We start from the raw sequence: 60,948 nt of genomic DNA on the forward strand, positions 1-60,948 counted from the left end.
CATGGGCCAGTGGCAAATAAGGGCCATAGTGGATCCACTCTCCCCCAAGATGAGTCCTGCTGGGAATGGTTGCACACCTATCCCATTGAGTCCATGACAATTAACTAACACTCTCAGTTGGAAGGCAATTCCTTCTAAAACACACCTTCCAGGGAGCCTCATAATGCAACTCTGGCTGTTTCAAGTTCTATAATCTAAGGTCACTCTGGCCCCAGCACCACAAAGGAGGCCGCTAACCCTCACAGCCTGTCCCTTCCTCCTTCCCTCGGCCTCATAACTCGTCGCCATCTTGCTGGTGAGCTGGAAGGCTGAGGGCAAGGGGCCACGTAGTCATTGGTGCCACAATTCACACTGGCCTGGGGCCAGTGTAGATAATACATCCCATCACCCTCAACGCCCCCTCACTTCCGCTTGGATGGATATGTAAAGCATCTGGGAAGTCAACAGCTGCCGCCTTCCACCCCAAAGAGGGAGGTGAGGTAATCCCCATACATAGTCGGACAAGTGCCTCGGGGTGAAAGGGGCTCTGTGTGGAGGAGAGTGTGTTACTGTATTTCTCTGGACTTCCAAGAGCACTTCACCGATGGCCTGGCACTGAGGAGCGACGGGAAGTTAACCGGGTTTTCTCGTCTCCACAAAAGCATCTTTCATCCCACAATAGACCCCATATTGGAAGGAAGATTTCACTGTACAGTGACCAGAGACAAGAAGCTCTGGTGAGGTCCCTGGCCACCCCACCGCCTCCCACTTCCGAGGATTCCAACCGTACTGTGACCCTGAAGGCTCAGGAGACAGGCACATAGAGTCTAACAACGGCAATGCTAGGAGGTTTAAGGATGGAGAAGCGGGGTGACACTCAGCTGTGACTGGCGTTGGCCCTGAAAGAAAAGGCAGTCACCTGGGCGCACGGTGCCTGTCAGGGGGGCAGCATCCATGAGAAAGGTGGCCCCGGTCTAGTCTTTAGCAGGGAAAGGGCGGGTAGAGCTGTCCTGACTGAGCCCGCCTAAGTGTCAGGCACTCAGTAACCGTGGGGAGAAATGAAGCTCCTTGAGGCGCACGAGGTCGTGGTGGAGCCCGGTTCCCTCCAGACGGCCCGCCCCCCCCACAGCCCCCCGGCCGCCTCCGAGCCCTGGTGCTTACCCGCAGCACGCTCTGGGGGAGCACCACGCCGGACAACAGTGCTTCTTGCCATTTAACTTCACAGAAGGTGGCAAGGGCAACGTCGAAGTCAGCGCTGTTTTTACCTCTCATCGAAGTTCAAAATGGCCGGGGCCCAGATTTCCAGCGCCATCCCTGTGGAACGGAACCAGATCTGGGGGCAGTTCCCTAGGGCAAGCACAGGGTCTAAGATGGCCTTTTGTCCTTTTCTTGACTTGGAAATTCTTATTACATAAATATTACTTCTCAAAAATTTTATCGTACAAAAAGTCTATACAATAACCATTCTCTCTAGGCGTGCGTCACTGTACTTGTTCTTCTGTATCCTTCAAGACCTAGGCATATCTGCATATGCTCTTCTCTGCCCCCAGACGGCTTTCCCCCAGAAACATTACATAGAGTTGCATCATGTACATGTTTCACTTTTGTAAAGTTAACTATTTGTGCCAGGGTGGGTCATTCCACTAACCAAGAATATGCCCAAGAAGTGTGAGCAGGGAAAGCAGGGTACGGTTTCAGTTCTCATGTGATTTAAGTGTTTAAAGAAAGCACTTTTCCAAGTCCCTAAATTCAAGGCAAGCACTTCATCTGGAGCTCAAATAGGGACATGGGGATCGGCTGCCACACTGAGGGACACGGGGTATACTGTTACAGAAGAGCATGTGGGGCTCCAATAGGAGGTAATAAGGTATTTAAGAGCATTCTGGGGGCACCTGGGTGGCTCAGTCGGCTGAGCATCTGACTCCTGATTTTGGCTGAGGTCATGATCTCAGGGTCATGAGATCGAGCCCCACGTCGGGCCCCACACTCAGCTCAGTCTGCTTCAGATTCTCTCACCCTCTCCCTTCTGCCCCTCCCCCCACTCTTTCTCTAAATAAGTAAATAAATAAATAATTTAAAAAAAGTGGACTAGATGCCACTTTGTCTTAAGCTTAACATGGGCCCCAACCCCTAATAAGATGATTCTACTGGTCATGACGCTGTTCAATTTTTTTCCATTTAGTTGATCTTGGGAGTTGTTCTAAATCAGTATCTATAGATCTGTCTTGCTCTTTAAGTGCTTACTTCAAGCTATTCCATAGCATAAGTGTATGGGATGTTCTTTGGAAAGAGCTCCATGTTTACATCACAAAGGAAAGAAAATAAACTAAGAACAAATTTACAAACCAAGAATATAGTTATTTTATTCATTTCCAGATTATGAGTATTACACAGCATATACATACATTTAGATAATATATAAAACAATGAACAAACCGTAGAAGAAATATTGGTCTGAAGTTGCCATATGGGACATCTTTAAATCTGTAAGTTGGTGGTTAAGTGTATCTCCCCACACACTGAGGCAGGCAGCACGATAAATTCCAGCATGTTCCAAAGGACAGCTTACCCCCCCCACCGCAGTTACAATGCAATTATGGCAACATGGCATGGTCACTGGTGTCCACAACAGGGGACACCAAGTAATAGATAAAAGAACCACAGCACATTAAACGAATAGAAATATTTGTTTTTTGCCTTGTCCTCCAGATAGTTTCCTTTTTCAACTAAGAGTCATGTCCAGGGGCTATCCCTTGAGTTGCATTCCGGTTATTGCTGGAGAAAAAGAAACAAACAGAAGAGGTATCAGTTTAAGTTATCAGAAAATAGATGGTCAGTGCCATTAACCGCCCCCCTCCCACCTCTGGTGACACCGGAGGGGATGCTGGGCCGTGTGGAAATGTGTAATGTCAGCAGCAGTCAGGCACGTAAGTGGCCACCATTTTGTCAGAGGAGACCGATAGGCTGCTAGTAATCTGGGGCTGCTAAAGAGGCTGGAAGAGGCTGGAAGACATTCTCCAAGGAAGGCCTGTGAGCAGGAGGCAGGGAGGGGCAGGACCACCTTGTGGAGGTGGAGACAGCAGTAACAGAACATTTCACAGGGCTGATCCTGATTCAGTGCTGATGGTGGAAGAAGACCTTAGGAAGATCTTAGGATGAAAGGGACTCCAGCCCCTAGGTGGACATGGAGACGCTCTGCAGCTGGCCTCAGCAGAGCGCACTTCCCGGCTGCCCCAACTCACCGCCTGGCCTCCCCTGAGGAAGGCCGGCTTACCTTTGCTTTGTTCTGAACCGGGAGATACAGTTTGAACTCTGCTGGCAGTTCGTCTTCTGAGTAGAGTCTGTCTGAGAAGTAAACCCGTCGGATGCGACAGTTTGCATGGATCTGAGGGTGCAAGACTTCTTTTAAGAAACAAAGCAAGAGTGGCCTTCCCCTTGTCCTGCTTCTCCTGGAGCCCCTCCCATGACACTGTCAAAGCGTCATCTCTTTGGCGTCTCCTGAGCATGGCTTAGGGGTGGGTTCTGGCAATAGGGATATTTTGCTTGCCATGTTCTCCCACTGTATCTGAGCACACACCTGATGTGTCCTGGACCTCTCTGCGCCATCTGGACAGTGACTTGGGCACTCAGCCAGAAAGCCACACTGTCCTGCCACAAGGGCCACAAGCCAGTAACAGGCAGAGAAGACTTCCCTCTCCCGTTTGGGGCTCCATCAGAAAACGAGCCAGCCAGTACCTGCACTCTTAGGGTCTCGATATAATTTGTGCCATATGCCCGCCTCGTGAAGTCTGACAGATTGAACTGAATCTGGTTCCAGCCATCATCCAGCCGCATGGGCATGGTACAGATGAAGGGTTTGACTCGGGTGGTGCTCTGGTAGTTACTTGCCCGAAACCGCCGACGTACATTCTTGTCATCTAGTACCTATGAAACACAGAAAAAGAGCCACATTAACCCTACCTTGGAAGAAGCAAACAACCTTGGTGAGGCAAGGGCCTGAACTCCCACAGCCCGGTTTCCCAAGGCTGAGGCCCAAGGGAGAATAAACAGACCAGATACAGGTCACACTGGATGCAGATGGCCCGGAAGTAGCAAGTTTATCTTGTCCGTTGCTGAGACAACACCAGCTTCTTAGGACACATGACACAGCCGAGGGCCCACAGACCATAGAAAGACTTCATAAACGTTCTCCCATTTGAAAAATCACAAATATTAGGACAGAGATCAACAATAACCAGTATGGAACAGACACTACTCTAACCTTTAAGCTCTGAAATCCGATAGCTATCATTCAGATTTCCTAGGTGCTTGCTGCTGCTTTAAAGACGGCATGAGGGGCGCCTGCGTGGCTCAGATGGTTAAGCGTCTGCCTTCAGCTCAGGTCATGATCCCAGGGTCCTGGGATCAAGCCCCGCATCGGGCTCCCTGCTAGGCAGGGAGCCTCCTTCTCCCTCTACTATTCTCTCTCTCTCTCTCTCTCTCTCTCTCTCTCTCAGACTCTCATGAATAAATAAATAAAACATTAAAAAAATAATAAAGACTTGGCATGAAAGTCTGATTACTAATACCAAATTTATGTCATCATAATAATGGCCGTATCAAGTGTCTAGCAGAGGGAGAAGACACACAAAAGAATAAGGACACTTTCTTAGAGCTACTTTCCTCCTGCAAGTTGACAGGCTATCCCTCTGGGAGAGCTAAGAGTATACACAGTCGTGTGCATCTACTAACCTGTACTTCAAAGGTAAAATATTTCTTCAGATTTTTGATAATCATGACGAGGAAGGGAAGTTTAATCCCCAACGTCTTCTTTGGGTCTGCAGGACACGTGATATATGTGGTGCTGCAGAGAGAGGAGACACTAGTAAACACACCAGTTGCCTTTTCTTCTGTGGTATACACCGTGAAAACACTCGGTCCAAGAGGTAAATTGGAGAGTAGATCTAAAAGATCCAGACACATCATCCAATAATCCCTCAATTCGGATGCTTTAAAAAACAAACAAACAAACAAACGATGGTGGACTCTGAAACACAAGCTTCACACAGAACTATATATCAACAAGAAAATACCTGACAAACAAAGCCAGGCTGGTGAGCTGAGCAATTTCCTCCAGTGAGAGAAGACTCCCCTCTGGTCTAAGAGAGCCAGCAAGTGATAGAAAACCCCAACTAAGACCACTGTGGCCCAGAAAACCACACTGTGGCCCAGGCCACCCACTGGATGATTAGTGCCGCCCCTCCACGCATGGCCACCAACCTTGGTTACGTATAATAACATAACTAACACAGAGCACTTACTATGGGCTGAGCAGGAGCTAAGTGTGTTTATACACAATTCACTTACTTAATCTTCACAATAACCCCGTAAGGAAGGTGTCCTGTTATCCCTATTTTACAGAGGAGGAAACTAAGGCCTGGGGGATTAAGCAACTTGCCCAAGGCAAGGTGTGAGCAGCAGAGCTGGATCCCCAGTGGGTGGTCGGCCCTGCAGTCCCTGCTATTAGCCTCCATGACGTACTGCCTCACTGGCACGGGGGTCTCCAGGAGAACAGACAGGCTGCCTACCTGACATTTGTTCCTTCAATCTCTAGCACCAGGGACTGGATGTCGTTATCAGTGATTCTTTTGATGTGGCCATTCCGCACCTACAATGAAGAAAATGAAACTGATCAGTACTGAAAAATTTGGCAATAACTTTGTCAAGATTGTGAAGGCCAAATAGACCATTTAAAGAAGACCACAGCAGCCACTGGGGCATAACACAGATCTCTGTGACATGGGAGACTGAGCTTGTATGGAAGTAAGCCACGATGTTACCTCTCTATGGGGTCCCATCAACCAGTACAGGAATTGCAGGTGACCTGGCAATCTGTATGTCAGGATAACGTTGTAGGCACTGTGCGCCAGGGACATTCTTATATGTTCCCTGACTAATCCTAGCAACAACAAAAATCTTCAAGGTAGGTGGTATTTTACAGATGTAGCTGGTATTTTTCTCCTCGCTGCTGCCCCAGGGTAATGCAAATGAGGATCCTGAGAGTCAGGTTAAGGACCAGGCTTTCCACGGCCCCGCGCTGCCTCATGCACTCCGGCCAGAAAGGCTGAATGCTGGATGCCACCAAGGAGGAGGTGGGCAACCAAAACATGAAAGCATAACACCCCCAGTATGAAGCATCATTTCTATCTTCCACAATGCTTCATACTGTGCTCCTACTTCCTGCTTCCCTACCTTCTGTTACCTAAATTTTAGTTTTTTGAAGTTTTCTTTTTTTTTTTTTTTAATTAAATTCTCGTTAGTTAACACAGTGTAATACTAGTTTCAGGAGAATTCAGTGAATCACTGAATTGGTGGGATACAACACCCAGCGCTCATCACAAGTGCCCTCCTTAATGCCCATCCCCCATCTAGCTCCTCCTCCACCCACCTCCCCTCTAGGAACCCTCAGTTTGTTCTCCATTGTTAAGAGTCTCTTAAATTTCAACTTTCTTGGGCGCCTGGGTGGCTCAGTTGGTTAAGCGACTGCCTTCGGCTCAGGTCATGATCCTGGAGTCCCGGGATCGAGTCCCGCATCGGGCTCCCTGCTTGGCAGGGAGTCTGCTTCTCCCTCTGACCCTCTTCCCTCTCGTGCTATCTCTCATTCCCTCTCTCAAATAAATAAAATCTTAAAAAAATTTTTTTCAACTTTCTAAAGTAAGAATTCAAGTCTCATCTTTGCCGTACACAGAAGCCCTTTTTTAGCATTTCATCCCATACCGACCTCTCCTCTTTCTGATTTGTTTGTCTGGCTCACGTAGCCTAGAGGACATAATTTAGCACTTCATCCCACACTGTTTTGTACTGTCTGCTGCCTATGTAGGAGGTACAATATGGGGAGGGATCAATACTCAATACGGATTTCGCTTCTCAAAATAATTCAGGAAAGCACAATTACCTTCAAGCTCTAAACTCTGAAGCACCTAATATGGATAGAGCAGAGACAGGCACAGGCATTTTTGACACGGGGCTGGCCTATTAGGGCTGAATGTATTCACACATGAAAAAGATCAAGCAGCTTGAGAACAGTATGCACCAAAAGCATGTAGTCTTTTTCCAGGTATAGTGAAAATGGCTGTATCGGCCTGTCATAGTCAATGACTCAAACCTTTGGCCTTCCACTGGGCTTGCATATAGAGAGCACAGTGCCAAGTCTGACAGATAGCTGTATTTTTCAAAACGGATTAATAATAATATGGCATTTTGTGTTTAGACCTCAGTCTCTGTGACCTCTGTTACTATGAATTTGATCCACTTGTGGTGTGCTTGGTGTTCCCATGTGATAGGTAATATCACTGCCCATCTTTTTCTGCAAGATGCAACTGAGTCCTGTCTCCTCAAAAAAGTACTTTAAGCTCAAAGGTAGGGATCAAGTATTAAGCATCGTTTGTGTCTTCTACAATGCTTAGCACTATGCTAGGCATAAACTAAGCATTCAAATATTTGCTGACTTCTGGAATTTGTCACCCTGAGAGTTGGCAAGGATGAATAGATTCAAGGAGGATTTTTTAAAAATTCCTGGATAACATATCCACTATGGACTATTATAGGAAGCCAGAGAGCCTGGGGTATATCACAAAGCCAAGGAGGCTGCCAGTGTGAAGAATGCTTTCCCACAAATCAGCCTTTGGTACCCATTATCAGAGACAGAATGCATGGTGGATGGGCCCCAGATCACTGCCAATGCAGCATTTCTTAGGTTCTTAAGACACAAATGTCACATTGAAGTGCTTCTCAAACAAAGCTGGTGACACCCAATGCCCTCCTGCTTCGAATTCTGGGCCGCTTTCCCAGGGAGATTAAGAGCACAAAGCCTTGGGTCTGTGTAGCACATGCCAACACTGCCCACCTCATCCCCCACATAAACACTCTGGACCAAAGTGGCAATATTCCTCCTCTGTTTGCTAGCCCACAGCTGCTGGGAAAAATCAGTCAGACTTGTTGGTGAAGGAGGAATCAAACGAGAAATTATTTCCATTTCCAAGTAACATGATGCAGTCACATTGCTAAGAGCCGCCAGTATTCCAACAAGATGCAAACACTAATTTTATGACATACTGCTAATTATGCTAATATAATTATAGTTATACCTAATATAACTTCATTCTTTCTTTAAAAGGTACATAATGCTGGCACCTGGGTTGCTCAGTCGTTAAGCGTCTGCCTTCGGCTCAGGTCATGATCCCAGGGTCCTGGCATCGAGCCCCGCATGGGGCTCCCTGCTCAGCGGGAAGCCTGCTTCTCCCTCTCCCACTCCCCCTGCTTGTGTTCCCTCTCTTGCTGTCTCTCTCTCTGTCAAATAAATAAATAAAATCTTTAAAAAAAATAAAATAAAAATAAAAGGTACATAATGTAACTATCAAACAGATGGTTAACCTGAAAAGATTTAAGAGCTCAAGGACAACTAAAAGGCAACTTGTTGCAATTTACCCAATACTGCTTGAAAGCATGGCCTCAAATCTTAAGTCTCTCCCAGTACAGTGAGAATTCTCTCTCAGCTCCAGAAAGCCCAGCCAGATTTCATAGGGAGGAAATGTTAGGAAACTTGCTTCTGCCCATCTCAAAGTTTATAGCAGATGACTTCACTCCAGCAAATGCGATTATTCAAGTCTTTACAGAAGAAAACAATGCCTTACACTGCACGCAGAAGCCAACAGACTGGAAGCCAAAACAGACTTGGTATATTCTCCTCTGCTTCTGCCCCAGAGGCAAGCTCATTTTTAGCTAGATTTTCAATAACTTCCTAAAGAGAAATTTCTCTCAGCAACACATCAACCACCACACTCACAGACTTAATTCTTACAAAATTAATTAACGTAGTCCATAAAACTAGAGAACTCAGGAAAAAAGGCAGCTTTTTCAAAGGAATGCCCACCAGTCTCTCTGGAGCTTTAAGGATTCTCATATCATCACAGCTGCCAGAGCTTTGAAATCAAATTAAGTTGATTTGTTAGTGAAGTATGATTTTTCTCCTTTATTAAGTTCACAGGGCTACAAACTCATTGGAAAAGCGGGGTGGGGTGGGGGTGCAATCAACCAGAGATATGAGCACTTAAAGGAAACCTCCCAAAACCTCTCTAGGCTCTAAAACTAGGATCAAAGGGAAAAGGGGGGTGGACAATTTGGGGCAAGGCCTCCCAACTTCCCTGGCAATCTGGCTGTCACCGCCTTAAATTGTAAAGGTCTTCCAGGAAGCCAGCCCCTCCTCAGTCCAGCTTCTGACAAACACATATAACAAGATACATGGCCTCAGAAAGCAACGACTTCCTTTCCTTAGCTCCTTCTAGTTCAGAGGTCGCTAAGCAGGCCTGGCTTTGAAATGCAGATAAAATGAACTGGTCAGCATTTATTGCTTACGGTAGAAGTGGGTTTTATTTTACTTCCCTCTCTAAATGAGAAAGTGCCAACTGTTTTTGACTTTTCAATTATTTTTTATTTCATGACACATTCCCACTATCAAGGTGTGAGTTACAAGTGCTTAATTCCTACAAAAAATAAACAAAGCCAATCTTTTTTTTTTTTCATGAACTCACTATCCCCACCTACCCACCCCACCCCCCAATTGCCGTCCCCAAGCTATGAGCTGCAGAACCCCAGGCTGCTAGCTATTACAAGTGAGAACGGTTCTCAGCCTCTGCAGACACCAGGAAGGGAACCTTCAAGCCCTTCTTGCAATCACTCTCCCAGGCTTTCCATGGTTGCTGGGGCAACTAATAAAGAACACTGATTTTTTTTTTTTTTTTTTTCAATGTAAGCTCCAGGGAGGAGGGTCAAACTGAGGGGAAAAAAGTACTCCTGGGATAGGGAAGCTGGCCAATGCTCCATATTTCTTCAAGTGTTTTAAAAATAACACATGAGTTGTATGCATTCCCTACCCCCACCTTTCATTTCTCTGGCTCCACCCACTTACCCTGGCAGACAGCTGAGCCCTCAGCCATCTGGCATCCTAGTCTTAATGACACATGTTCCAATTTACATTAAGCCATTAGAGCTGTCCATTTCAGCAGGAAAGATTCTGCCCGCAGCTAGGGGCTGGGATCTAAGTCTGAAAACAGGCAGAGGGAGACCTCTGTGGGGAGAGCTGGGCATAGCTCGGTCTCAAGGCTTGGGCTTTGCACGCTCCGAGTCAACTGAGTCCATTGCTAACCAGTCTTCCTAGCAGCAAAGCCTTGCAAGGGCAAGTATAACTAAAACCCATGCCTTCGCCCAATTATAGTAAAAGCTGTTACTCAGAATAATAAACATCATCAGACTGATCCAGGGAAAGTCTGGAAAAAAAAAAAAAAACAACCAAAAGTTGTACTACCTTCCCATCCAAATGCCCTCGACTCTGCTCCTGGAAACCACAGCAGTTTAACAACATACCAATAAGGTTTGCTAATTAAAAACTAGGGTGTGGAAACTACTTTTCTGGAGACAATTCATTTTTAAAATTGGGAACAGGGAAAATAAATAAAATTAGAAATGGGGAATGGGAATCTAATACTATCCAGCAACAACCACAAAAGTCTGGTTCTAATATTTAGCTTTGGAACAGGTGAAGATCAGCAGCAGCTGAAAGACAAGGTGAGAGGTGAGAAAGGCAGAGAAGCTGGTAGGAATTAACATTCTCATCTAGTAGACTTTTAGTATATTAGACTTATATTTATATGTTGAAATACGAAAACTGTATGCTTTATACAGGCAAAGATGGGAAGAGAACCATCTGGTATTTTCTTTACAAACCAGAAGTAATGTCTACATTAAATATAAAAGTCCTTTAGTAAAAGTATTATCTGCTGGTCCCAGAAGTTAAGGGAACATCAAGAAACCCCTAATTTCTCCTAAGCTGTTGGTTTGAAAAATTAGCCGCCTTGGGGCTCCTGGGTGGCACAGTTGGTTAAGGTCTGACACTTGGTTTCGGCTCAGGTCATGATCTTAGGGTCGTGGAATGAAGTCCCACTTTGGCCTCTGGCTCAGTGGGGAGTCTGCTTGAGACTTTCTCTGCCTCTCTCTCTGTCCCTCCCACCACCACCCACCCTCCCTCTCTTGTGCTCTCAAATAAATAAATTTTTTTAAAAAATTGCAGAGGTCTTGGGGTGCCTGGGTGGCTCAGTCGTTAGGCATCTGCCTTTGGCTCAGGTCATGATCCCAGGGTCCTGGGATTGAGGCCTGCCTCAGGCTCCCTGCTCAGCAGGAGGCCTGCTTCTCCCTCTCCCACTCGCCCTGTTTGTGTTCCTGTTCTTGCTCTCTGTCAAATAAATAAATAAATAAAGTCTTTAAAAAAAATTGCAGAGGTCTTTATCAGGAAGTTTACAGTATAGCCAAGCATAGAGATTTTCAGAAGCTAATTTCAAGTATGAGGAGTATGATGAAAAGGAAGTAGAGATTCTATAAGGGGATATACATGAACTTAACCTGGAGGGGCAAGTGGATATAAACTAACTTAAACTGAGGAAGTGCCTTTGCGCTGTGACCTAGAGACTAACGAAGAGGTGGCAGGGTGAGTCGCAGCAGAGGGACCGACAGGTATAGAAGCCTGAAGGTTCCAGAACATGACCTCTTTCACTTGAGCGGGAGGTCACTGCTGAGGGGGGAGCCTGGGGGAGGTGAGCCTGGAGAACCAGTGAAGCAGGCACCAGACCATGTGCTGTGTGGCCTGAGAGCCACGTTAAGGCTTTTGGACTGGGAAAGCCTGGTAAATGACAAAATTATTCTAATATCTGAAGTCTGACTTTACTGCACTTCCTATTCCTAGGCATCAGTTATAGACTTATTTACTCTTGAGCAAATTCCTCAGTTTCCTACCCTATCTAATACTGTACGCCATAACTGTTTCCAAGCATTTTATATACATCTTCATTTAATCTCCATAACCATGGGAGGAGGTGGCATCATTACAAAATGAGAAAACTGAGTAGGTAAGTACTTGCCCAAGGTTACACGGCAGAGGACAGAGGGCAGAGCCAGGACACAAATCCACACTGTCCCAACTCTAGCCCTGGGGTTTTAAGGTAAAATACTTTTCTTCCTCTTAAGGAACTTGCAGTCTAGTGGGAAATACACAATAAACTGGCAACTGCCATACAGTGTGATGTAGAGGGCCACAGGCGCACACAGGAGACGTAACTTAAGCTCCCAGTGAAATAATGTTTGAGATTTGAAGGATGGGATGGGGGCAGTGTATGAACTTCAAAGAGTGATGGATAAACGCAGGTATTACAAATGTTAGTAACCACACCTGTGAAAATGGAGTTTGTCAATTCACTGGTATCAAGAATATGGCATTCACTCCTCACGTTCATAAGGAGACAGAACCTAAACAGAAGCCAAACCTAATTTTTCCAAGATTATTTTTCACAGAAAACAAACTATAGAAATTCTGTCTTCATAACCTCGAGAAGGAGAATAGTAAAGTTTGTGAAATCAAAACAGCAAAAATAGCCATATATACCTACTGGCAAAGGTCAGGGTCATTTGTCCATCCCTCCCTCCATCAAACTTTGCCTTTACTACAACTTTTCCTGACTCCCTGAGAGCAGGGAACTTGTCTTCTTCTCTTTGTATCTCCCCAAATCTACACAGTGCCTGTGACTTAACCGTTGCTCAATAAATCTTTGATAAGTATATCAATTCCCAGTGTTTCCCCAACTGGGTTGGATTCCCAACACTTCCTGAGGACTTTGTAATATAGTCAAGAAAAGGCACACATACAACAAAGCCTATGAATCTGACTCCAACTTGCCATTTTCCTCCCTTCCCTTTTCTTGCCCCAGGGGAAAACATTCACCCCTAAACACTTTTCAGTCTAAATACGAAAAGAAGAAAATATAATTAACTTTTACTATTACAAGAACTTTGTTTAAAATGAGTGTTATTCTAAATGTTTTCTTTGCCAAAATGTCTGTTTCACTTACTCCCTGTAACCCTGCCAGTTGTTCTAATGTTTTCACATGCGTTTATGTCATTAGGGTACCATCCGACCTCTAGTGGCGTTGTTATGGGACACAGTGCACCATGGTTACTTTGCTTTTATATTCCGTGTGTAAACATGTTGACTAGTCAAAGAGCTGCATTTGAAAAATAAAAAACACTACAAAAGATCAAGCCCTGGAAGGGTTAAAATGGACAACTCTGGTAAGTTTCACCTACTAGAAATGCTGAGGCCTCTCTACTGCTGGAAGTTCTCCCACCTGCTCTGTAAACCTCTCCTAGATCAAGTCCCATTCTCTAGTTCCATTGCCTCATACTGACACTTTTGTTACAATTTCATATTCAACAGCACACAAGGTCACTCTCTTCATGCCTCCGGACAGCCCATAACTAAGTCAAGCCACAGCTGGGAAGCCATCATCCTTACAAAGTTCTCAGGTACATTCACTCCAGGTTCTCTTTGCAGAGATGTGTTTTCAGTTTACAGTGTTTATTCCAATGTGAACAAAACCAAGGAACTGAAAACCTCAGTAACGTAGGGAAAAAAATTAAGGAACTGCTTTCCTGTGTAATACTCTTGGTATTACCCTGAACTTGTGGATAGAAGCACTGTGAAAGTGGAAAGAAAATTGGTCAGATTTTTCACATAAGCATGAGGCCCAAACAACTCCCTATATTCAGATCTTTCAACTATCTTATAAAAATGACATTAAGAACACACCACCCTCAAAGCTGCTTTGGAAATGCAGAATTCCATAGTGATGACAGGCAGAAGGCTATCCGTGTTCTCTCCCAATCCCTGGTGGCCCAAAACGCTTATCTGTGGATACAGGAATACTTATTCTGAGATGAAATCCAAGATTCTTAGCTTCATTACCAATAAACTGCTTATTTAGATTATTCCACATCCATCTCTATAAAAACACCATTCAACATACCACTTCTTTCAGTTGTCCCCTAAGGAATCACCTGTCTTCCACAATAGAGTGCCCGTCTTAACTTATCCTTAAAAAAAAAGAAGGGACAGCAGACTGGGAATATGCATGAGACAACTAGACCATGCTAGAGACACACATCCCCTATTCAATATCTCCTAAAAGACAGGAGATGAAAGAGAGGGTCATCATCTCCTGGGATCAGTGAAAATGTTATCCAATGGATACCTCGATAAAAATAATGAGGCTGGTACTTGGCTCTGAGCTTATCACTCCAAACAAAACTTTATCACAATTTTGCCATTTTTCTGATGTAGACACCAAGCACGGAAGGCACAGCACAGACCCCAAGAAGCAATGAATGTGGAGCAGGTGCCAAAGGCCACCGAATTCTGCTTTGTCTGAGATCACTGGAAGGAAAGGAGCAAATGAATGAAATCCACACATAACGGCCTTCTGGCTGTGCCCCTATAAGGGAGCCTGGAACAAAGGCTCTGTGTCTTGTGCCCAGCACAGTGCCTGGCACAAAACAGGATATCAGTAAATATTTGTGAAATCAGTGAACAGCAGCTTCTTTCATCTGCGTGTTCCCAAAGCAACCTCAAGTAAGTTTATGCATTTCACAGTAGGAGATGGGCACTATCGATCCCACTATATAAATGGGGAAACCGAAGCTCTGAGGAACTGACTGACCAAGTCAAGACGGCGGCGAGGGACCACTGTCCCAACCACACCATGGCCGCAGAACACTTAAACCCCAGCTACGCCCACCCCACACGCATCCCCCGCTGCTGACACGACGTCCCCACCTCGCGCCTCTGTCACGCCAGCCTGGGGACAGGTCACAGCAGCGCCCGCCTGGCCTCCCCGGAGCTCCAACTCGGACACAACTACCCGCCACCCCGTCCCCAGCTCCCAGACGAGGAGGGGGCGCGGCCCCAGCACCCCGCCCAGCCACCGCCCCCCAGCTCCTAACCTTTTTGTCCCAGATCTGCAGGGGTTTGCTGCCAATGCTGTAGAGGATGGAGAGGAAGCCGCTCTGGAATGTGTTTTTGAACATCTCGCCCGCGGCCTGGCCAGCCGCGCCGGAGCCGACCTAGATACGGGCACCAAGTGGAGAAGGGAAAGCAGGGGCCGGCCCTGGTCCGAAGATGAGAAGCTGCGCTCCTGACCGCCTGATCTGTATTCACTCGCGGCTAAACTTGGACGTTAGACGCTAAGTCCTCGAGTTTCAGCTCCCACAAGAAACACGCAACCTCAATTCGGAAACCACAGCAACTGCCGCCCGCGCCGCTCTCCCCGCCTTAAGTGGAGGCGGTGGGTCGTCCGCCGCGTAACATGGATCCCTCCGCCTGCTTGACCCGCCCCTTGAGCGCGCGGAGCCCAATCCTGCCACAAGGATCACAGACTTCCGGTCCCTTCCGCTCTTAAGCCCCGCCCCAGTTCCGCCTCCTTGTGGAAAGAACTGTGCAGTCGAGGGACTATTTTTTCCGTCGTAGTCCCCCAGAGTTGCTTTTAGAAGGCGGAAGGAGACAGAGGATTATAGAATGTGTGAGATGTGCACACGGTGTCAAGGCAACGTGGCGGGGGTGGGGTCAGGAGCGTGAAGACCTAGCCCCGCCCCTTAAGGGACTGGGAGGAGTTACAAGGGCAAAAGAAAAGTGGAGAAAGGCGCGTAAGGTGGCTTGGCTAAGCAACTGCTTACCTGGTGTCCTGAGAACGTCAAATATACGTTGGCCAAGAGCAGGATAAGGTTAAAGCAGCCGACCATTATTGTGCACTCACTATGCTAAGCGCCTTATATGCATCATTGTTTTAATTATCAACAGAGTCACTGTGAATATATCGCGTTATCTTGTGGGATGCAAACCAGTGCGGTCAGGAAAATGTATTACCTGGAATGCACTAGCAAACAAGGCTGAACATTAAGATAAAAGCAGAAATTAATAAAATTAAACAAAGTTGAGTTGGTTGAGTTGAATCAACAGCTGTTTTAAATCAATTAATACTTAGAACATCTTTAAAAAGACATAAAATAAGCTCTGCTATTTCGAGTGTGGAAGAAATCCCAAATGTTGGAGACGAACTACTCCTGAGCATCTACCTCAATATTATACTGTGTGCCCAGGCCTGTGCTGGGTATTGTGGCTGACAGAAAAGGAGTTTGCTGTTAACATCATCATCAAAACAGCTACAAATGGCTAAGATCATTTGAGCATTTATTAGGTATCAGGAACTATACTAAGAGCTTTAGCCTTTACTAAATCATTTAATTCTCACAGCAACCCTGTGAACAATCTAACCAGAATTTCCAGACATGGTGGTGGTGGTTGCGGGGGGAATATATGGATCTTATTAGAGCAGAAAATCAAATTTTTTTATATGAAACTCTTGTTTTTGGATGACTTCTGGGGACTCTATATACTTTAGCCCAGTGAACAATTTAGCCCTTGATTGTTATTAAAATTTTCAGGGATCCTGCTTTGCCTCTTTCAGCTTCTGATGGCCCTAGGTGTTCCTTGGCTTGTGGCAAGCGTCACTCCCTAATCTCTCTGCCATTTTGACATAGCTTTTCTCTGTGTCCTCTCCTCTTATAAGCACACCAATCATTGGATTTAGTGCCCACATTGAATCCAGTAGGACATCATCTTGAGACCTTCAACTTATTGCATCCACAAAGACCCTCTTTCCAAATAAATGCCCATTTCTGATGTTCTCGGTGGACATGAATTTTGAGGAGAAACTATTCAACTCACTATACTAACTCATCAGAGTGGACTTCTTTGACAACCAGCCTGAAATGGCATCCCCCCAACTCCAACTATTTGTCCCCCTACCCCACTTTATTATTTTGTTTATAGAGCTTACCATCACTTCATTGTCTATATAGTTACTTATTGCTATCTCCCTTCCCCTGATTTTGTTCTTCTGAAGAAAGAATTTGATCTGTCTTGCTTATAGATGTATTCCCAGTACCCAATCCAAGTGCTTGCATAAAGTGGGAATGCAGTAAGTACGTGCTGAATCAGTGAATCAGACCAGTGATCCTGGTCACTGCAGGCCCAGCATGGGTTCTGTCTCTTCTGGTCTCGGTAGCTCCACACCCATCCAGCCAATAGAAGTCTGCTTCTGCTCGGAATTGGGGCTCACCTATCCCATTTGCCTACTCACATTTCTCTCATTAACCATGCATTCTCCTCAGCTAAATTGGAACACCTTGAGCGAGTGTGGGCCCAAGGGCCTTGAACAGATAGCCGATCAATGAGCAAGCTGATGGAGAAAATGAGTGTTTGCTTCTCCTAACTACCCATTCTCAGTATGTCTGCCTGAACTGTGGTCAGTTCTTTCTTATGTTAGATTTCAAAGTCGATTGTGATTATGGCCTTGGCTACAGTAAAGGTGATTTGATCCAAGGTTTGGAGAACATAAATTAGTGAGTTGGCTCCATTGTAGACTTAATTTTGGTATGCTTTTTTCAGGTGCAGACTGTGTCTTCTGTGTATGTATCTCAGCATCTACACAGTATCACCATCATGGCAGACACAGGATGGTTGGATGCGTAGACTAGAGCCAAATGGTCATCTCTGACATTTACTTTTGTTTCAAAGGTAATGCAGACCAAATTAACCTAAAACCACAGATGTCTCTCACAGAAAAACGCATTAAACACTATAATTCTTTAAGATTGTTTTCCCTTCATCAACATGAAGTCATGTAATGACAAAACACAAGAAAAATCTTGCTAATGAATTGTTTCCTTCAATGATTTCTATAATTAGAATGGGGTGGATGAGTCAGTTAAAAAAGTAATACATAGAAAGGAAGCAGAATTTACTGAGGCAGTAAAGGGATTCCGATCTGGGTAGTGGGTGAGGAAGCTCAATTAATGCAAATCAGGCCATTAAGAACTTCAGAAGCGGTAACAATCCTAACCATCATCAAGTGAGGTATAAGATCGGGGGTGGTCTTGAAAACCCCATTACTACTGCAAGGGGCTTAGTTTGTTTACCTGAAATTTGGGTAAAATCATTGCAGAAGTATCAAACAGTACTTGACCAGCCCAGAATCTCGAACCATGAATGTATCACAGTCCTCAGTTTAGATAGGTTACCTTGGTAGGATATCAAAACATACTCAGAGATTATGGCAAGTAAATCAAACCCATGGTATCAGTAACCTATGTCAAAGTGAGGAATAAGTTTCTGATTATTGTGGTATTTTGTTATTTAAGATAAATGTATTAGAGAATCTGATACTTTGAATTTAATTTGAAATACTTAAAGGAATGTGAAATTAGATCTACGATTTTAATTTTTAAAAATGTTGAAAACATTTTAAGTTTATAAACACTGTTTAAAGATTTTGATTTATTAAATCTATGAGTTTAAGTTTGTTCATATTTGAATGCTTAGGAAGACTTCACCCAACTTTAGGTCTTTCCTATTAGGTATCGCAAATGTTTGTGGAAATCAGATTAAATATGTGGTTGACTCTGAAATGTCTAGGGAAACTAGATTAGGTGTACAAGCAATGTTTACAGTTTAACCCATTAAGTTTTGAGTTGATTGAGCATCAATCCAGGAATAAGCAAAAGTGTTTATATACAAAACTAACAAGTTTGTAGTTACAACAAGATTTGGAAATTAATGTTAAGAACACAAAGTAGATTTTAAATGTACAGGTTTAATAACTAAGGTATTAGAAACACCAGTAATTGTGTTTTTAATATCTTTTCAGTGTGCAAAGTCTTTGGTCAGACACCAGAACCCAGTGGACAGTGTTCGTTCCTGTCAGAGCCGAGAAACTGAACACTGGCCTCTGAGAGACACAGGGACTTGCCACACACTGCAAGGCAGAGTTTATGCCCTACCCCTCCTTGCTGATCGGGATGGGAAGGTATAGCAATGAGGGGAGTAGTTGTGCCTGGAGAATCACCCTTTAGCTGGGAGCAAAGATGGAAGTTCCAAGCAGCCTTGGAACTGGGTATTCAGCTGGTGGATAGAGGACCACTGCATGCCAGCACCAGTGGTTATATCCAAAGACCATCAGTCCGACGACTTCAGTAAAAGATGCAGTGGTGGGCAGATGAGGCTCCTGCTCATCCGAGAGTGAAGTTCAAATGGGACTCTGTTGGGCCCCTGCACGTTATTTTTAAAAAATTTTTTGTTATGTTAATCACCATACATTACATCATTAGTTTTGGATGTAGTGTTCCATGATTCATTGTTTGTGCATAACACCCAGTGCTCCACGCAGAACGTGCCCTCTTTAATACCCATCACCAGGCTAACCCATCCCCCCACCCCCCTCCCCTCTAGAACCCTGTTTGTTTTTCAGAGTCCATCGTCTCTCATGGTTGGTCTCCCCCTCCGATTTCCCCCACTCATTCTTCCCTTCCTTTTTTTTTTTTTTTTTAACATATATTGCATTATTTGTTTCAGAGGTACAGATCTGTGATTCAACAGTCTTGCACAATTCACAGCACTCGCCATAGCATATACCCTCCCCAATGTCTATCACCCAGCCACCCCATCCCTCCCACCTCCCCCACCACTCCAGCAACCCTCAGTTTGTTTCCTGAGATTAAAAATTCCTCATATCAGTGAGGTCATATGATACATGTCTTTCTCTGATTGACTTATTTCACTCAGCATGACACCCTCCAGTTCCATCCACGTCGTTGCAAATGGCAAGATCTCATTCCTTTTGATGGCTGCATAATATTCCATTGTGTATATATACCACATCTTCTTTATCCATTCATCTGTCGATGGACATCTTGGCTCTTTCCACAGTTTGGCTATTGTGGACATTGCTGCTATAAACATTGGGGTGCATGTACCCCTTCGAATCCCTACATTTGTATCTTTGTGGTAAATACCCAGTAGCCCCTGCATGTTATTTTTAAAATTTATTTTTTAATTCACATACAGTAAAATGTACTTTTTTGGGGGGGGTGTACAGTTTTGACAAAGGCACCGAGTCATACAACCATCGCCATATTTAGGATACAGACAGTTCCATCAACCCCCAAATTTCCTCCTGTTATCACCTCCCAACCGCCATGATGAATCCCTGGCAACCACAGTTCTGTTCTCCATTTCCTACATTTTGCCTTTCCCAGAACGTCACATAAATGGAATTAGTAAGTAGCCTTTTGAGTCTGACTTCTTCACTTAGTACCATGCGTCTGAAATGCACATTTTAAAAGCTTGCTGCATATTCCTCAAAGTGTTGCTCCACCATTCTACACCCACCCCTCTGCCCAGGGATATTTTATAACACTTGCCAGCCCCCTGCATGCTTACTTTTGAAGGCTTCCCAACAGCATTTCAAATATATTAAAAGGTAGCCATTTTTCATATTTAAGGTTACTTTTCCCCTGTGTTTTCTTGAAAAGATCTTTAAAAATTGCTTTTGAAATTACTTGATTTGGTGATTGCGACACTTCACTATTATGAAAAAATATTTGTTTTAAGCAGATAACAATGAAGCTCATAGGATTGGAAAGACATGTAATTACATTTATTAATTTTTATTTTGTAACTTTCTTATGGGAGCCCCAACACCTTTTTCTTTTTACAGGTCTCAAACATTCCTGCTTCCCTGGAAAGCTCAAAGACTGGGCACCGTGTCCCAAGTGCCTAACAGAGTCCTACAAGAATTGCACGGCTAAAGGCATCATGGTTCCAACCTACACCAGTGAGGGAAGGAAAGAGAAGGCTGCTTTCTCTGAATCATGGCAATGCCCTAAGACAAAGCAAAACATATGGCACAGTAATTCCTTTTTAGGATTTTATCTCACAAACACGATGTACTGTGTAAAAATGTATGTGCAAATGTGTTCACTGCAGCAGTACTGGTAATAGCTCTGCTGAGAGTCTATCATCAGTCAGAGATTGCTTTGCCTGTGGTTTGTCACACACAGGGACACCACCCAGCCACGAGAGCAGGTGAGGTAGATCTGTATGTGCTAACAGTGAAATTGTCACAACTCAGGGAAAACACAAGTTACAAAAAAAGAATGTATAGCCTGGTGACATATCTGTAAAAATAAAAATTGTCATGATTTTTTAACTGTTAGTAAACATGAAGGAAAAAAATTGCAAGATATACGCCAAATGTAACCACAGCTACCTCCAAAGGAAGAAAGAGTTTTCGTATGCGTGTGTGTGTGACGGGATGGTGGGGGGGGTGCGGTGGGGGAAGGCTTTCATGATTGACTTTTAGGTAACATTCGAATTTTTTGCCATGAGCATATTATTACTTTGGTGGTCAGAAAAGTTAAACAAACATTACTTTAAACAGCCCAAGCTCAAGCAGGAGCATTGACAAGATGTGAATCGATGTTCTGGATTTCCAAGCACGTTGTGGATGAGCTTTATAGACTGTTTTTGGGTAAGCAGGTCCCTTGTCCCCTTCTCTCAAGGTCAAAAAAGCCTAAGCAAAAACTCCTCCTTTCCCTTCATTCCACTAACTCTCTCCCACCCAGTAGTAATCATCCACAAAAAAGACACTTATCTGATACGCTTGAGAGGTTTCTGGAAAACAAGACTTTCCCACGGGGAAGTTAAAGAGCACCTTGGTTGAGAAGATAAATGGGGAGCTAGCATTCAAGTTCTGCATGGCATCTAAGAATTCCCAAGTCAATCAACACCTACTCTGAAGTGACCCTTCTCATCTGGGAAGGCTCTCAAATGCCGGCAGGTCAACACGGAGGTGATGTGCCATGTAGATAAACGTGCACACACAAAGCACCATGTCTGTAGGAGCTTCGGGGGTGTGCTCATTATATCAAGGTATGGAGAGACCGTCCCCCAGAGTCCTGGGAGGCCACGAGAAATTTGCAGAGCCTTGAGTCAAAAGGGCCGCGTGAGAGAGCCTGCTTGAGAAAACCAGGCCTGCGATGCTGTTGGAAAGTCCCAAGTCCATCCACTCGGTGTCCTGTTGGCCTTACAAAGTCGGCTGGCAGTGGGCTTGCAGGCCCTCCTTGCTGGTGTCCGGGGGCCAGGCACAGTCTAGGGCTCCCACACCTGTGGAACTGCTTGGATACGACAGAGGCTGCTCCAAGGGACACTGACGCCGTGGCGACCCTGAGGGGCCTCTTTGCTTTCCCCCCACAACTGCTTCAGAAACTGTGAGTGTCCACACCTGGGTTCCCACAGTCACCTGTTCGGGACAAGCAGCAAAGACAGAAGAAGGAATATTGTGGGACCAAGTGGCTTTTGTGGGGAACTAGTGGGCGCCCCCGCGCCGCGTGGGCATCGGGGTCTGCCCGGCACTCCTGCTCGTGACAGGCTGTGGGAGGGCGCAGGCCACAGCCAGAGGCAAAGCTGGGCGGCCACCAGGTTGAGGCTGCTTTGACCTCCCCGCTGCACGGCTGTCCTGGGACGGCAGGCCTGAGGGAGCTGGGGAAGGCTGGTTTGTAAAGTGGGTCTCGTTTTCACTTAACAAATCTAACCAGTGCTTCAATCGCACCCTCTCTCACAGCCGACCAGGCCGCTTTTCCTTCCAGCTCATGGGAGCTTCTGAAGGCCACGAGAAGCAGCCCTTGGATCTGGACCTGAGACCCCTAACCCATTCCCTGCTGCACGACCGCAGGCTCAACCAGCCTCCAAGGTAAGACGCTTTTCCAGAAGGGGCCAGGGGGAAGGGGGGCAGGATGGCAAGGTAGAATGAACCATGGAGACCCCAGCGATAGGAAAGCAAATAAGGGGCTAAGGCATCTCCCGGAGATCACTAGAGGTGACATTTGTTTACCGCCTAGTCACTGGGTTAGAAGGAAGGGTCAAGGCAAAACATGGCTCTCCTGGCTCGCCCCGTCTACTGGAGTCACCTGCAGTTTGCCCCATTCCCAGGAGTAGTCAACGATACCTGTTCAACTTCTCATCTCTGGTCAAGAGCTTCCTTCAAACTGGCCCTCCTCACCTCCGGGACTCCCCCTGCTTTCCTCTGGCTAGAACCTGGCACGAATGCTCTTCTATTTCACTCAGTCCTCTGTGGCCACGGGTCTCGGTTCATGGCCCCTTCCACACTGAAAACTCTCCATACATTTCTTTTAAAACCTTTTATTCAATAATATATACTTTTAAAATTATAATATGTAACTGCCCATCATGCCATAGGTTGCCCCCGTGCCCCCACTGTGGAGTCTGTGGTCGGCTAGTTACCGTGGTCTGCTGGAAAAACAGGTGGCCACAGGCTGAGTCAAGGGGGCGCAGGGGGGCAACAGTAACCAACAACCATTTTGCATACCCTTCACATTTCCCATGCTTTCTGGGTCAGGAGGAAGTCAACAGGAAGCCAAAGGCGTGTGAACCTTTTACATTCGGAAGTGAGGTTTGATATACGGTGGTGGGCTGCCCTTCGGTTGGTCTGGTTCGTGCTGGCCAAACCTGCCACCATTTTGTGTCTGCTCACGGAACGTGATCTCTCTACACACGTTAAGACGTTTGATTTGGTTCTTGTTCTGCTTATGGAAAAGTGGGAGGAACCGCAACAGACCTGGGGAGAGAGACGGGAGGAGGGGAAAGACGGCATTAATCAATCTGACCCGGAGTGAGGACAGGCCTTCACTTGCCTGTGGCTTCCTTCTCTGGAAGAGTGCTGGGAGCAGTGTGCAAGCTGGACTTTCCCATGCCACTTTGTGGAAAACCTAGTAAGAGCTAACTTTATGGTCTCAGGTTTCAAGCAATACCCTCTTCCTTCCTCCTGTGATCACCACTCACAGAGGCGGTCTCAGGCACGGTCTTCTGGGAAGAGCAAGGGGAAAGCTCCGGACATGGCGTGTGTTCCCCAAGCCTCCCCACCTCTTGGGTCCAGAACACGGATTTAGAAGCATGGAGGCCTCTTGACCATTCTGCGCCAGCCGAGCCACAAGCTCAGCAGTCCAACTCCAGATCCCCATCAGCCCTGACCCAATTTACTCAGGACATCTCGGGACTAATAATCAGATGACTGTATTTACGCCGGCAAAGTGCCAAGTCCACTAATAAACAAAGAGCAAAAAGGGAGCTCAAGTATTTTTTAACTCTCCCCTGGGAGCAGCAGTGTGGCATGGCCTGAAAACCCCGTTTCTCCTTCCATGTCCAGCCCAGTGAAGTGGGCGGTTGAGAGGCCAGCAGCAGAATTCTAGAAGCAATGTCTCAGAGATGGGCACTACAGCAAAAGGACTGTGCCTCCGGGAAGCAGTCACAGAAACATCGTTTCATGAAAACTTTCCCTGGGTCAAGGAAGGGTTCTATGTTCTTGATAAAGGCCACATGGCGCAGGTTAAGAAAAGAAGGACTATTTGCCTTTAAGCACTTCAGCAACTGATTTCCAAGCGTCCAGCACCACAGAGGGATCCGTCAGGGAAAAGCACACTAATTAAAGACACCACCATCTGCCAAATGCAGACACACAATAGCGTGTGCCTGCTTGTGATGCACGGAATGGGGGCGGGGAGAGAGGTTCATCAACGCAGAGCACTCTGCCACAGAGGTGAAAGTTGGGCACTGAAATGGGCCAATCCCAGAAGCAGGTGCCCAAGGGAGAAGCAAGTACCAAGGAACCGCAGTGCCCCACTGGGACACCACTCTGGCCCCGCCTCTCTCGATAAAGCAAAGTTCCACACGAAGGTGGGGATTCACTGCATCCCCCATACATGCATCTTTGCAGTTCAAGGTGTACCCCGCCTCTCCCCCAAGACACAGGAAACGCAAGCCTAAGGTCCCCAGAGCAGTGGCTGGTCTCCCGCTTGGGAAGGTGGTGGTTATCAACATTTTTATTTATGAAAACAAGCTTGAACACGGCATTTGTCTTTTGTCTAAGGGCAGCAGGGCATCAGTCATACATCAATCATCCAGGGATACAAAGAGGTGGCCAAGTGTGTCGGAAGTGGTCACTTGGAAAGGATCACAACCCAGGCAGTAGTGCTTTTCTGCAAACAGAAGGAAAGAGTTGGCTCCACGGGTCTTGAAGATTTATCCAAGCTTTCCATGGGGTGTCAAGATTTCTGTCCCAACCTCTTAGTTACCATTTACAGCAAGAAAAGCCAGCAAGTGCAAAACTGTTAATTTATTGATTCAATGAAAGTTTTTTTTTGAACAATCCCCAATACATGCAGTTCAGGATTAAGTATCACATTTGTAGCACATTGTTGAGTCTCTACACAGAAGTACTCATCTCATCAGCTGTATAACCCATCACATCACTTTCCCCAGCCTCTACGGCACCTGCTCGTAGTTGTTTCCATGAACACATCCATAGAGCTCAAAAGTATATGTTATTACTGGTTTTCTTGGCCAGATGTTGCACCACCAGCTCCCCTCCCCCACTCCCACCCTGGGGTTAGTTTTTTAAAAGCAGGACATTATGCCATCTTAGATTGATTAAGCTCGCTGACAAACTCTGGCCTCTTGTGTGCTCCTGTGGACCCTGCTTTTGCTTTTGGAAGGGCTTAGATTTCAGTGACCTTAACTCCGCTCCATTATTATCCACCCTTATTTATTGTAGGCGGGAAGTTTGCTTTTTCCTGTGGGTGCTCATGCAGTAACACAGGTTTCTAAACAAATCGTGTGGTCTGAACTGGCATTAAGGGAAACGGCTAAGTGGGCTCTCTTAGAACCATTTCAATGCATATATAAAAATTCTTCCAATTGCTGCTTGTGTTCCCCAAATAGTTTTGCTTCCATCCTTACTACAGCACCTGGGAGAATCTAAGTCATTTCCCTGAGTAGGTGTGGGCTGAGACCCACGGCCGCCAGCTCTCTGGGACTGGGCATCTGCCTCAAGGGCACCACCTTCCAGTCCCGATGGAACCACTCCAGGCATCGTGCCGATCTCAGGACCCAATTCCAGCTCACGAAGGTGGTGCCCCCTCTCTCAAGAAGTCACGCTCCCTCAAGATCTACCCTTTTCTTATTGGTTCCCTTTCTTTTAACCACCTCCTGCCTGAGCCCCCAAGGATTACAAGCTCTTCTGCCTTCTCCAGCCAAGCAGTCTGAGTCCCCTCGTTCTCTGCAAGGGAACACTATAGCTTTGAGCCTTGTGAGCAGTCATGTGCTAGAGAATGTCTGTTAGAACTGGCGCGGCGGCCGGTATGTAGGCGCCTGCCTCAGACAGCCGCCATCGGCTCTGCTGTCATTGGTGAGAAGACCCAGGAATGCTTGGTCTGCACTGTCTGCTTGGCTTCTCCCACCCAGTCCCCTCCCACAGGGACGGGACAGGAGCGGGCAGCTGATACGATCCAGGGGAGAGCGAACTGCAAGCAAGCTGCAGATGAAAAGATCGCTTGGCATGTCATCAGTTCTGCTCTCGCCATGGGGCTTGTCAGCTGAAGCCAAGCCTTGCACTTATGCTCACTTGTGGCCCATCAGCCCTGACAGACCGTCTGTATTTGGCATAAGAACTTTTTGTTCTCACCATACCAGGCCTATGTTGTTGAACACAGGCAGGACCTGAGATGATAGTGTAACACTACCCTGTTCCCCACATTTTTTGCTTTTCTTTAGGAAATAACTAAGTCCTTATCATAGGCACTTTTAACCAGTTATAAGGTAACAAAGCAAACAAAATGGCTAATCAAAAATACTGAGATGAACTTAAATAATCTGCTGACCGAAAAGGGTATTGGGTGGGTAAATATACCATAGCTGAGTCTGAGAGCAGACTCCCACTCATTCATTCACACACACTCACTCACTCACACACACTCTCTCTCTCCTTCTTCTTTCCCTGCCCCCTCCCCCCACCCACTTTTGGAACTCTCCATGACCATCTCCTAGCCCAGGTTAAGTACTCTGAAATCTTGGGGGAGCTAGGTCCATCTGGCCACAAGATGGCTCTGGAGATGGTTAAGAGAAAAGGTCTGGACTGGACTCACTTCGGTTTGGGAAAGAACAACCTACAGCTAGCTAGCTAGCTAGCCAGCCAGCCAGCCAGCCAGCCAGCCAGGTGTCAAGACCAGACTCAGAAAGGGGCGAGCATTTTAAACTCAGTCGTGCTGTCTAAGGCAGAAAGAGAAATGGAAAGTATAGGTGGTGGAGAAGCAAACCATGCATAAAAAGAATTATTCCTGTGTCAGAGCTGCAGTCACGGAGCCCCAGGAAAGGCAGGTTAGTTGTGTCTGCACCGACTAAACCATGATTAATGGACAGAGGCAGTACACCCATCACCTGACTATACTCCTCTAGATGCTTTCACTGCCTCTGGGGAACCCAAGGGGAAGAAACGGGGTTACTACTTCACCAAGACCCTCCAGTATGCTCCCCCTGCCTGGTCCAGACAGGCAACTTTAAAAAAAAAAAAAAAAAAAAAAGTTGGGAGGGGGGAGAGTGACAGAGGAGGAGATGAGAGGTAGGGGGCAAAAAAGACACAAAGTGGCACATCTCCCTGATAATTACCAACAGTGTTGCCTAGAAGGGCACATCAGAAGGCTTCCTTGGCCTGACATACCAATATAGGTCCAGCTGAGAGCTCATGCCGTGGCTTTGACTTTCAAGTAGAACAAATGTATACCTCAATATACAGAATGTGCAATACAGGCAGGTAGTATTGGTATGAGAATCTTACCTAATTGCATTTTCTGGCTTTGGGGACTTATTTTTAATTTTCAATCTGTAAGCTCAACTCTAGTTAAGAGTTTTATTTGCATTTTAAATTCCCACCGACCAAACGACAAAAATACAATCTACATTTAGAGATAGGACCTGCTACCAATACCAGTACAATTTTATTGGAATATGGAATGTAAACAGATGTTTTCAAACAATCTAACCTTATAAAAATGTATGGCATTATTAAATAGCTAATAAAGAAATCCTATGGTCTGATGTGGGTAGACACCTCGAGCTCTAGCCTAGCTGTAAAGTCCCCACAGCTGTGGCATGGCTCTGCCGCTGGGGGAGGGGACTGCTTGCAAACCAGACTGGTGACAAGTCCCCAAAATGAAATCAGCTTGACTGTTTTCTTTTTAAAGCAGAATCTAGCTTCCTTTGCTGACATGAAGGCTGGCACAACGGATCCCGAGCTTTGACACTGGCTCCAGGAACTCCAACTAACCCGCCAGGCCCCTCGTATGATGCTCTGCTCAGTCGTCGGGGAACAGGCTGGCCCTGCACACGACCCCAGTCCCTGCACATGAGAAGGACAGCTCTGCCATCACGTTCACACATGACCTCTCGGGAGTGTCAAAATGCAGCTTACCCTGATTACAGAGGGAAATTGCTTCCCGTGGAGATAAAAAGAGGCAAAAAAGGGTGGGGGGGGGTGGGAGTACATTTTTCTCACCCAATAGCTCATTCCTAAATACATTCTAATAAGATGTTTCTTTCATTCCCCAACCTGCCTGAAGACCGACTTTCCAGCTTTCATTATGGTTGTGATCAAAAAGCCTCTGTTTCAGAGAGGTGCACGAAAACAGGCACACACACTGGGATGTATGTGCTGGGATATGGTGAGGTTTTCCTTACAAGGCTGCAAAAGGAAAAAAAAGGCTACACGGAAAAAATAGCAACAAGATTTTATGGTTAGGCAAATCAACAAAGGTTACAGTGAGCTCCAAGTTATGCACTTCGCATCAAACTTCTGAGGAGACAGATGGACCTGTTCACGGCGTCACAAGGTTTCAAGTGATGCCTGCTGACGGCAAAAGGGGCCTCTTGTGAGTGACTGCAGTTTGCTCCCAAATGAATACACTCGAAAGAAAACTGCAGGGATGAGGTACATTTCCTAGAGAGCTCATGTCATAAAAAAATACATAAAACATGAATTTGTAAAAGAGCTTAAAAAAAAAATACTGTCACTGTTTTAATATCTCCTTTACGTAAATGAGGCTGGTGTGTCAGTATAGACTGCTGACGTTTTGCTAAAACTTGAGCCTGAATCTCACCAAAGGAAACCCAGACCACAGTGGAATAGATAGGAAGTCAGATATTCAGAGCTTGTTGACTGAACGGGTTAATTCAACAGTGGTCTCCTGTTAAATAAAGGTAAATGTACAACAACTCCGAGTCTCTCATCTCCCATGCATTCCAAAGGGAGCGTTCCCTCAGGTCCTGAACTATGTGCATTGTCACGCTGCCGCAGCGGCAACTCCCTGCAGACTAGTACTGGGGGATTTCTTGCTTTTTGACAGTTAGGTCTTTACTCTTCTTTGCATTTAGAAGGAATGACTAGAATTTCTTTTTATCACATTGTAGTTTTCCTTCCAGATTTGTGTTTGGTTGGTTGGATTTATTGGCAAGCATCAATGCCGCATTACCCGTCGCCTTCCAAGTGTTCACCGGGCCGCCGTGAGGCCACTGGAAAGCACAGCATTGTCTGCAGAGGGCTGGGACTGCTCCTTCACCACGGGGTCTGCAAGAGAACAGGATGGAAATCAGGTGAATCTGGGCTGGAAGGTGTGGGAGACACCATCATGAAAAACCCCCCTCCGCAGTGGGGTACAGTGAGATGGACAGACTGACGAGAAAGCCAGGGTCAGAAGGACAAGAGAAATTACAGGACTAAGGTGAGAGAAAAATCAGACACTGAAAAATAATCAGGGGAATCTGCTCTTCTAGTCAGCTCCTGCACTTCCCTCAGAGGGCAAGTTCAACTACGGAGACTCCTGGAGAAGAGAGGCCCACAAACACTGACTTCCCACTGTTCAAAATCACTACTAATCTTTTATGTGTTATTTTCCTTGAATGCTAATGTCAGATCCAACCCCCAATTTCTTCAAACCACGTGCAGTAATGAGCACTTTGGAGCAAAGGAATGAAAAGAGCCATTAGAAGACCTATCAATTTTAAGCGACAGTCATTTGAAACACTTTTTTTTTTTTTATACAGAAGATGTGTATTCAGAAAAGTGGACGGATCATGAATTACATTTTACAAACACCAGATTTCTTAATTGGATCTAACTCAAAAGGGTGAAAATAGCTTCTGGTGCCAGAAATTGGAAAGAGGACCCCTGAGGTGCACTTGTCCGAGGTCTAGAAGGCCAAAGGGTAAAACCTTTCCAATTTGTTGTCTGCTAATGTTTATGGACCAGCAGGTTCAAGATTTATATTATTCAGGTAAGATCTGCTTAATCTTCAGAGGGAAAGAAAAGAAAGGAAGACCGCATACTGGCCAAGCCAACAGACAGGCTGAAGGTTTTCTTCTCCATTCAGAGTGAGCTGAGACGGGTCCCGTAACCTTTATCCCCAGTCTCCTCTGTGCCTGGACTGAGTCATCTTACGTTGCCAGGATTAAGGGGAAAGTTTATTTGAGACATACTTTATTGGGGGGAAGGGCTGTACACATGCAGACAATACACAACCACAGGCATTGAATACACACACGCACTTGGAAGTGAGACCTAAAAATTCTTCAACTGAGGTAGGATTTTAGTGGGGTCTTTTATTTATTTATTTATTTATTTATTTATTTATTTGAGAGAGAGAATGAGAGAGAACGTGGCGGGGGAGGGGGGGGGCAGAGGGAGAAGCAGACTCCCTGCTCAGCAGGGAGCCCGATGCAGGACTCGATCCCAGGACTCCAGGATCATGACCTGAGCCAAAGGCAGACACTTAACCAACTGAACCACCCAGGCACCCTAGTGGGGTCTTTCCAAACCTGCTTTCCTTTCATCAAGTTCCTTTTATTTATTTAACTCATTTCCTTCTTTAAAAATATACTACGGTCACCTCATTACTTTTAACTAGTTTTCTGAGGGGAAAATATCTTCGATTAGGTTTCCACACAGACGTATATATTTGAAAACAATGTTTAGGTACTTGTGGTCTATCAACTCAGGGCCACAGGGAATAGGTCCACAGACCAGACTCAAGCGGAGCTAAGGCAGTGGACAAACACCTCTGCAGATCAAGAAACGGAACTGCAAAGCTGTCTCAACAGTCTAGAACTAATGAGGCCAAATTCCAAGGAAGAGTCAATCCAAATACCTAGAATTCTCTTGACTGGCCTCAAAGATAAAGAACAGAAGAATTTTTTCTTTAATAAATTACACCCCTGGAGACTCACAGAAGTACGGGTGCTCCATGGCCTCTTTGGCAGTCAGTCTCTGTTGATGGTCGTATCGCAGAAGTTTGTCCAGAAGATCTAGAGCCTCGGGGCTGACGAGGTGTCTGTTCTCACTATGGATAAAGTTTTCCCAGCGTTTCCGTGAATGTCTGAGAAGGAAAGGGAAGCATTAGTACCGAGAGTCTATTCAACAAGAATCCTGATGTTACTAGGGCTAAAAGCAACAAAATCTTAGAATACTGACTGCGCTGATTTCAAGCTTGTTAAACCTCCTTCTCACTGGTATCTGCCCCACCCCCAGAGGGCCACTCGCAGCATCCTGAAACAAAAACCGTGCTCTCTGACTGATAAATAAGAGGAGCGAAAACTTCGACATCATGATTTAGTATTGGTGGCACCTTCTTAGATCATTTCTTATGCCTCAGGCTTTTAGTCCATTCTGGCGAGGCACAGAGGAGACAGAGTTATTTTTGTTGTTCAGCAGAAATATTTAGAGATCTAGCCTCAGAAACACAGCGGCTCCATAAAACACTGTTTGAAAATTGTCAGCGCATTTACTTTTCAACACTATTGCACTGTACCTGCAAATATGCTTTAAAATTTGCTACCTTGTAGAAAATACATTACACAGAAGAAAAAAACTATAAATCTCTTAATCAAAAAAGAATCACAGCTTTCTAACATTTTCCAGTAAAATAAGCATATGCTGTATCAGAAAGCTTTTTTCTGTAACAGGATTTTGTCTTCCATTTTCCACTGACTGACAGGTTATCTCTTAGAGAAGTACAATGATCAGAAGACACATGTAAACAATTCCCAAATATCTCAAAGCAAGTTAAAAAAAAATACGGGAAGAAAGGAGGAGACTTCAATTTTGCTATGATTAGCAAGCGATTTTGGTGAACAGTCCCACTTCTGAAATGGGGTACGTTAAAACCCTTGTTCTCTCTCCCTCTCTCTTACTTACTGTCCCAGGATATCGTTGAAGTGTGGATCTAGGTCTATGTGATACTTCTTCAGATACCCATACAGCTCATCTGTACCCAGAACCTTGGCAATGCGAACAAGCTGAAACACAAAACAAACTGACCAAATCACTGAGCACAGAGCTCACTGCAAGCCTGTGAGGATGTTATCCCAAGGCACTGGGGACTTCCACATCACTGAGTCCTCAGGGACCAGATGTAGGCTGGAGCCTGGGGCCGACAGGCGGCAGACCCCAGGACATGGCAGACCCCAGGACACGATGTTCACAGAAATCCAATTTCCAAACTGCCTTTAAAATGGTAACAACTTACAGCAATAATCTCCTAGAAGTTGACCAATTGTGGGGGTGTCACAAGCTAATGACTACAGTCTGGTTTTGTTAGTCAAGGACTGCCTGACTTCTTCACAGACTCACTCTGAAGTTGGGCATAAGAGAGCTTTATCTTTCTCTACGTTTGGGGGGCTGGTAACCACAGACAAAATGTCATGAAACTCTTTATCCTGAAGGAGAACTTAGTGTAGACGCTGAGTGATATTTAGTGGCTCGAGGATAGCACCCCTGTCATAGGACTCCACTTTCTTGGCATGTGCCCCACACGGGGGAAGAGCCAGTGCTTGCTCACCTGGTCGTAGTTGTCCTGTCCATGAAAGAAGGGCTCCTTTCGAAAGATCATGCTTGCTAACATACAGCCCAAACTCCACATGTCCAAGCTGTAATCATACATCTGGGGACATAAGGTCAGCCTGTCAGTTCAGTGAAGGGTATTACAAATGCGTTTCTCTGATCTGGATTTCTAGTCTTCAGCTGACCTTTGCACATATTTTAGAATTCAAAGGAATAAAAAAAAAGTCACGGAGAAAAGTCTGAAATTATCGCTTTAGGCTGGGGTTTTGAATATATCCAAACTGACTGACTAAATAGCAAACAAGGAGAAGCCCCAAGGAAACACACAAAGAAGGCGGAGGTGCTTGGCTAAGAGTTTTACCTGATAGTCCACAAGGAGCTCTGGGCCCTTGAAGTACCTCGAGGCTACACGGACATTGTACTCCTGAGCAGGATGGTAGAACTCCGCCAGACCCCAGTCTATCAGTCGCAGCTACAAACATGACAGAAATTGAACACGTAAAGGAGTGATTCTAGACGCCCATGCCTTAGAACAAGGCCACATCACATTAGCTAACAATTACGTGGGCCACATGAAAAATGTTAGCAAGTGCACTGGCAAAAATTACACTTTCAGCAATTGTGGAAGAGGTCACTTCTAGAGCAGAGCACTCAGAATCTTATGTGCTTTTTCTTTTTTTAAAATTTAAATGATCCTGGCTTATCATCCTGTTCAGATCAATCAAGCTTAAGCTTTTCACTCTGCGTCCGTATCACTAGCGTGTGTAGCACACTCCCCCGTCATTAACAGCCTCCATTATAAGCTCTAGCCACAACTGAAAGGTTTGGGGACGCAGGCCCCAGTCCAGCATTGAAGCACTGCTCCAGCTTTTCGTTCACCTCCTAGTAGCTGATTTGTTTACTCACCAACCAGGGACAACCAGAATTGGATATCAAAAACAGGAGGGACCCAAGTGTACTTTTAAGGCCAGGCAGATTGATTGGTCTGAGGGTCATTAAAAGAAGGAGAAACCATCAGCTGGAGTTTCTTTGCGAGGCCCTCTGGAAAACCATGACCAAAATAAACAAGGGACTACAGTGAGGCTAGGCTGTCTACTTTCCTTGTGTACCATGCTTATGCAAAGTAGAAAGCAACACTGAAGGCTGAAGAAGTAACAGTAACATAAGTCTGCAGTACCACCTAGGTACTGGCCAGTGTTGTGGTCTGCTCTAGGCCTCCCCGGAAAGCCTTGTTGCTTCCTGGCTGCAATGGTACCTTCTTCTGCTGGTGATCTATCATGACATTGTGAGGTTTCACATCCCTGTGCATGATTCCCTTGCTGTGGCAGTAATCCAGAGCCTATGAGATAAGAAAACACAGAGAAAAGTAAGCAAACCATCTACCAACCCCCAATGCAAGCATATTCCTATTATTTGTGACAGCTTGACTTGGATACAGTCTCCCAAGGGTCAGCTTACTGTCTGTAACAGAGGAGAACAGACATGCTTCAGAAGGCCCCCCCCGCCCCCGCTCTCTGTGCACACTAGGCTGGCAGCTGGTGGAAAGGGGGCTATGTTAGGGAGGGGACACGGAGATTCTTCCTACTTAGGTGTTAGTAGGTAACACTTCACCAGCCACCTGGATTTAGAAATCCTACATTAATCTGTTGGTCTAACTCAATGGGTTTAAAACCAGATCTGGGACACTCACTAGAGTCCCTCTCACCATGGTTCAAATGGCACACAAGAGTCCCTGTGGGGATGAACAATGACATCACAACGTGTCATTCAACGTGGCTTGTCTTTTAGCCCAGTCCCCCATGTGTCCGGTCCTTCGAGATTACCAAGTATTCTAGTATTAGTATTTTCTTTTAAAAACAACCCTTGAGCCAGGGGCCTTTAAGAATTCTATTTTTACTCTAAGGGAAGATATTGCTTCCTACAAGATAGATGATATGCAGATAAGATTTTAAGCGTACAAATCAATGATTTCTTTTAGGACATTCACAGCGTTGTGTGACCAGCACCACAATCCAGTCTTGGAACTCTGCCACCATCCCAAGAATTCCCCTTCAGCTTGCCTGTGATCAATCCCCATCCCCCCTTGCCCCCTACCTCAGCCATAACCACAAACCTGCTGTTACTACCGATCTGCCTTTTCTGGGCATTCATTAAATGAAATAATACAATATACAGTATTCTTCTTTCCCTCAGCATAATGTTGTCGAGATTCATCTGTGTTCCCTTTTTCTTGCTGAATAGTATTCCACTGTAAGGCTGTACTAGTCGATGGACATCTGGGTTGTTTCCAGTTTGGGGCTATCATGAATAAAGCTGCTTAGGAATATTCACATACAGGTCTCTGAGAGGACCCAGGCTTTCATTTCTCTTATGCAGATTCTTAAGGGTGGAAGTGCTGAGCTGTCTGTTTACGTCAAACTTTTTAAGAGTCTGCCTAATTGTTTTCCAAACTGCCTGCTCCATTTTACATCCCCAGCAGTCACGTAGGAAGGTTCCAGTTTCGCCACATTCTCGCCAACAACTCGTAACTGGTTCAGCCTTGGGATTATCGCTGTTCTGGTGGGTCTGAAGTGGGACCTCATTGTGGATTTGAATTGTATTTCCTAATTGGGTCATCAAGTTGACATCTTTTTGGGTGTTAGTGATCATCCTGTATCCTCTTTGGATAAATACTGAGTCAAATCTTTTTTACCATTTTTATCTTTTTTTTTTTTTTACCATTTTTTCTTTGGGTGGTTTGTTTTAGATAATACAAAAACTTGCTTCTAATTCTCCCTTTCTGAACATAGTAACTATTCCCATACATTTCAAATTAGGACCTCTGGCTTGTCTTAAAAAGCACTGCAGCCTATCTGAGTCCCATGATTTACTCCTCCGGTAATAATAATCACAGCAACCCATCATCTTGTGCTTCCTACTATGTGCTTGGCACGGAGTGCTTTTAGGGGAGTTTTCCACAGGACAAGATAAGGTTTTTCCACCTTGGCACTGCTGACATTTTGGACTCTGGATAATCCTCTGTTGTGGGGAGCTGTCCTGTACGCTGCAGGGTGTTTAACGGAATCCCTGGCTTCTTCCCACCAGATGCCAGTAGCACTCTTCCCCAGTTGTGACAACCACAAATGGTTCCAGATTTTGCCAAATTGACCTGGTTGAGAACCACTGGACTAGGTCAGAGAACGATCCCCAGGATAAGCATTCCAAGAATAAACAAATTTTGCTTTCCCCAGACACAAAAAAGTAGACATCGTATGATGCTTTATATATGAAGGTTAAAAAACAGCCAAAACTAAACTATGGTGGTAGGAGTGAGAAGAGTATCTTCAGAAAAGGGGATCCTGAAGAGAAGAGAGCCTTCTGGGGTATTCACAATATTCTCTACTAGCCCTGTCCAACAGAACTTTCTGCAATGCCAGGAATATTCTGTATCTGCACTGTCTAATGTGGTAGCCACTAGCCACATGAGGCCACTGAACACTTGAAATGTCGCTGCTGTGATTAAGGAACAGAATTTTAAATTAAAATTTAAATAGCTACCTGTGGGCAACAGCTACTGTACTGGGCAGCAGCACAGTAATATATAAATCTTGGTGAAGGTTTCACTTATGTAAAAACCCAAAAACCTGTACACTTAAGATTTATTCATTTATGGGGGCACCTGGGTGGCTCAGTCGTTAAGCGCCTGCCTTCCGCTCAGGTCATGATTCCAGGGTCCTGGGATCGAGCCCCGCATCAGGCTCCCTGCTCAGCGGGAAGCCTGCTTCTCCCTCTCCCACTCCCCCCGCTTGTGTTCCCTCTCTCTCTGTCAAATAAATAAATAAAATCTTAAAAAAAAAAAAAAGTTTATTCATCTATGGAAGTTCTACTTCAATTTGACTTTTTTCTTTGTTTTGTTTTCATAACAATAGGTGTAGCAAGATTCCACAATGGCTTTGTGGCAGTGCCTTATGAAACCAGGGCTCCTGAGGACAGACCTCCCCGGATCTGAATCAGGAGACCGCATTGTGTACCCAGGAACCACTCAAGAGCCCTCACCTCAATTTCTTCTACATTTTCCATGCAGCAGATTTCCTCTTCCTCATCCCCATTTTGTTCCCCGCCAAAGAGAAAATTTAACAAATGTTGATTCTGTTATTTTGCCTAGTCTTTGCCCAAAGGAATGAACTAATTAGGACCATAATACCTGGGATGTGAGAAACACTTGAGGAGAGCAGAGGCTGAACAAGTACAGTAAGTGAACAGATTCTTTTGCCAAGTTCACTAGTCGAGGACTCCCTGTGGCGTCGCGGACATGGTTTTAAATTCCTTAGGGGAGTTATTTCAGTTTCAAAATCTGGTATTATCTGACCGTTAAGCATGAAAGACATTTTTCAAGCTTCGTTCTGGGGTTCTGTGCCTCATTAGCAGAAAGAAGGCCCTTACTGCCTAGCCGCTACCTCCAAAAAGCAGAAGGGTTATGAGACACACAGTACTGAATGACCAGCCTGTGAAGACCTGTATTATCGGAATGTCTTCACCTGACCTAAGCACAACTGTACCAGGTTATCAATCTTCATCTTTGGTGTGCTAAGTGAAAACCACAAAATCTTAACACCTTACTTAAAAAAAACAACAACAACAACAAAAAAACCAATTGTGAGATTTGGATTGCAGCTCTCATTGGGTGGATGCAGGGGGTTCTCCACAAAGCACCCGCAGGGAAGGAGCTAGCTGGACAGCTCGTAAGACCACAACACTGCAAACCCCTTCCCCACTGACGCCTTCCATTCTGGTCTGGAGAGGACATGCAGAAAGGTGTGATGAACCAAGCTCTACCTTCACGTTTCTGATCTTATTGACAAAGGAAAGACCCATTAGTTTTAAGAGTGGACTCTTAAATCCGCCACCTTGGTACTAATGACAAGTGGTTTGTATAAGCATTTCTAAGAAAACACATTTACCTCACAGAGCTAGTTCTTCAAACCCCCATTCCCTAAAGCTTAGCCTTAATTAAACTTGGGATTTTGTTCAAGTACCTGTTCACAATCCCATCAAAACTCCATCTTGGCAATTTTCTTCAATAATGCCAATAACTTAGTCATCTCTTTCAGAGGTTCTTAACTTGAGAGCCACACCCCCCATAAAACTTTATGTAATACCGTATATTTATACATGCATGGGGGGGGGGAGTTTATATGTTCTCATTAGATTCTTAGTGATCCATGACTCAAAACAAATTAGGAGCTACTCCATTTTATAAGCCATTTTAGAATTCTTTAACTAAGTGCTTACCTAGACAAACTAAAAAAGATCATTCCTCCATCAACCAATAATGCTTCCAAATTTCTGTCTTAGGAGATTACTAAGTCTGCTAGAAGGACCACCCATCACCTCTCCCTTCGTGTCCAGGTCAGTCAGGGCTAGAGGGTAGGCTGGGAAGGGGATTATGAGTGATGGTGAGAGAAAGACGGCCACAAATTCCTGCCCTCCCAGTAGGCATGTCCCTCCACACTGTCATTTTAACGCTCTGCCCATCAAAAGGTGAAGTCTACTTCCCCCCTCCTTGAATCTAGGCTTGGCCAGGATTTGCTTTGGCCAACGGGGCATTAGGAAACAATGATACAAGCAGAGGACTGAAAAGTGCTTACATATCAAACTTTGCCCTCTTGTGCTACTAGGAACCCTGAGACCACCATGGGAAGGAGCAACTTAGACTAACCCCCTGCAGAACGAGCCTTCAGCTATTCCAGCTGCCATCCCAGATATGTGAATGAGGCCATCCTGGAACAATGTGCCCCAGGCAAGCTGACCCAGAAAAAAGACTCACCCACAAAATTAGGAGAAATAATAATTTTTTAAAAAACTGTTAAGTTCTGGGTGATGTGTTATACAGTGAAAACTAATAGTATTAATTAAGGAACAAAAAGAAAACCCAAGGGCCAACAAGAGCTATGAAGGAGGAGCTTCTGATTTCTGACATAATGTTCCTGGTATCTCTTGACTTGGCCATCTTTCTCAGTTCCACTGGAAAGTTTCTATGTAAAGATCCCACAACAGAGATCTCAATGTAAGTTAAAACAAAACAAAAAAAACCCCTTGGGGTGCCTGGCTGGCTCAGTCAGTAGATGATGTGACTCTAGATCTCAGGGTCATGATTTCAAGCCCCATGCTGGGCGTGGAGCCTACTTTAAAAAAAATTAAAAACAAGAACAAAAACAAAACAAATCTCACTAAATTCTCTAAGTATCAAGAAAGAGTGCCTGAGTTCCCTTCATCCTCTCAAAAACTTCTGTAACGAATACACCTGAAAAAATTCACTGCTTATGAATGCCACTTACCTTAAGTAGCTCATACATATAAAACCGGATATCGAAGTCTGTCAGGATCTGGTAAAGTTGCTGGAACAGATTTCAGAAAAGAGAAAGTTAATATAGTCTCATCACATCTTGTCATCCCAAATACTGGTCATCATTCTCTGTAAACTTACAGCTTAAGTCACTAAAGAACCCCAGGACTTTTTTTTTTACCCTGATCTGCAACAAATGGGGACAAAGACCAAGGACGAGGGTGTAATACTTTTGTCTTTGTTGGGGGCGGGGGGGGGGGGGGGCGGAATTCCCAGGGAGAGAAATGTGGATTCAACGTGGCTCTTTTAAAAACGTGTTCAGTGCTCCATGATTTCAACACCCCAAATTACATTATTATGGAGATGAAGTCCAAGTTGTCCAATTGTCCTCACATTCTCACTATACTTAAACAAACTAACCCCACTGAAGCAGCACAATGTCCGTTAGAGAACTGAGTTCTGAGTGGAGAGCAAAACTTGAAGAACTTCAAAGGCCCATGTGGTAAAAAGTGTCAACACAGTCTGTCTGCTCATAAAAGAAACAGGAAGAAAGTGACTGCTCCAGCTCTAGGAGATGGTAAGAGACTTAAGAAAGGAATAGGGGAGTGAGAGAGAGAAAAAAAGGGAGCCAGGGACTGAAAATGATTCCAGGCCAAAAGGACATACAAAGAGTTCTCATACTGGGACAAAGATACACCCACCGGGAGGTTTTTTTTTAATTTCCATTTCTAAGAGGCAGAGTAGCCTTAATACATCCAGGTTCATTAAAATCATCACAAACCTTCATCAGAAACTATACTAATACTATTATTTTTGGTATTCAATTCCAAGTAGATCTGTTTCCCCATTAGTCCAAAGCAGCACTTTCTATAAAATTAGTCAACACAACTTTATTAAACATGCTTTGTTTCTTTATTGGAAGACTGGCAACAGAGGAGAGCTCTCTAAGGAGCACTGACCAGGCTATACAATGTATCTGTGCGAGGGGGGTGCAAAACTACACAGCCCTGTTTGTTTGTAGTTGTAAGAATGATACAAAAACATGAAACCTGGCTTCATATATGTGCGTGTGGGGGATGGACAGCTAGGGCACAGGGAAATAAAGGAGATTTTTCATTGCATATCATTTTATATTTTAGATCCATGTAAATACATTACCTGTTCAAAAAGATAAAACAATTTACCAAGAATCAAATTTGACATCTTCTAAGAACACCAGGATTGAGCTTCTTTCTCAAATTTCCTCTGCTGAATAAAAGTAGTTCTCCCTCTAGCTTAGTAAAAATACTTGCCTTCATCAGCCTCAGGCACAAGCCAGCTCAGGGCAGCAGAGGGAATGAGACCATACAGACCAGTCTGCTGGTGGTGCCTGGGCTGGGAAGGAACTACACCCAGGAATATCAGCACAAACACACCACCGCTTCTGCTCAGGAGGGACTCGACTGCGTAACAGCCAAACACCCAAGTGTTCTGTTCTCCTCCAGCTCTGAACAGCAAGGAAGACTTCTCAGCCAGCATCCCAACAGCCCGTATGTACAGACAGCGGCTGAAGATACCATCTCTTTGGGTGTCAAATCAGCTCCTCCTCTGAGAATGAAGATCGCTCCCAGAGACTGTGCCAAGTTGAACCTCAAGTCAATAAACAGGCCATGAAAGCGAAGCCAGCATTTTCTAACCCTCAGGGGGTTGGATTATTTTATTTCCAGAGAATAAGTATGGGCTATTTTACCATTTGGACTTTTCTCTCCTGTCATGTGGTATCTGTAGCAAGCATCTCTGTGAATGGCTGGTGTTAAGGCACAACAATAAATGTCCTTGGCCTGCCAGTATAATATTTCTAGCTGTTCCAGCCAATATCAATTTTTATGTAATATAAAACACTAAATGAATACAGTGGCTAGGCCTAATAATTTATGAAGTACCAAATGACAGGCTGACCTTCACTCTCATTTCTCAGGACCTCTGGGTAGGAGGAGACCAAACTACATGTGTAACATTTTACCACCTGGGCCTAAAGTTCAGGACTCACCAGGGTCCACAGTCTGGTTTCTTACGACTTTTGCACTCTGTCTCCACTGCCGCCCTGGGGGGTCCCTAATGCCAACACACCTGCTGGCCCGGCCTCCCCATTCTTCCTTCTCTAGTGTCCCCACCTCCCCCCAAGTCTAGAAGACCCTGCCCCTCTCCCTTAGGCTGTAAGTCAAGAGAGCTGACAGTGGCCCCTTCCTTCTCTGAACCCCCTGGCTATTTATTGTCCTCTGGGGTGTTGAGAGGACATGGACGGCAACCACATCCCCAGAGTTAATGTTCCCCACTCAGGTACTGGCAGTGACCTGAAGTTCTCAAGATAACCTCACTCGGCTGTGAGCAACAAGAGGATGCTCCACTCTGCCCGCACCCCAAGTCCCACGTCAGCATCCCCACGGATCAGGCACACACACAATGGGGAAAAGTGGGTGCTGTGGCTAGTAGTAGTCACCAACTTGTTCACTCAAGATCTTTGCTTTCCTACCCCCAAGTATGCAAGGGGCCACCATACATAATCTGGTCCATATTCTAAGTGCTCGGATAACACAACAGAGGAGTAGCATACGCGGTATATACCCCACCCCGTCAATGGTGGTTCTCAGCTTGTACCCAGAAGGCAATCACAAAATACTTGTTTTTGATAATGTTCACCAGTCAATGGAACAAAATTAAAACTGTCTTCCAGGAAACACAAGTGTGAAGAGTCCGTGACAAGTTATAAAGGGAAATTTCACAAGAACCACACTTTATCTCCATTCTTCTTGGCCAGCTATGTGTAGAACATTGTTAACCAACCAACTGCAAAGTGTTGGCAGGAAGTTAGCTTTGTTTATATTTTCATGAAGTGACTTATCAAAAGCAAAACAAGCCTATGCTTCCCAGAAGATTACAAAGGTGCTGAGGAAGAAACTATTCACCCATCCTAGTCTGGTTCCAAAGCCTCAAACACACTGGCATTTTCTTAGAAATCAGGCCTACTCCAGGATGGCTCAAAAGAGCCAAGGTGGAAACATCCTGGGACTTTTTATTAACCTCAGAAACTTTGAGGAGCACAGTGGAAAAAAGGCAATTTGGTCAACAGCCTCAGAACCTCCTTGGTCTAAAACCACCACCCAAATCGGAACGGCCTCACTCTCACTGCATGCCCACGTGGGCCTCATTCTTGCTGTATGCGCATCGGTTCTCGGAGACTGTGGGTGTACTTCAGCTGCATCACAATCAGCTATAGGTTCCAAAGCCCCATCCCCGAGGACTGTCATTCAGGAGGACTACAGAGCTCAAGAAGGTTCCCAGCCACATGTGGGAATCACCGACACAGCAAACTCTCACCCTGCACACAGAGCTTGCACATTCCCTCACCCACACAGCTTAGTCTGTGTCCAGAAATCCCAGTGGTCCCCACGTAGGGAGAAGAAAAAAGCCAGGGGGAGTGGGATATAAAGTGAAAGGTGCTTAAGGCAGTCTCACCAGTATTGGCATTAACATGTAACCCCAAGATCCAGAATAAAACCAAGGTCAATATTTTTAGAAATTTAAGGAAGCAGAACAAATCACTAATCAAGCAAATCAAAGTTATTACTAATCACTTGAACATGTCTTATAAAGAAGATCCTCTCCACATCAAAATACTAACAGCATTAACAAGGCCTCAAGACATCAGCTAGTCAAGGCCCACCTCCATGGAAGTGATTTAGAACTTCACCACAGAGCAATATGGGCCTACTATCTTCTCAAACGGAGTCTATTCAGGACGCCTTACCAATCTTTAAAATGTCCAGATGATATATTTTGCTTAAAATGTATATTTATTTTTATTTATATTCTTCCAAAAGCATAGAAAACTGCCACAAACTGTACTTTAGCTTCCTTGAGAAAATGTCAAGTTTGAGAGTTTTCTGTAACTGTTCATTTCAACTATTAGAGACTGGCTTTTCCTACTCCTTTGGAAGTTTTGTCTTTTTTTCTGAGTGTCACGATGTATCTTTTATGATCTCTTTCACACATATGAAGCGTAACTGATGATTTCAAGGAGAAATCGACCAAACCAGTACCTCCACCATAAAATGAAGTTATCAAGGGGAAAAATGAGTAAGGCCATAGAAGATCTGAACTACATTAACAAGCTTGATATAAAATATGGCCATGCACTAGAGTCACAAAGCAACTGTCAACAAAGTCCAAAGAACCAACATTATATGGGTCATGTTCCTCTGGACACAGTGCAGACACATTAGGAATCAACAATAAAAGAATATTTTTGTTGAAAAACCACATGCCTCCTCCACATTATTCACGAACATACAGCTATGAAGGACATTCCTAGGACAATAATTACCAGGAAACTCTTGAATATGGACTCTGTACTGTGTATCAGATGGCATTATCGTAGAAGTATTCAGTGTCTTCAGTGTGCTATAACAGTACTGGCAGGTAGGAAAAGGTCCTATCTAGCTCCAGCACGCGTATATTTAGGAGTGAAGTATCATTGATGCATACAACTTACTTTGAGATGATTTCAACAAAAAGACAGAGATAAAGAGGGGAGGGTGGGGATGGGACAAGAACGAATAGCCGATGTGGTAATTATTACCAACTGGTAAATCTAGGGGAAAAACATGAGGGTATTAACTGTGCTACTCCTTACGATTTTCAGTAGATTTAAAATATTTCAAAGTACAGGGGCGCCTGGGTGGCTCAGCCATTACACGTCTGCCTTCGGCTCAGGTCATGGTCCCAGGGTCCTGGGATCCAGCCCCGCATCGGGCTCCCTGCTCCGCGGGAAGCCTGCTTCTCCCTCTCCCGCTCCTCCTGCTTGTGTTCCCTCTCTCGCTGAGTCTCTCTGTCAAATAAATAAAATCTTTAAAAAAAATAAATAAAATATTGCAAAGTACAAAGTCAGGGGAGAAAAACCCAAATCCACGAGTTTGGAATCTGTACTTCTCCTTTTTCAAAATAAAGATTTTATTTATTTATTTGAGAGAGAGAGTGCACACAGGGGAGGAGCAGGAGAGGAGGCAGAGAGGGAGGGTAAAGATGAGCAGACTCTGAGCTGAGTGCTGAGCATGACACAGGGCTCCATCCCATGACCCTGAGATCACGACCTGAGCTAAAACCAAGAGACTAGCGCTCAACCGACTGAGCGACCCAGGGGCCCCTGGAATTTGTACTTCTAATTTGAAAACGATACAGAAGTGAGTTCCATAACCAAGGAACGTAGCTAAGGCGCTGCTTGATGTTGCACAGACTTAAAGCCCACTTACCACCAATCAAGAAAGATAGGAACACATGAAATGAGCAGACTTCCACTCAAGAAGTTGGGGGAAAACAATGAAAACCCAAGAATGAAAACAGTTAAGGAAGAAAGAAGGGAGGAAGAAAGAAAATAATTAAGATAGGAGCAGAAACAAGGAAACATTTGAGCAATAAAACCAAAAACTGGTTCTTTGAAAGTATTAGTAAAAGAGATCTCTAGCAATACTGGCAATTTTTTGAAAAGAGAGAAAAGTCCCAAATAATGTTGAAAATGTAAATGAAAACATAATTATAAACATTAGTCTTTAAGCCCTAAGAAAATTCTATTAACTTTGTGTAAATAAAATTGAAAGTGGACCTTAGAAATCGTTATCATTCAAACTCACGAAGAGACAAAAAAAACCAGGATAAGCCCTTCACTTAGATGTACATTCTGAAAAGGCAAGTATAGTCCAAAGTCTCCCTTCTCTCCCAAAAGACAAGTAGATAATCCCTATTTCATATAAACTTTCAGAGAATAGAAAGGAAGAGCTCAACTTATTTTATGAAGTTAGGATAATCAGGAATCTACAATAAAAGGAAATTATGGATAAAAATTTATGATCAATTACAACCATAAAAAATTCTGAAAAGAACAGGCTGTGGGTTGTATCACTGCTGATTCACCTCTGATACTAAACCTGGGACAAACCTCCTCTGAGCGATACCTTAAATCCAGTTCCTGATACACTTAACAGTAAAATGAAAAAATAAAAACAAGCTTTTCTAATTAGACACAGGACAAAATAAAAAGCCTTCATGAGGACATTAAACTAGCTGACTTCCCTATTTGCGGCCTGTCATACTACCTGGAGCAGAAAATGACGGTCCTGTCATGATCTGCTCTTCCAAAACACGTATTGGCTACCTGATATTTAACAATCTTGTAAGCTGACTAAAATGGCAGGGCTTGCTTGACCACTCACGGGGGCCCTCCAGTGTGATATCGCAGACCAAACACATCCTACCCTGTTTCTTCTTGAAGCTCCTCTAAAGTAACAGTAAAAGGAGTGGGGCTTGGGGGATTCACTCCCAATAACTAAGAGAATGGAAGAGATGACAACATCTTGAAGCAAGAAAAAAATGTCCAACTGACATAGCAGACCAAATTCTGCCAAGAGCAGAGGGCTCCAGAAGCAGACAGCTGCACATGGAAGAACTCCCGAAAGAACTGGTGACCCCAGGTATCAATGAAAGAGAGTCAACAGATTCAGCTGAAAACAAGAAAACAAGTTTAAAACATCACACTGGAAATGGGGTGTTTCGTGAAAGCGCACATTAACACTCCCCACCAGGCTCCTCTGCTGGAGGCCGGGAGGCTCGCAGCCAGGCTCACATCCTCCAGAAAGGAGCTGACAAGCAGTCATCAGTAATTTCATAACTCTTAAGAGTAGACAGTCAAAAACCATGACATTTCAGACAATTGCAACAGAGACAAAAAGAAGAACACACACATAAAAAAGAATTTGAAAGAAAAACTGAGAAAAGACCACAAGAAGAAAACATGGGGTGGGGGAGAAAACCCACACATTCTCAGTGAGAGAATAGAAGATATTACATAAAAGAACAGGACACTACTTTTAAAAGTTCTGAGAACAGAACAGAGCTAAGAGATGAAGTCTAACATTTGAATGAGTTCTAGAAAGTGAGAACAAAGAAGGGAAGAAAATCAAAGAATGTCAAAAATACTGTTCTAAAACGGAAGGACATGAGTTTCTAGATTGAAAAAGCCCAGCAAGTGTCCAGAACAAAAGATAAAAGTGACCCATTCGAAGGAACATCATTGTGAAATTTCACAGACTGCGACGGAAGAGAAAATCCTAAAAGCTTTCCAAAGAAAAAACCAAAACCCAAAACAGATCACATAAGGTGAAACCAGAATGGCTTCAGTGGTAATAATGGAAAAAGCTCTTCAAAATTCTGAGAAAATTATTAGTTACAACCCAGAATTCTATGCCATGGCAAGTCCATTAATTAGGAAGATAAAATAAAAATGTTTTCAGATACACAAGCCTCAGAAAACATAAATTTTCCAAGATGTCTTTAAAGAAAGCTCCTAGAGAATGTGTGCCATTTAAAACAGCCTTTTGAGAGTTAAGATGCAAGAGAAGTAAGATTTCTCCAGGGAGTTAAAAATTCCTGCTAACCCATCTTCTGCATGCTGTTAAATCCACAGGGCAGCTGTCAATTTAAGAAACACAAAATGCTGAAGTGAAAATTTTATATGTGTGGCCAGACAACTGGTAAAAACTCATTAAGGAAGCAGTAGCATTTAAAATTTAGGCATTTCATATGAAGTTTCATTAAGACCAGCTTTTAAACTTTGGTATTCAGGAAAATGTTCGGTTTCACTAAGAAATGCGCACACCTTGATAAACTTGGGTCATTCACAGCAAAAGTGGGATCAACCATGTGTATCACAAAAAACTCTACTGGCTAAGCACCATCAGGGTGATGAAAACATTTACATCCTACTGTTAAGAGTTCACTGTTGACTTCACCTGTAAGGAGTCACACTAACAAGGAAACTTGTTACACGTGGAAAAGCTACACTGTATATAAAACTTGCTTATTGCTTCATAAATTATAGTCCCGTTTATTTTCCACTAATTAACCCTATTTTAGAGTTGTTTTAGAGTGATTACCTAAGAAAAATTAAATGTGAGATAAAGCTCTTTTATTTTCACCCAAAAGCTTCACTCCTGATACCAGCATTTTTCAACTGCTGATGTGATTTTGGTCCTAACTTCCATCACAACAAAATCACAAGTCTTTGATTCATTGACAGAGTATTATAATAACCTAAAAGCTCTCCAAACACCCTTCAAAATCAACACCACTATTTTGTTCTTATATTGGTTTTCATGTTACGTTCTACCATGTCCAGAATAACTGGCCCCAAAAACCTTACCAGAAGTTAAGGTTGTAGTGTCTGAACTATTAATAATAAAAAAAACTCTTGAAAAAACCAGCTTAAAATCATGCTTTTAGAAGAACACATTAAGTCTAAATTAACATGCATTACAAGAAATGTAAATAACCCAGGATAGGGCTTTTCTAAAGCACAGCGACACTTAACTACCTTTTCTGTGTCATTTGCTTTGTATACAGTGTTCGTGAACACACACACACTCTTGACAGCTTGAATCCCATGTCCTGCTTCTTTTCACATGAGCCCTGTATCCGTTTACCACTTCCTATCAACAAGGGAAGATTCCTATGCAAATCAAATATTTACTTAAAACAATGTTGTGTAAAACAGGAGTGTTATAGATGAGGCATTAGCTTAGACCCAGCCCAGCAGCTATTCCCAGAGTAAGCAAGGCAAAGGGTGATGAGTAATTTCACCAAATACAAGAACCCTACCCACTTTCTGCATCCTATACTCATGCGGTAAGGAATCCGATTTGTTACTTCCCACTCTCACCAAGGCCTTTTCCTGGCCCCCTTTTGTTCTGGAGTAACCACAGTACTTATCGCCACCTGCCCATCCCCCATTAACCCCATGCCAGAAAGAAAAAGCATATACGCACCTTAAAATCTGTATTATTGATATATTCAAATACCAAAGCTGGGGTCTTTGACTGAAAGAGAGAAGAGTAATGCCTTATAAGTATTCAAACACTAAACGTGCTTTGTTTCTGTTGTACCGATCCATCCCCAAATCCCACTTAAATGAAAACGGGATTCACTCATCAGGGAGAGCCTATTAAGAAAGTATTCTCTTGAGACTGTGTGTCTGGAATTTGCTTCGAAATAAGTGGGGATGGTGGGCGGTGGGAAAGTGGGTGGCAGGGGGGTGAAACAAAATTGGCCACGAGGTTGTGGCACTGCTAAAGTTGAGTGATGTGTGCAGGGAGGTTCATTATCTTATTCACTTTACTTTCGTAAATGGTTGACATTTTTCATAAGGTTCTTCTTCTTCTTCTTTTTTTTTTTAAAGGAGATGTATTCTCTGACCAACCTGTCTGTGGGCCTGGCACATTATGTGAAGAATTATACTCTGCAGTGTTCCAGTCTGCCAACCACAAAAGGAGTGACATGTTTTCATCTTGGTTTAGCGAGCCAGATGCATTTTACAGAATTATCATTTGTCGTGGGAATCTATCGTAGGCCTTTTCAGGATCCAAAAGGAAAATATCTATGATTATCAGTAGGCTATAATGTGAAATTACTGCCTTGGCTAGAGACCACTAGAGAATGTCTCAATTTACAAGGTAGATGTGTTTCCCTGCACCCCCCAAAATCATACTCATTTAATGCAATGAGTACCAAATGTCTAATATTTCCTTGTATAAATTTTTCAAACGTCAGATTTACTTAAGTAAGGTAAAATAATGCTCATTAGCAGTAATAAGCTTTCGAATTTAAGAGAAAAGCAGGGGCTTAAAGGGTTATAGAAAGAAAATCACCTTGGAAAACTTTATGGCTGGGAAGTTTTGCTCAAGGAAGCAGGTAAAAGTTACCCAGGAAACAGGGTACAGTACATGCACACGGGGCTTTGTCCGAACGAGCAGCAGTCCCAGCAGCGCTGGTCAAAGGGTTCCTCACTAGCCCGAAGGGTACAGGGGTACAGGGCTTCGTCAAGACCACCAGATCTCTCTACTGCCTGGGAGTGAGCCCAACTCCCTACAAGTTAGGGGAGGAGGGCTCTCCCCTTGGTTTTCATCCAATTTTAATTTACTTGTGTTCCACATTATATAAAACACACACATGCCTTAAGCAACACATTACAGTATCAGTAAGACAAGTATCATTGAGTCCTATTACCTTAAAAAAAAAGCCAAAATGCAGAGGCCACTGGTACAACAGTAATATGTACTGGCTCACACTGCAGGCCGTTTTCAAAGATGATGGAGTCCAGAGTTAGTCATTCTAAAATCAATCTGAGTTCCTCGGGCCGGGATATATTTTTAATGCCAATTAGCTAGAATCTAGCTTACAACCATTCTTCTCAGTCTTTTTAGGGTCCCAAAGGCAAAATTTTCCTTATTCTTCAGTTTAATGATCCTGTGTGATCTTGAGCAAATTACTGAACCTCCCTAGCCTTCAGCTGTCCTATCTGTACAATGTAACAATGTGGCCCAGTAATAGCACCTACTCCAGTGGATTGTTGAGGACTGTGTGAGGTCCCGAACAGTGCGGCGCACAGTAAGCGGCATGTTCGCTAGCACACTGTTTCTTTACCACGTCTTCAGCAGACAGAAGCGAAGACCCACCTCTTACACGACACGCTAGCATGGGAGGATAGGAAAACAGGTGAGGTAGAACAGAAATGGGATGGGAGATGGTACATACAAACTTTAGCTAATCATAAAGTTTACTCCCCGAGAAAACAAAATTAAAGAGCACATCTAAAATGGCTACAAAGTAAGCATTTTTAACAAAACCAGTTTAGTTGTATCAGCATATGCAATGTGAGCCGCAGGGACAGACAGTGATTTAAGGCCTAGGATGAGAAACAGCAAGATGCCTTCCTCAAAGGGTCTGTGGGCTGTGATCTCTATGCCAGGTGTCCACGTGGAGATAGGAGATATTTGGTATTTCCTTCTATAAGCCCAGACTTTCAGATGTCAGGCTTACTTAAGTGAAGCAAAATAAGGCTAATTGGTGGTAATAAGCTTTCAAAACTGGAAGAAAAGTTGGGGCTTAAAGAAGACAATCAGCGAACATTTGTGGGCTAAATCAGAGTGAGCTAATAAACTTGGGATAGGAATTTTTCTATACACACTTTTAGGTTCCATAAAAGTGGTCGTGGCTACTTCATCTTTGGGCCACCATGATTTTTTGTGGTTTTCAAAACTACTCAGTAGTAAAGATGAACACAGTCATTCCCACTATGTAATGTTTCTCATTATTTTGACATTCTGTATCACACCACACACACAGGCATGCACACACTTTCTCCTTCTCCCCCGTCAGGCACCTACCACAGGGTCCTTCACAGTGTCAATCAGCTTAATGATATTTGTTCCACCACGAAGGTTCTCCAGAATCTTAACCTCTCGTTTTATCTTCTTTTTCTTCACTGGCTTAAATACACAAGAGTAATCAGAAGTGAGATTCCTTTTGAAGTTAATAAATAAAACCTTAAAACGTCAGCTAATCGAGGGGCTATTGTGCTATCTTGCACACAATGTTAGAGAGTGTGTCTAAATTAGAAAAAAGAAATCAAGATAAAAGTGGGACTTGCCCTTGAGAATGTTTAAGATTAAGTTAAACACAGACTCATATAGCATATGTGTCAGATCTTTAGGTAGTTACATTTAGGGCACTTACAAATTTTGAACACCCATGTCATACTTTAAAAATAAAATGCTTTTCTAGATAACTGCCAAATGCAACGCGTGCTACAGCTCTGAACAGCTGTATATCATGCACTTGCAAACAGAAAAAAATGAAACAAAATGGTGAGACACCTGCTCTTCCAATGAGTTACATGTAATTTTGTCTTCCAGGAGCGAAGACCAGTTCATGGACATCAAGTTACAAACTTGTTTCCCAGCTGCTGGCTCCCATTTCCTGTTGCCACTCCCATTTCCTCAACATCTAGAATCTGAAATCAGCACAGAGCCACTAAAACTACCCAACACATACCACTCCTAAAGAAAGAAATGATGGATCAGCAAAGGAGAAAACGGATCTCTGATCCAGTACTGATTGGAAACCTCTACTTGCTAACCTGTCCATCTGCTGGATAGAAAAATTAAAGATTGCAATCAGAAATACTAGCATTACAGGTGTTATTTGTCTTAAAGAATTTGAGGAATGTAAGTAGTTCTGGAACAACAGACACATCACAATCAGTTACGTTTTATAAAGTACTTAGAACACTTGACTGGCATGTAGTAAGCAAGCACTCGATAAATGGAAGCTTTATTATTTTGTTTTTAGTTAGTGACAAACACAAAATTCCTATGTAGTGGACTCAGCCTCGTTGAACCCTTTGCCCAAGGTCCCATAGCTGACAATGAAGGGTGGGGGAAGGATTACGATCTAGACAGTGACTCTGTAGGCCTCCCTCTTGGCCACGGTGCTCTCATTTCCCAAGTGCAGCTATGAGCAAAGGTGAACTAGGGAAAAGGAGTTCTCCATCATCGATACACTAGACACAGTTCTGATACCACAGGCAAAGAGAGTCCAATGGGTTTTCAATGAAATAAGATTTTAAAAGCCTGTGTGTGTATGGTGGTGGGAGGGGAGATATATACATGCCAGAGACACCATCATCTTTTTTTGGTCACTAAGCTACAGCTTTGAACACATAACAAAACAGAGGGAGATTATGAAACAACACAGAGCACCTGCATCACCTTTAACAGGGTGCTTGACTGACAGGCTGGAATCTAGCTGCATTCTTCCAAGCCAGCTGCCACACTCATGTCCACTCCGCTTTGTCAGGGTTCCCGGGAGAGTAGATCTGGCTACTGTGTCGCTCTCCCACTTCCACTTAGGTATCGTTAGGGTTAGGGTTAGGGTTAGGGTTAGGGTTAGGGTTAGGGTTAGGGTTAGGGTTATTCCCTTTTTCATAATTAGGGAGCTCAAGACTTTGGGGGAAATAAAGCACTCAAACATGAAGTACAACTTGATCAAAAAAAAAACAGCCAGAGAAGGACACACTACAGAATAGGCTTCAAAAATGTCAGTATCAGGAAACAGAATCAACAACTGTTCCAGATTAAAAAGATATGACAACTGAATGTAACACATGACCTGGGATTTTCTTTTACTATAAAAACATTATATAAGACAATTGGCAAATGAGAACAGGGGCCGTAGATTAGCTAACAGCATTGTATCAATGTTAGTTTCTGATTTTTGATCATGGCACTGTGGGGGTACATAAGAATTGTCCTTGTTTCTAGGAAATGCACACTATAGTAAGGATCACTGTGATTTACTCTCAAGCACATAATTACATACGTTTATACACATATATATGTGTGTTTATATATGAGAGAGAGAAGGCATAAAGCAAATGTTAACATTTGAGAAATCTGGGGGAAGATATATGGGGATTCTTGTAACTTTTCTTTAAGTCTGATGTCAAAAAGTTAAAAGAAAAATAAAAGCTGGCTATTGTATCTATAAATTCAGCCAATGCTACCAGTATATATATATATATATATATATTTTTTAAAGGTTTTATTTATTTATTTGACAGAGAGAAACACAGGGAAAGAGGGAACACAAGCCGGGGGGGGGGGGGGGTAGAGGGTTCAGAAGCAGGCTTCCCACGGAGCAGGAAGCTGGATATGGGGCTCGATTCCAGGACCTGGAATCATGACCTTAGCTGAAGGCAGACGCTTCTAACGACTGAGCCACCCAGGCGCCCCGCTACCAGTATATTCAATGTAAGAAAATTCTAGAGTTGGAAAGCAGTTACAGATCTGTGAGAGTGGTTACAGAGGAGAAAATACACCAGAGCCAGAGATCTGTATACACCAGAAACCTTGCTCTCCCCCTAATGGTGAATTAGTACAGGGTTAATCCACTAAGTCAGTTGCCTTTATGACAATGCTCCATATAAAGTCTTGCTTTGCCCTCTTGTTAGTCAGCAACAGGTCAGGCAGGCACACGGTTCCTGGACGATGACACTGAGATTAAGGTATCTCTTATTATGTCCTCAGGTAATTTAGGGAGCAAGGGAGCATATTTTGCTACCCAACTGTCACCTGTCCAACAATTTCCTCACCTAGAGACTGGGGACAGCATGGCAATTCTCAAGTGGCACAATGGACTCACACAGCACCTGGAGTCCTCACATCCTGACAAAAGACCAAGAGATTATAAAAGAAGAAAGTGACCTACAGCCCAGGATACTCCTCCAAAGCATGGACATCTATTCTCTACAGGAACCAGGCCATAGGGAACTCCCTTTAGCCTCAAGCTTATTCTTCTGAACCTGGGAGATGCTCTAGAAGCTAAAAAACCAATGAGCTCCCTGGGAATGAAAGTGATCATTTTAATGCTGTAAACAGAATTAAAGAGAAAAGGTTAGAATTTATAAAGGAAGACCCTTCACATCCTATGGAAAACAGACCAAGGATTTCATGAAAATAAGAATGCTTTGAGCTGTAGCCCAGCGTTTGCATTCATCCACCTGTAGCTACACAGAGAAAATACACACTTCCATCATAGTCTCATCATTTCATCCTGCTAGACAAAGTCTCTCCCAGTTAAGGTTCATTTATTTCAATTCAGAGAATATCTGTTTAAAAGATTCAAAATGAATCAGTTCAGCTGTTTCCCAATATTCTTTTTTACTCAAAGTCTAGTAGAGCAAAATGGCAAAAAGCTTAAAAAAGAAAAAAGAAATTAAAGTATTAAATCAAGTTTCAGTAATAAATGAATTCTGGCACACACCTACAGAGAATGTTTAAAAGGAAAAAACTCAATTTGAAATTTTCTGTGCATGAGCTTAGGAAAGGAAGGAAAGGGAGGGAGGGAAGGAAAAAACAAGAAAGAGAAAGAGAAAGAAAGAGCGACAAAGAGAGGGGGTGGAAGGAAGTTTCCCAAAGGTTTCAGCCCACCTGGTGCAGAGTCCCAGCTATTCAGGACAACCTTGTTCAACATAATCCAAGAGTTAAGATACTACTCTTCTCTCCCTATTGACCAACACTGAAAAACTTAAAAGACAAACTTAGTGATGGGCTGCTTTGTTAATGAAGCCAGTGATCAGTCCTATTTACTTAAGGCTGATTTTTAAAAAGCCAGATCTGAGAATGATTTCAACTACTAGCATTTGATTGATTGAATTTGTGAACTAACATATACAAAGGGCATAAGAACAGGCAAAGTCCCATTTTCATTTCTTTATAAGCACAACTGAATTAATAAATTCAAGACAGGTGGGAAGGTGGTGTAGAACTTCCAAATCTGGAATTACTTTTATTCCAGTGCCACAGTGACAACAGAGTTTTGTCACCTGCAGTAAACAATCACAATGAAAACTGGTTGCCAGGGATGCAGGACAGAGTAAGGAAGAAAAGTTCAGCCTCGATGACAGCATTTATTTTACTACCTTGGGAGCATCTCTCAAATCCACTGCAACTGACCCAAATATAAACATTATCTGAGCAATATTAATTGTTCACAGCAACTCTTCCCTTAATCTTTCAAGTCCCATCTTTCCAGTTACGTTATCGACTCCTTGAGACTGTTTATTGTCAGGGGGGTGGGTGTGTTTTAATTTAAAAAAGCAAGGCATACAGCAGGCCTTTTGAATCTCATCAAGAGAGTGGTACAATCCTTTCTACTACTGGTTTTGCCCTCTGAAATCATTCACGTGGCCCAACTGAAATATTGTTTTTAGAACCATACTTTATTGCTTTCTAAGTGCCAGGCACTGTTTTAAGCACATTTAATCCACTTTTAATAGTATTTTGAGAGGAGTTACTATTGGAGCACTTTTACATGAGGACGCTGAGGCAGAGTTTAAATAACTGCTCAAGGTCACAGAGCTGCAGAGTGTTGGGAATGCCCATCTGATCGCAGGCAGTCTACTTCCAGGGCCACTTTTGGGAAAGGAGCCCTGTGTAGATGACTAAAACACTGTCATCTACCTACCCATCTCTCCAGATCTCATTTAATTCTCCCAACAACCTATGAGTTCCACAAGAAACATATATCCATTTTATTGATAGGAAAAAAGAGTCAACTGGGTATAAATGAAGATGCTGGTTCTAGAACCCAAGTCTCCTGCCCTCCATTTATAGCACTTAACACTATACTGCCCTCATCATGAGGGGACAGATCCTAAAATCAGGCTCTAGAAAGTATCTACAGCCACACCATACACATGAAAATGGGTCCTCTATGTCAAGATATTCTTTTTACAAATGGTTCACTCTCCAACCCTAATATATTAGAGGGACAAAGTTGTTAGCACCCATATCTGGCAAGTCATCATGATGAGGGAACTGTATGGGTTAAAAAAGTATAAAAACACTGGTTATTGTGGCTTCAAACCAAGAGAGCAAAATAACATTTCACTTATGCATTCACCATGCTGCTGCAGACCCAAACCAGAGAGCCCCTGGCTGGGTCCCTATAGTTCTCTGGGTATTCATCTGTTCCGCACTCCATCTAGTACCTGTCCAAGTCAAGCATTTCCTTCCAGAAGAATCCCAATCCCCAAAACCATTAGGAACAAATTCATTTGATTTCTAGTGAGTGTTTATCCATCTTTCCAGTACAGTTCAACACCTCAAGAAGTCAAATACCCAGCAAATGTCCTAACTGCTTCTCACATCTACAAGATCCATTAGAGGGGCAGAAGACCAGGACCCTAGTGCTTACATCCCCTAACCATGTGACTCTGAGCAAACGGCATGCTCTGAGTCTCAGTTTATCTGTAAAAAGGGTTTGGGTTCTAAGGTTTCTCTGCTCCCTTATTTCATGATTCTGTTTCACTGCACTCTCAAGCTCAGACCCTACAACCGCAATATTGGAAACAGCAATGACTAGGGCGACTGGGTGGCTCAGGTGGTTGGGTATCCAACTCTTGGTTTCAGTTCAGGTCATGATCTCGGGGTCGTGAGATGGAGCTCCATATCAGGTTCCGCACTCAGTGAGGAGTCTGCTTTATATACTCTCTCCCTCTGCCCCCCCCACTCTGCTTGTACTTGCATGCGCACACACCATCTCTATCAAATAAAATAAATAAGATTTTTAAAAAAATATTTTACTTATTTATTTGACAGAGAGCAAGCACAAGTAGTGGAGCAGCAGGGAGAGGGAGAGGGAGAAGCAGTCTCCTCGCTAAGTGGGGAGCCTGATGTGGGGCCCGATCCCAGGACCCTGGGATCATGACCCGAGCCAAAGGCAGACGCCTAACGACTGAGCCACCCAGGTGCCCCAAATAAAAAAAATCTTAAAAGAAAAAAGAAACAGCACTGACTAGTTCACACATAATTTTAGAAATTGATATTATTTTTGATGTTAGTAACACTTTCATAATACCATTTTAACTACTTTTATACCGTAAGACATTTGTGGGAACTAAAAAAAAAAAAAAAAAATCACAAAAACTTTAGATAAATTAATACTAATGTCTTGCTTCAGGAAGATGATGTCTTGGTATATTTGCCTAACAAAGTACCTGGAGGGAAAAAAACTACCATCGGAGAAAGCAGAAATAAAGGAGAAAGCCCTGCACCAGCATGAGCAAACATCACTTTGATACAACCAAGGAGTCGCCTGCTCACTCTGAAGTAACCCCACAAGATGGGTCATTGGCAGGCCTCCCATCCTTCTTTTACCACCACCTCCTCACCTCACATTTTAGAAACTTCTACAAATATGTTAAGCCCACTTAACAAGTAAACTTGTATTACCACCATTCCTTGTTTTTCCTCCGGGGGAAAAATGGATTTGCCCAACTCTTTATGAAATTAAGACTACCAACAGACTACCAACTCATTCTCTTATATGAGAATTTCCAAGTCAGGGCAGCATGGGTTCAAAACACTGTACACGTTTATTTAAAAATGGTATTGCTCTTCACTTCTATTTAGGAAACAGTAGTTTTCACTTGAAGGATCCCAAGAAGAGCTGAAATCCATACATAGGTGGTGCCCAAAAAATGCTACAAGTTGTCCGAAATGGCCAAATGCTTTTATTTCTGTGTATACCTTCCTAAGAGGTACTACAAAGGAACTGAGCAATGGATTGTTCAGAATCAAAAGGAACTTTCAGCACTAAAGTGGATTTCTGCCCTCCTGTTAACCCTTCCCACCCACCCTCTTTTTTTTTTCCTCCTCAAAACAATTTTGGCCAAAAAAGATATAACCTTCCTATTGACTGGAACATTTAAAAAATTTCAACTTCAGAATTTCACTTCAAAATAGACAGTAAAATTTTGCTCACCAACTTCTAAATTCCTAAAACCTCTTAAAGAGCTCCAATATGTTTTGACCAAAAAAAATCTATGGATACAAATTAAATGATAGAATTCCTCTGCGGTCATTCTCCATCTGACTATCCTCATATACTGGAAAGAACTGAAGGAAAATGTTACTGACCAAAGGGGAAGACAGCCCTGTCTTCAAGGAATATACCTTATATCTCCGTCACTGTGTGTACATGAATACATAAGTTCCTTCCTGCCGTTGAAATACAGTAGGCCTTTTATGAAGAGGAAGTTTTTTCTAAATTCCTCTAAATTATGAGCAGCTGGTACTCTGCTAAGGACCTAATTTCCTATGACCAAACACCGTAACAGCAGATATTAGTCATAACTTATCTGAATAGGAGTGCACAACTTGGGATCAAGACCCTGTCCTTTTTTAAAAACAAACAAACAATACTTTTAATCCACTTTAATTCAGCCTGTGAAAACGAGAAAACCACAATACCATTAGTAGATTCTTACCCCATCCTTCAGATAGAACAAAATCAGGATAGAAATGCCACAGGGCTTTGGGAAAAAAAAAAAAGAAGTGAGGGTGGTTTTCACCAGTGGCAACGAAGTTGGTTCAGGCTGTACCCTGAAAAGAACTTGTATGGAAAAGATACAAGGAACACTTCATTACCTAGAGCATCCAAGGAGCCTCCCAAGTCTTATTCCAGAACACGGGAACTTATTCTGAAGATCTTACAAGCCCATGCTAAAATGAGGAAAGAGAGGAAGACGTAGGAAACAGGAGTTCTGGCTAAGGATCATTTCTACATAGTGGTATCAAGTAAGTTTTACTGTGCCTAGGTTTCTCGTCTGTAAAAATAACCTTCAGCTTCCTTGTTGGGTTCCCTAAACATATCCTGTGAATCTTTAGGGGGAAAACTATCCAGGAACGGATGCTATGAAGATCTCTAGAAGGAAGACTAAAGAGCAACTCGATGTTCTCTTGCATGAATGTGCTGTCACTTATATATATATACCTAAAGGTCATTCCTCCAAAAAAGACACCACAGGAAGTTACACACGTATTCTAAAAATGCTGCTATTGCATAAAAGTTTAGTTATTTTTCTGAAATTGTTCTGGAGTCAGCAGTTCATTCTTCCAAATGCACAGCAGTGGAATATGGATATTCCTAAGTTCAACTTATGCCTTGCTCACTTCCTAGAAAGATTTTAAGCAGCTTATATTAAAAACATTTATGCTTATGTATAAAGGAAAAAATCATATGGCTTACCCAGGTGACTTCCCTGAAGGGAACATTTCTTTAAATATTTACGCTTGTAAAGAAAAAAAAAAAAAAGACCATGTGACTTTTCAGGTCCAGTTCACATTTGGGGAAGAGGGGAGTCAAACTCCACATCTTCAGTATCAATTCCTCACTTCTCACCCCCAGTGCCTCTGAGGGCACAGATAACTTTGCCTACTTCTGTCTACTGCAACTCTGCTTCTGCATCACTAGGCTCGGGTGGTACTAACAGGGCTGATCACTTTTCTGAAAACTGATTTTCAGACAGTGTAAGCCTGACCCCTCATGCTAACCAGGGACACAGCTACCCTAACTCTATCCTTAAGACACAAAAACAGCTTTCCAATCCCATATCCTTATTCACGGAGCCTGTCCAAAATGGCCACATTGGAAATCTTGTATATGCAAAAGTGCTAATATTAATCATTCTTTAGTCTTTTCGATATTTCACTGAATGACATGCACACACATTAAATGATCTGGCAACGATGAAGACCCTTCATGGAGCCTAGAATTACCCTTTTTTTTTTTAGTACACCCTATAAAATATTATTAAAGCCATCCAACCAGTTACCTGAAGGAGAATTTAGCCAACTTTTCATGCTCATTAAGATCATGTCTTCACCAAAGAGACAACAAAAGGTGTATCTTTATCAAACTTGGCGCAACTGACCAGACACAAAGACTGTTTCAACTATTAATTTTAGCGATTGTAAGCATACTCTTCTACTGCTCCCAATTTCACTTTTACTATTTGATAAGCAACAGTGAACCTTCTGGGCACTATTGGTTCACCGTATCCAACCCCACCTGACACACTTTTACTGCCAAAGGAGACGAATCAATTGATCATCCGCTGAGGTGTTTCTACCCAAGCTTCAAACTCATCTTTGGAGCTGCTCTAATTTCTTCCAACTTTCTTTCTGGAATCACTTTAAGCACCAAGGGTAACAAACTCCGTGCTCAAGGAGCCCTTGAATTGATAGGATCTTCACTGGAAAAACTTTTCTTTCATACGAATCCCTATTTCTTTTTGTAACAAATGGACCCCTTTGGAATTTTCACTTTGGGAGACCACAGTGACATTTCAGGACAAGTATGTTCCTGAACGATCATGCTTTGATTTCAAACAGGTCTACGTACTTTCTTCAAAGGAAGAAGGAAAACAGGTGGGAGGAGTAGCAGCAAAGGGACATCAGACAGAAGATGTGTGAGACGAGAGCGTGCACTGCTCATTCTACAATGTGGCTGGAGTTTACCTCGGGACCCGTGAACAAAATTTTTAATGCCACTCATAAGGCACTCACCTTGAGAATTTTTACAACCACTCTCTCATTGTTGGTGATGTTAATGGCCTCAAATACTTCACTATACTTTCCCCGACCAAGTTTTCGAACCAGCTGGTAATCATCTTGATTACTGTGAAAGGCAAGAGTGACACATAAATGCCAGGACTTGGGATTAACCAAGCCTATGCCCACTATATACCCCCATCCAGTCACTTCCATTAATCAAGCATTGGAAACGTCTATACATCAGGACACAACTCATTCCCTAAATGAAAGCCACAACATAAACTTGGCTCCTTTCACTCTGCTCACAGCTCCTAATTGGTCAATCACAACTTGGGGAGCAGAGGTAGGAAGGCACGGCTCTGAGCCAATCTAGAAGGGTGAGCAAAGCATCCATCCTGGGGGCTCAGAGGGTGCCCCACTGCCTGGGGCTCCACAACAAATGCCTTATACCTCACACCCCAAAGGTAGACAGCGCCTGCTTTGAGAATGTGGATGTCTTTAAAAGATTTCCTCCCACCCAGCCTCATTTCAAAAACTAAAAAGGCAGAGAATTTTAATAGCTCCAGAGGACAGCTGCTGACTGCCCACCCCAAATAGAAACCCAGAAGTGTAAGGAGGAAGGGCTGCTCTCTCATTTTCATAAGGCTTCAGTCCCTGGACCCTACACTTCTCAGTAAGAAAGCATTCTTTGGGGTAAGGGGGAGAGAGGGGTGCGCAAGGCGGGGAAAAAGGGGGACAGGGAGACGAGGACATGTGCAGCGGGGGGTGGGGGGGTGGGGTGGGGGGGAGGGGGCTCTGCCTCCCACCCCAGACCCGAGAAAGCGCCGGCCAGCGGCGGGGCGGCTGGGGAGGCAGACCGCGCGGGGTGGGGGGCCAATGCGGTTTGCGCCGGGGGGGGGGGGCGGCCGGGCGGGGGTGGGGGCAGCGGCTTTACCCCCAGCTCGGGACGTGAGCCTCATAGTCCCAGTACTCGCGGCTCCTCAGGCTGTTCACCTCGGCGTAGACCCGGGCCCTGCTGCCCGCGGCCGGGCCGGGCATGGCGGGCGGGACCGGGGGGCGCCGCGGGGCGCAGAGGGCGGCGGCGCGGCGGGGGGCGCGGGGCGGCGGGCTGAGGAGGCGGCGGGCCGCGGGGCGCCGGAGGAGGAGGAGGAGCGCGGCGGCGGGCGGCCACGCCAGGCCTGGCCCGCGGGGGCGGGCGGGCTGGGGGCGCGGGGGGCGCCGGCCGAGCCGGCCGGGCCCTGGAGCGGCCGGCGGGGCGGCGAGGCGGGCCGCGCTCGCGCTCCGCGTCGGCCTCCGCTCGGCTCGCGGCCCCGAGGCGGCGGCTGCGGCGGCGGCACCAGCAGCGGCGGCCGCCGGCCGGGAAAGGGGCAGCGGCGGCGGCGGCGGCGAAGAA

At 44.2% G+C, this 60,948-nt stretch overlaps 2 protein-coding genes across 5 annotated transcripts; both read right to left on the minus strand.

The window, feature by feature from the left end:
- Positions 1-2,316: 2,316 nt before the first annotated feature.
- CFAP20 (cilia and flagella associated protein 20) lies at positions 2,317-15,181 on the minus strand. Its single transcript, XM_028090761.2, has 6 exons — positions 14,839-15,181; positions 5,547-5,626; positions 4,711-4,822; positions 3,715-3,903; positions 3,254-3,364; positions 2,317-2,754 (listed from the first exon to the last, which is right to left on the minus strand). Exons 1-6 carry the CDS (start codon positions 14,920-14,922, stop codon positions 2,749-2,751), a joined length of 582 nt encoding a protein of 193 aa, XP_027946562.1. The 5' UTR covers positions 14,923-15,181; the 3' UTR covers positions 2,317-2,748.
- A 7,733-nt stretch (positions 15,182-22,914) lies between these two features.
- Positions 22,915-60,651, minus strand: CSNK2A2 (casein kinase 2 alpha 2). 4 transcript variants are annotated; one of them, XM_028094374.2, is made up of 12 exons: positions 60,490-60,649; positions 59,568-59,679; positions 50,043-50,144; positions 47,646-47,696; positions 38,786-38,845; positions 33,724-33,807; positions 32,830-32,940; positions 32,467-32,568; positions 31,824-31,924; positions 30,857-31,005; positions 29,107-29,201; positions 22,915-23,366 (listed from the first exon to the last, which is right to left on the minus strand). In XM_028094374.2, exons 1-11 carry the CDS (start codon positions 60,591-60,593, stop codon positions 29,125-29,127), a joined length of 1,053 nt encoding a protein of 350 aa, XP_027950175.1. In that variant the 5' UTR covers positions 60,594-60,649; the 3' UTR covers positions 22,915-23,366; positions 29,107-29,124. The 4 variants fall into 4 exon arrangements, with proteins under 4 accessions (XP_027950175.1, XP_027950191.1, XP_027950166.1 ...); XM_028094390.2 differs by lacking the exon at positions 22,915-23,366 and adding an exon at positions 24,906-28,481 and having other exon boundaries at positions 60,490-60,650; XM_028094365.2 differs by lacking the exon at positions 22,915-23,366 and having other exon boundaries at positions 24,906-29,201.
- Between the last annotated feature and the right edge of the window lie 297 nt (positions 60,652-60,948).

This window comes from Eumetopias jubatus, unplaced genomic scaffold (assembly GCF_037043125.1).
Source record: "Eumetopias jubatus isolate StellerSeaLion01/CBP00866 unplaced genomic scaffold, mEumJub1_p1.0 scaffold_10, whole genome shotgun sequence".
NCBI lineage: Eukaryota > Metazoa > Chordata > Mammalia > Carnivora > Otariidae > Eumetopias > Eumetopias jubatus.

Coding starts and splice junctions, on each gene's coding strand:
- CFAP20 (XM_028090761.2), bottom strand. CDS start 14,922: ATGTTCAAAAACACATTCCAGAGCGGCTTCCTCTCCATCCTCTACAGC. Junction 4,823..5,546: donor ATTGAAGGAACAAATGTCAG/GTAGGCAGCCTG, acceptor CTCTCTCTGCAG/CACCACATATATCACGTGTC. Junction 3,365..3,714: donor TCGAGACCCTAAGAGTGCAG/GTACTGGCTGGC, acceptor TTGCACCCTCAG/ATCCATGCAAACTGTCGCAT.
- CSNK2A2 (XM_028094374.2), bottom strand. CDS start 60,593: ATGCCCGGCCCGGCCGCGGGCAGCAGGGCCCGGGTCTACGCCGAGGTG. Junction 47,697..50,042: donor ACACTGTGAAGGACCCTGTG/GTAGGTGCCTGA, acceptor TCTCTCTTTCAG/TCAAAGACCCCAGCTTTGGT. Junction 31,006..31,823: donor TTCAACGATATCCTGGGACA/GTAAGTAAGAGA, acceptor TTTCCTTCTCAG/ACATTCACGGAAACGCTGGG.